At 51.9% G+C, this 72,089-nt stretch overlaps 6 non-coding genes across 6 annotated transcripts; all 6 read right to left on the reverse strand.

The window, feature by feature from the left end:
• Nucleotides 1–23,732: 23,732 nt before the first annotated feature.
• Nucleotides 23,733–23,806, reverse strand: TRNAN-GUU (transfer RNA asparagine (anticodon GUU)). Its single transcript has one exon. It is a non-coding gene; the product is annotated as a tRNA-Asn (tRNA).
• Nucleotides 23,807–30,498: 6,692 nt separating this feature from the next.
• On the reverse strand, nt 30,499–30,572 carry TRNAN-GUU (transfer RNA asparagine (anticodon GUU)). The gene has a single exon. It is a non-coding gene; the product is annotated as a tRNA-Asn (tRNA).
• Nucleotides 30,573–40,431: 9,859 nt separating this feature from the next.
• On the reverse strand, nt 40,432–40,505 carry TRNAN-GUU (transfer RNA asparagine (anticodon GUU)). The gene has a single exon. It is a non-coding gene; the product is annotated as a tRNA-Asn (tRNA).
• Nucleotides 40,506–44,112: 3,607 nt separating this feature from the next.
• On the reverse strand, nt 44,113–44,186 carry TRNAN-GUU (transfer RNA asparagine (anticodon GUU)). Its single transcript has one exon. It is a non-coding gene; the product is annotated as a tRNA-Asn (tRNA).
• A 17,194-nt stretch (nt 44,187–61,380) lies between these two features.
• Nucleotides 61,381–61,454, reverse strand: TRNAN-GUU (transfer RNA asparagine (anticodon GUU)). Its single transcript has one exon. It is a non-coding gene; the product is annotated as a tRNA-Asn (tRNA).
• A 4,042-nt stretch (nt 61,455–65,496) lies between these two features.
• Nucleotides 65,497–65,570, reverse strand: TRNAN-GUU (transfer RNA asparagine (anticodon GUU)). Its single transcript has one exon. It is a non-coding gene; the product is annotated as a tRNA-Asn (tRNA).
• Nucleotides 65,571–72,089: the final 6,519 nt, after the last annotated feature.

Here is a 72,089-nt window from a genome sequence, read left to right on the forward strand (position 1 = left end):
CCTCCGACCTTTTGGTTAGCAGCCGATCGCGCTAGCCAATTGCGCCATGGAGGCAGTCCTGCTCCACTCTAACCACCATCAGAACATATCTTCAAAGCTATCAGCCCAAAGAAAAAAAGCGCCGCACCACCACCGTGTGGGCTCGAACCTCCAACTTTTCGGTTAACAGCCAATCACGCTAGCCAATTGCGCCACGGAGACAGTCCTGCTCCACTCTCACCACCATCAGAACATATCTTCAAAGCTATCAGCGCAAAGAAAAAAGCAACACACCACTCCCGGGAGGGCTCGAAACTCCAACCTTTTGGTTAACAGCCGATCGCGCTTGCCAATTGCGCCACGGAGACAGTCCTGCTCTACTCTCACCACCATCAGAACATATCTTCAAAGCTATCAGCCCAAATAAAAAAAGCGCCGCACCACCGCCGGGTGGGCTCGAAACTCCAACCGCTCGGTTAACAGCCGATCGCGCTAGCCAATTGCGCCACGGAGACAGTCCTGCTCCACTCTCACCACCATCAGAACATATCTTCAAAGCTATCAGCCCAAAGAAAAAAAAAGCGCCACACCAGCACCACCACCGGGTGGGCTCGAACTTCCAACGTTTCAGTTAACAGCCGATCGCGCTAGCCGATTGCGCCACGGAGACAGTCCTGCTCCCCTCTCACCACCATCAGAACATATCTTCAAAGCTATCAGCCCAAAGAAAAAAAAGCGCCGCACCACCACCAGGTGGGCGGAACCTCCGACTTTTCGGTTAACAGCCGATCGCGCTAGCCAATTGCCCCACGGAGACAGTCGTGCTCCACTCTCACCACCGTCAGAACAATCCTTCAGAGCTATCACCCCAAAGAAAAAAAAGCGCCGCACCACCACCGGTTGGGCTCGAACCTCCAACCTTTCGGTTAACAGCCGATCGCGCTAGCCAATTGCGCCACGAAGACAGTCCTGCTCCAATCTCACCACCATCAGAACATATCTTCAAAGCTATTACCGCAAAGAAAAAAGCAACACACAACTCCCGGGAGGGCTCGAAACTCCAACCTTTCGGTTAACAGCTGATCGCACTAGCCCATTGCGCCACGGAGGCAGTCTTGCTCCACTCTCACCATCATCAGAACATATCTTCAAAGCTATCAGCGCAAAGAAAAAAAAGCGCTGCACCACCACCGGGTGGGCTCGAACCTCCAACCTTTCGGTTAACAGCCGATCGCGCTAGCCCATTGCGCCATGGAGACAGTCTTGCTCCACTCTCACCACCATCAGAACATATCTTCAAAGCTATCAGCGCAAAGAAAAAAGCAACACACCACTCCCAGGAGGGCTCGAAACTCCAACCTTTCGGTCAACAGCCGATCGCGCTAGCCAATTGCGCCACGGAGACAGTCCTGCTCTACTCTCACCACCATCAGAACATATCTTCAAAGCTATCAGCCCAAAAAAAAAAAGCGGCATACCACCACTGGGTGGGCTTGAACCTCCGACCTTTTGGTTAACAGCCGATCGCGCTAGCCAATTGCGCCATGGAGACAGTCCTGCTCCACTCTCACCACCATCAGAACATATTTTCAATGCTATCAGCCAAAGAAAAAAAAGCGCCGCACCACCACCGGGTGGGCTCGAACCTCCATCTTTTCGGTTAACAGCCGATCGCGCTAGCCAATTGCGTCACGGAGACAGTCCTGCTCTACTCTCACCACCATCAGAACATATCTTCAAAGCTATCAGCCCCCAGAAAAAAAGCGCCGCACCACCACCGGGTGGGCTCGAACCTCTAACTTTTCGGTTAACAGCCGATCGCGCTAGCCAATTGCGTCACAGAGACAGTCGGGCTCCATTCTCACCACCGTCAGACCATTTCTTCAGAGCTATCGCCCAAAAGAAAAAAAAAGCGCCGCACTACCCCCGGGTGGGCTCGAACCTTCAACCTTTCGGTTAACAGCGGATCGCGCTAGCCAATTGCGCCATGGAGACAATCCTGCTCCACTCTCAGCACCATCAGAACATATCTTCAAAGCTATGAGCACAAAGAAAAAAAGCGCCACACCATCACCGGGTGGGCTCGAACCTCCAACCTTTCGGTTTACAGCCGATCGCGCTAGCCAACTGCGCCACGGAGACAGTCGTGCTCCACTCTCACCACCATCAGAACATATCTTCAAAGCTATCAGCGCAAAGAAAAAAGCAACACACCACTCCCGGGAGGGCTCGAACCTCCAAACTTTCGGTTAACAGCCGATCGCGCTAGCCCATTGCACCACGGAGACAGTCCTGCTCCACTCTCACCACCATCAGAACATATCTTCAAAGCTATCAGCGCAAAGAAAAAAGCAACACACCACTCCCGGGAGGGCTCGAAACTCGAACCTTTCGGTTAACAGCCGATCGCGCTAGCCCTTTGCGCCACGGAGACAGTCTTGCTCCGCTCTCACCACCATCAGAACATATCTTCAAAGCTATCAGCCCAAAGAAAAAAAAGCGCCGCACCACTCCCGGGAGGGCTCGAAACTCCAACCTTTCGGTTAACAGCCGATCGCGCAAGCCAATTGCGCCACGGAGACAGTCCTGCTCCACTCTCAGCATCATCAGAACATATCCTAAAAGCTTTACCACAAAGAAAAAAAGCAACACACCACTCCCGGGAGGGCTCGAAACTCCAACCTTTCGGTTAACAGCCGATCGCGCAAGCCAATTGCGCCACGGAGACAGTCCTGCTCCACTCTCACCACCATCAGAACATATCTTCAAAGCTATCAGTGCAAAGAAAAAAGCAACACACCACTCCCGGGAGGGCTTGAAACTCTAACCTTTCGGTTAACATCCGATCGCGGTAGCCCATTGCGCCACGGGGACAGTCTTGCTCCACTCTCACCACCATCAGAATATATCTTCAAAGCTATCAGTGCAAAGAAAAAAAAGCGCCGCACCACCACCGGGTGGGCTCGAACCTCCAACCTTTCAGTTAACAGCCGATCGCGCAAGCCAATTGCGCCACGGAGACAGTCCTGCTCCACTCTCACCACCGTCAAAACATTTATTCAGAGCTATCACCCCAAAGAAAAAAAAGCGCCGCACCACCACCGGGAGGGCTCGAAACTCCAACCTTTCGGTTAACAGCCGATCGCGCTAGCCCATTGCGCCACGGAGACAGTCTTGCTTCACTCTCACCACCATCAGAACATATCTTCAAAGCTATCAGCACAAAGAAAAAAAAGCACCGCACCACCACCGGGTGGGCTCGAACCTCTAAACGTTCGGTTAACAGCCGATCGCGCTAGCCAATTGCGCCACGGAGACAGTCCTGCTCCACTCTCACCACCATCAGAACATATCTTCAAAGCTATTAGCTCAAAGAAAAAAGCAACACACCACTCCCGGGAGGGCTCGAAACTCGAACCTTTCGGTTAACAGCCGATCGCGTTAGCCCTTTGCGCCACGGAGACAGTCTTGCTCCGCTCTCACCTCCATCAGAACATATATTCAAAGCTATCAGCGCAAAGAAAAAAGCAACACATCACTCCCGGGCGGGCTCGAAACTCCAACCTTTCGGTTAACAGCCGATCGGGCTAGCCCATTGCGCCATGGAGACAAACTTGCTCTCTTCTCACCTCCATCAGAACATATCTTCAAAGCTATCAGCCCAAAGAAAAAAAAGCGCCGCACCACCACCGGGTGGGCTCGAACCTACAACCTTTCGGTTAACAGCCGATCGCACTAGCCAATTGCGCCACGGAGACAGTCGCGCTCCACTCTTACCACCATCGGAACATATCTTCAAAGCTATCAGCACAAAGAAAAAAGCAACACACCACTCCCGGGAGGGCTCGAACCTCCAACTTTTCGGTTAACAGCCGATCGCGCTGGCCAATTGCGCCACGGAGACAGTCCTGCTCCACTGTCACCACCATTAGAACATATCTTTCAAGCTATCATCCAAAGAAAAAAAGCGCAGCACCACCACAAGGTGGGCTCGAACCTCCAACCTTTCGGTTAACGGCCAATCGCGCTAGCCCATTGCGCAACGGAGACAATCGTGCTCCACGCTCACCACCATCAGAAAATATCTTCAAAGCTATCAGCGGAAAGAAAAAAGCAACACACCCCAACCGGGAGGGCTCGAACCTCAAACTTTTTGGTTAACAGCCGATCGCGCTAGCCAATGGCGCCACGGGGACAGTCCTGCTCCACTCTCACCACCGTCAGAACATTTCTTCAGAGCTATCAGCCCAAAGAAAAAAAAGCGCCGCACCACCACCGGGTGGGCTCGAACCTCCAACCTTTCGGTTAACAGCCGATCGCGCTAGCCAATTGCGCCACAGAGACAGTAGTGCTCCACTCTCACCACCGTCAGACCATTTTCATTTTATTTCATTTCATTTTCATTTTATTTTATTCGGACATTTCCGCAGAAATGCCCACGAAGGGGGCAAAAGGAGAGTGTGTCTCCTGACTTGGCCCCTCTTCGTGAGGCACCTCGGGCAGGTAGAGCAGGACAGTACAAAACACCATAACATATTTTGAAATACAATACAAGTTGAAAAACAGTGAATACTATGAATATTACATACATTACATATTTCCTTTACATACACTGTAGACTTGTGTTCTGTTTATTACATTGTAAATTCGCTTCTTAAATTGTGTTATGTTTTTAGCCTCCTTAGCGTATTCAATTATTTCAGGAATCCTGTTGCACAGTAGAATGATTTGGTTATTAATTGACTGTACACCATAGTTAGTCCGGCACATTGGCCCGACCAACGCAACAGTACGCAGATTATACGTAAGATCTCTGCTTAAGTACACATCAGAAAAAATCTGGAAATTATCTTTAATTTTTTTGAAGATTAACATGGCTAGTTGCATCCTATAGCACTCTGGGAACGGGAGTACATTATACATATAAAAAAGAGACATATTAGTGGGGACCGAGGTACTTATCAAACCTAGTGCGCGTTTTTGAAGAAGAATTATACTTTCTGTATTTGTTTTGTTACACGTACCCCAGACTAAAATGCAATAAATGATTTACGAGTAGATAAAAGAAAAGTAAAGCTGCCGTTTAACTCTCCCTGGAAGGAGATGCTGTAAGCGTCGAATTAGACCGATCGATCTTGATATTTTTATTCGCAGGTTGTCCACATGGTGGGACCAACTAAGGTCACTTTGAAAACACACACCCAGAAACTGAATTTTATTTACCTGCGCAATATTTTCTCCATTAAAAATCAGAGAGATAGCATAATCTACAGGCCTATTTTTTTGTTTGAAGAGCATAAATTTAGTTTTTTTTATGTTTAGTTCTAGCTGATTGACTGTAAGCCATGATTTTAGTTTATCCAACCAAGAATTTGCAGTTATTTCAATATCGCGAAGATCTAAACCAGAAAAGAAGTCATTGGTATCGTCGGCGTACATGACTATGTTTGGTGTGAACTGAATGTTAACTATGTCATTGATATAAAGTATAAAAAGTAGAGGACCAAGTATCGATCCTTGGGGAACCCCATACTTAATTACGCCCAAATCAGATTTAAAATTGTGGAGCTGTACATATTGTTTCCTGGCCCAAAGATAGCTTTTCATTAGATCAAGCGCAATCCCGCGTATTCCATACAGTTGAAGTTTCCTAATTAATATATCGTGCTTTATCGAGTCAAAAGCCTTACGGAAATCGAGAAATATTCCCACAGTGTAAAATTTTTTTTCAAAGTTATGAAGTAGGCTGTCCTTAATACGGAGTAAAGCAGACTGAGTTGATCTACCTGGTTGGAATCCACACTGTTCTTCACAAATGACATTTCTGTTTGCTATAAAAGAAAATACCCTCTTATATATCAGGCGTTCCGCGACCTTAGAGAAAAGCGGCAGAATAGAGATTGGGCGATAATTCTGAAGTTCATTTTTATCACCTCCTTTAAAAATTATTGTTACGCGAGCTATTTTCATGGCACATGGAAAAATTCCCGTCAAGAAGAGTCTGTTGCATATGTAAGTGAATGGGGCGACAATCAAATCAGCAACTGCCTTGATAGGTGCTGCGGAAATGCCATCTTCTCCTGGTGAGCTGTTCTTTAGTGAGCATATGACAGTGGCTACTTCCTCCTCGGTAACGGGTAATAAAAACAAAGAATTAGTGGAAGAGCTTTCAATATAGCATTCAGCCGGTTTAAGGTCAGTCGCTTGTGTTATATTACTTGAGGATCCTGCCTCAAGGAAATGAAGGTTAAATTTGTCTGCCAGTGCCTTGCCACTGAAGTGAATATCGTTTATCTGTATATAGCTAGGGACAGTGGCTTGTTTTCTTTCTATCAATTTATTAACCGAGCTCCAAATCATTTTTGAGTTGTTAATCACTGTAGAAAACTTGTAGGCATAGAAATCTATTTTCGCCTTCTTGAGGTCCTTGTTTACTTTGTTTCTAAAATTTTTAAACTCAATGAGGTCAGTTTGTTCTTTTGTTTTCAAAAAGTGCTGGAAAAGTTTGTTTTTTTCATTTATCCGCTTAAGAAGTGCCGGCGTAATCCACTCCTTTCTTGCTCTCTTGTGTTTCTTCACAACAACGTACGGAAAAGCAGTATTGTAGTTACTAACCATTTTTGACATAAACAGGTTGTATGCCTTAGACGGATCAGGTTCTCGGTACAGGTCATCCCAATTGCAGTTAAACATTAGAGAGCGAAAACGGAGAATATTTGGATCGTTTATATCTCTACGCATGTATTTTGAAGAATTCTGCAGTTCTGGCATTGTTAATAGTGCAAAAAAAGGTAAGTGGTCACTTATACCAGAGCTGAATACTCCGGCTAATGCACTGTCAGGGGATAAATTAGTGAAACAGAGATCAATGATCGTTTCTGATGTGCTTGTTATTCTGGTAGGAGTGCTAATGATGTTTTCGCAGCCATGAGACAACATTAACTCCATTAGTTTTAGCTTAATAGGACCATCTTTTGATATATCTATATTAAAATCACCAAATGATATCACGAACCATCGATTAGAATTAGCATGATGTTGAAGCTTCTCTAAAAACTCAAGAAGTGAGTCAGTATTACCATTCGGGGGGCGGTAGATCAGTACTATTACAACCTTGTTGTGTATCACAGTAACTGCTTCGAAATCACTACACACAACACAATAGTCGGGCCACGCCTCATAGGGCAAATTTTGTTTGATATACAAAGATACACCGCCACCGCGTTTTCCAGTTCTGAATACTGATTCCATATTGTAATTTCCCAAACTGACCACGTCTGACTGTGAAGAAAACCATGTCTCCGAGAAGCCCATGATATCAAAGTCATAGTTGAGGTGTACTAATTCGCTTTCAATTTCCTCACCCTTGTTCCTCATACTCTGTGCATTAATATGATAAAGGGAAAGACCACGTTCAGAAAGAAAGTTCGAGTCCTTAATCAAATTCTTGAAAGAGACAGCATTGTAATGCATCGACTTGATCATCAAAACAGAAAAAAGCCATAAAAGGCGATAGGTACAGTAAGTGTTTAAACAATCTTGTTTAGATCATCTTCAGATGCAATTCGGATTGCGCGTGCTTCTGAATTCTTTCTGACAAAAATCTTTCCCTGTGAAGACCAAGTGAATCGATAGTTCATCTCGGTGGCTCTAGTCCTTGCCATCCAAAGGAGCTTCTTATTTGCAGGAGTTAAGTTATCAAATAGCTGAATATTACTGTTTTTTTCTCTTAGTTCGGCACGTTTAGCAAGCCATGCTGCCTTCAAGCTCAGTCGAGCGAATCTTATCAGTATAACTGGGGGTTTCCCTTTACGGGGTGGCAAGCGATGCATGCTTTCAACGTCACAGTCAGATAGTGTCTGCAGGTCAAGCCTCTTCGCAAGGTCGTTAACTCGTGACAGGGTATCCTCTTTTTCAATAAACGGCATGCCATGAATTTCCAGATTCTGGCGGCGACTATATTGCTGAAGGTCATTTAGTTCTAGGTTTAGCTTGCGAATTTCTTTTTCGTCAAAATTTTGTTCCACAGCTTCTACTCTGTTGCGGAGGCTTTCTATGTCTCTATCGTGCCTTGCGCTGATTTCAAGAAGCTTGTCATGCGTATCTGACATGTGCTGAATGGATTGTTCAATGCTGGTGACTGTTTGCTTTAATTCTGTAAGGTCATCGACCTTAGCTGTCAAGTGCGCCAAGCATTTGTTAATTTCCGCAAGTTGCTGGCTCAAGGCTTCCGTTAAAGCTGATTGATCAGCGTTATTATTCATCTGAGTGTTCCTAGATGAAGGCACACGGCAAGTCTGACATTTTAAGGCTTTCTTTGCCTCTTTCCCTTTCTTTTTATAGGTACGTTCACTTATTCCGATACATTCTCCGATGTGATAGCATTGCCGGCATTCTGCACATGTTATGACATCCTCATCTTCAGAAAAGTATTGTTTACAGGATTCACATACGTCACTCATTGCAGCACTTGTCTAGTCACAAAATACAAAACTCGAGGACAGCAGTAGCGGCAGGAGCAGTTTCAAGCGATAAATAACGTACCAAAACTAACCAACCTGCGCATGGGCAAGAAGACAGTTAGGACCGTGCTCCGCTGAACCGTCTGCCGCCACTGCTGCCCGAAATGTGGTTGAGTCCCACGATGCGACCGAGTATATAAAGGGCGGGGGGCGTATCACCAGCTGGTCCGTCAAGTGCCCGCGCAGCGCTGTGGTGGATATGCGGATAGTACCAACTTTCCTTGGTTTCAGTTGGTCATTCCCGGGGCAATGCAGGCTGGTATGGATGCGCGGATGACGTCCACTTTGCGGGGTTTCTGCGCATGGGCAAGAAGACAGTTAGGACCGTGCTCCGATGAACCGTCTGCCGCCACTGCTGCCCGAAATGTGGTTGAGTCCCACGATGCGACCGAGTATATAAAGGGCGGGGGGCGTATCACCAGCTGGTCCGTCAAGTGCCCGCGCAGCGCTGTGGTGGATATGCGGATAGTACCAACTTTCCTTGGTTTCAGTTGGTCATTCCCGGGGCAATGCAGGCTGGTATGGATGCGCGGATGACGTCCACTTTGCGGGGTTTCTGCGCATGGGCAAGAAGACAGTTAGGACCGTGCTCCGCTGAACCGTCTGCCGCCACTGCTGCCCGAAATTTTTTCTTTCTTCAGAGCTATCGCCCCAAAGAAAGAAAAAGCGCCGCACCGCCACCGGGTGGGCTCGAACCTCCAACCTTTCGGTTAACAGCCGATCGCGCTAGCCAATTGCGCCACGGAGACAGTCCTGCTCCACTCTCACCACCGTCAGAACATTTCTTCAGAGCTATCAGCCCAAAGAAAAAAAAAGCGCCGCACCACCACCGGGTGGGCTCGAAACTCCAACCTTTCGGTTAACAGCCGATCGCGCTAGCCAATTGCGCCATGGAGACAGTCCTGCTCCACTCTCACCACCATCAGAACATATCTTGAAAGCTATTACCACAAAGCAAAAAGCAACACACCACTCCCGGGAGGGCTCGAAACTCCAACCTTTCGGTTAACAGCCGATCGCGCTAGCCAATTGCGCCACGCAGACAGCCTTGCTCCCTTCTCACCACCATCAGAACATATCTTCAAAGCTATCAGCCCAAAGAAAAAAAAGCGCCGCACCACCACCGGGTGGGCTCGAACCTCCAACCTTTCGGTTAACAGCCGATCGCGCAAGCCAATTGCGCCACGAAGACAGTCCTGCTCCACTCTCACCACCATCAGAACATATCTTCAAAGCTATCAGTGCAAAGAAAAAAGCAACACACCACTCCCGGGAGGGTTCGAAACTCCAAGCTTTCGGTTAACAGCCAATCGCGGTAGCCAATTGCGCCACGGAGACAGTCCTGCTCCACTCTCACCACCATCAGAACATATCATCAAAGCTATCACCACAAAGAAAAAAAAGTGCCGCACCACCAGCGGGTGGGCTCGAAACTCCAACCTTTGGTTAACAGCCGATCGCGCTAGCCAATTGCGCCATGGAGACAGTCGTGCTCCACTCTCACCACCATCAGAACATATCTTCAAAGCTATTACCACAAAGAAAAAAGCAACACACCACTCCTGGGAGGGCTCGAACCTCCAACCTTTCGGTTAACAGCCGATCGCGCAAGCCAATTGCGCCACGGAGACAGTCCTGCTCCACTCTCACCACCGTCAGAACATATCTTCAAAGCTATCAGTGCAAAGAAGAAAGCAACACACCACTCCTAGGAGGGCTCGAAACTCCAACCTTTCGGTTAACAGCCGATTGCGTTAGCCCATTTCGCCACGGGGACAGTCGTGCTCCACTCTACCACCGTCAGACCATTTCTTCAGAGCTATCAGTGCAAAGAAAAAAGCAACACACCACTCCCGGGAGGGCTCGAACCTCCAACCTTTCGGTTAACAGCCGATCGCGTAAGCCAGTTGCGCCACGAAGACAGTCCTGCTCCACTCTCACCACCATTAGAACATATCTTCAAAGCTATCAGCGCAAAGAAAAAGCAACACACCACTCCCGGGAGGGCTCGAAACTCGAACCTTTCGGTTAACAGCCGATCGCGCTAGCCCTTTGCGCCACGGAGACAGTCTTGCTCCGCTCTCACCACCATCAGAACATATCTTCAAAGCTATCAGCCCAAAGAAAAAAAAGCGCCGCACCACCACCGGGTGGGCTCGAAACTCCAACCTTTCGGTTAACAGCCGATCGCGCTAGCCAATTGCGCCATGGAGACAGTCCTGCTCCACTCTCACCACCATCAGTACATATCTTAAAAGCTATTACCACAAAGAAAAAAAGCAACACACCACTCCCGGGAGGGCTCGAAACTCCAACCTTTCGGTTAACAGCCGATCGCGCAAGCCAATTGCGCCACGGAGACAGTCCTGCTCCACTCTCACCACCATCAGAACATATCTTCAAAGCTATCAGCGCAAAGAAAAAAGCAACACACCACTCCCGGGAGGGCTTGAAACTCCAACCTTTCGGTTAACAGCCGATCGCGGTAGCCCATTGCGCCACGGGGACAGTCTTGCTCCACTCTCACCACCATCAGAACATATCTTCAAAGCTATCAGTGCAAAGAAAAAAAGCGCCGCACCACCACCGGGTGGGCTCGAACCTCCAACCTTTCGGTTAACAGCCGATTGCGCAAGCCAATTGCGCCACGGAGACAGTCCTGCTCCACTCTCACCACCGTCAAAACATTTACTCAGAGCTATCACCCCAAAGAAAAAAAAGCGCCGCACCATCACCGGGAGGGCTCGAAACTCCAACTTTTCGGTTAACAGCCGATCGCGCTAGCCCATTGCGCACGGAGACAGTCTTGCTTCACTCTCACAACCATCAGAACATATCTTCAAAGCTATCAGCGCAAAGAAAAAAGCAACACACCACTCCCGGGAGGGCTTGAAACTCCAACCTTTCGGTTAACAGCCGATCGCGGTAGCCCATTGCGCCACGGGGACAGTCTTGCTCCACTCTCACCACCATCAGAACATATCTTCAAAGCTATCAGAACAAAGAAAAAAAAGCGCCGCACCACCAACGGGTGGGCTCGAACCTCCAAACTTTCGGTTAACAGCCAATCGCGCTAGCCAATTGCGCCACGGAGACAGTCCTGCTCCACTCTCACCACCATCAGAACATATCTTCAAAGCTATCAGCCCAAAGAAAAAAAAGCGCCGCACCACCACCGGGTGGGCTCGAACCTCCAACCTTTCGGTTAACAGCCGATCGCACTAGCCAATTGCGCCACGGAGACAGTCGCGCTCCACTCTTACCACCATCGGAACATATTTTCAAAGCTATCAGCACAAAGAAAAAAGCAACACACCACTCCCGGAAGGGCTCGAACCTCCAACTTTTTGGTTAACAGCCGATCGCGCTGGCCAATTGCGCCACGGAGACAGTCCTGCTCCACTCTCACCACCATTAGAACATATATTTCAAGCTATCAGCCCAAAGAAAAAAAAAGCGCCGCACCACCACCAGGTGGGCTCGAACCTCCAACCTTTCGGTTAACGGCCGATCGCGCTAGCCAATTGCGCAACGGAGACAATCGTGCTCCACGCTCACCACAATCAGAAAATATCTTCAAAGCTATCAGCGCAAAGAAAAAAGCAACACACCCCACCCGGGAGGGCTCGAACCTCCAACTTTTTGGTTAACAGCCGATCGCGCTAGCCAATGGCGCCACGGGGACAGTCCTGCTCCACTCTCACCACCGTCAGAACATTTCTTCAGAGCTATCAGCCCAAAGAAAAAAAATCGCCGCACCACCACCGGGAGGGCTCGAAACTCCAACCATTCGGTTAACAGCCGATCGCGCTAGCCCATTGCGCCACGGAGACAGTCTTGCTTCACTCTCACCACCATCAGAACATATCTTCAAAGCTATCAGAACAAAGAAAAAAAAGCGCCGCACCACCACCGGGTGGGCTCGAACCTCCAAACTTTCGGTTAACAGCCAATCTCGCTAGCCAATTGTGCCACGGAGACAGTCCTGCTCCACTCTCACCCCCATCAGAACATATCTTCAAAGCTATCAGCGCAAAGAAAAAAGCAACACACCACTCCCGGGAGGTCTCGAAACTCGAACCTTTCGGTTAACAGCCGATCGCGCTAGCCCTTTGCGCCACGGAGACAGTCTTGCTTCGCTCTCACCACCATCAGAACATATATTCAAAGCTATCAGCGCAAAGAAAAAAGCAACACACCACTCCCGGGCGGGCTCGAAACTCCAACCTTTCGGTTAACAGCCGATCAGGCTAGCCCATTGCGCCACGGAGACAAACTTGCTCCCTTCTCACCTCCATCAGAACATATCTTCAAAGCTATCAGCCCAAAGAAAAAAAAGCGCCGCACCACCACCGGGTGGGCTCGAACCTCCAACCTTTCGGTTAACAGCCGATCGCACTAGCCAATTGCGCCACGGAGACAGTCGCGCTCCACTCTTACCACCATCGGAACATATCTTCAAACCTATCAGCACAAAGAAAAAAGCAACACACCACTTCCGGGAGGGCTCGAACCTCAAACTTTTCGGTTAACAGCCAATCGCGCTGGCCAATTGCGCCACGGAGACAGTCCTGCTCCACTCTCACCACCATTAGAACATATCTTTCAAGCTATCAGCCCAAAGAAAAAAAAGCGCCGCACCACCACCAGGTGGGCTCGAACCTCCAAACTTTCGGTTAACGGCCGATCGCACTAGCCAATTGCGCAACGGAGACAATCGTGCTCCACGCTCACCACCATCAGAAAATATCTTCAAAGCTATCAGCGCAAAGAAAAAAGCAACACACCCCACCCGGGAGGGCTCGAACCTCCAACTTTTTGGTTAACAGCCGATCGCGCTAGCCAATGGCGCCACGGGGACAGTCCTGCTCCACTCTCACCACCGTCAGAACATTTCTTCAGAGCTATGAGCCCAAAGAAAAAAAGCGCCGCACCACCACCGGGTGGGCTCGAACCTCCAACCTTTCGGTTAACAGCCGATCGCGCTAGCCAATTGCGCCACAGAGACAGTCGTGCTCCACTCTCACCACCGTCAGACCATTTCTTCAGAGCTATCGCCCCAAAGAAAGAAAAAGCGCCGCACCACCATCGGGTGGGCTCGAAACTCCAACCTTTCGGTTAACAGCCGATCGCGCTAGCCAATTGCGCCATGGAGACAGTCGTGCTCCACTCTCACCACCATCAGAACATATCTTGAAAGCTATTACCACAAAGAAAAAAGCAACACACCACTCCCGGGAGGGCTCGAAACTCCAACCTTTCGGTTAACAGCCGATCGCGCTAGCCAATTGCGCCACGGAGACAGTCTTGCTCCCTTCTCACCACCATCATAACATATCTTCAAAGCTATCAGCCCAAAGAAAAAAAAGCGCCGCACCACCACCGGGTGGGCTCGAACCTCCAACCTTTCGGTTAACAGCCGATCACGCAAGCCGATTGCGCCACGGAGACAGTCCTCCTCCACTCTCACCACTATCAGAACATATCTTCAAAGCTATCAGTGCAAAGAAAAAAGAAAAAAAAGCGCCGCACCACCATCGGGTGGGCTCGAAACTCCAACCTTTGGTTAACAGCCGATCGCGCTAGCCAATTGCGCCATGGAGACAGTCGTGCTCCACTCTCACCACCATCAGAACATATCTTCAAAGCTATTACCACAAAGAAAAAAGCAACACACCACTCCTGGGAGGGCACGAACCTCCAACCTTTCGGTTAATAGCCGATCGCGCAAGCCAATTGCGCCACGGAGACAGTCCTGCTCCACTCTCACCACCATCAGAACATATCTTTCAAGCTATCAGCCCAAAGAAAAAAAAGCGCCGCACCACCACCAGGTGGGCTCGAACCTTCAAACTTTCGGTTAACGGCCGATCGCACTAGCCAATTGCGCAACGGAGACAATCGTGCTCCACGCTCACCACCATCAGAAAATATCTTCAAAGCTATCAGCGCAAAGAAAAAAGCAACACACCCCACCCGGGAGGGCTCGAACATCCAACTTTTTGGTTAACAGCCGATCGCGCTAGCCAATGGCGCCACGGGGACAGTCCTGCTCCACTCTCACCACCGTCAGAACATTTCTTCAGAGCTATGAGCCCAAAGAAAAAAAGCAACACACCACTCCCGGGAGGGCTCGAAACTCCAATCTTTCGGTTAACAGCCGATCGCGCAAGCCAATTGCGCCACGGAGACAGTCCTGCTCCACTCTCACCATCATCAGAACATATCCTAAAAGCTATTACCACAAAGAAAAAAAGCAACACACCACTCCCGGGAGTGCTCGAAACTCCAACCTTTCGGTTAACAGCCGATCGCGCAAGCCAATTGCGCCACGGAGACAGTCCTGCTCCACTCTCACCACCATCAGAACATATCTTCAAAGCTATCAGTGCAAAGAAAAAAGCAACACACCACTCCCGGGAGGGCTCGAAACTCCAACCTTTCGGTTAACAGCCGATTGCGTTAGCCCATTTCGCCACGGGGACAGTCGTGCTCCACTCTACCACCGTCAGACCATTTCTTCAGAGCTATCAGTGCAAAGAAAAAAGCAACACACCACTCCCGGGAGGGCTCGAACCTCCAACCTTTCGGTTAACAGCCGATCGCGTAAGCCAATTGCGCCACGAAGACAGTCCTGCTCCACTCTCACCACCGTCAAAACATTTATTCAGAGCTATCACCCCAAAGAAAAAAAGCGCCGCACCACCACCGGGAGGGCTCGAAACTCCAACCTTTCGGTTAACAGCCGATCGCGCTAGCCCATTGCGCCACGGAGACAGTCCTGCTCCACTCTCACCACCATCAGAACATTTATTCAGAGCTATCACCCCAAAGAAAACAAAGCGCCGCACCACCACCGGGAGGGCTCGAAACTCCAACCTTTCGGTTAACAGCCGATCGCGCTAGCCAATTGCGCCATGGAGACAGTCCTGCTCCACTCTCACCACCATCAGAACATGTCTTCAAAGCTATCAGCGCAAAGAAAAAAGCAACACATCACTCCCGGGCGGGCTCGAAACTCCAACCTTTCGGTTAACAGCCGATCGGGCTAGCCAATTGCGCCACGGAGACAGTCCTGCTCCACTCTCACCATCATCAGAACATATCCTAAAAGCTATTACCACAAAGAAAAAAAGCAACACACCACTCCCGGGAGTGCTCGAAACTCCAACCTTTCGGTTAACAGCCGATCGCGCAAGCCAATTGCGCCACGGAGACAGTCCTGCTCCACTCTCACCACCATCAGAACATTTATTCAGAGCTATCACCCCAAAGAAAACAAAGCGCCGCACCACCACCGGGAGGGCTTGAAACTCTAACCTTTCGGTTAACATCCGATCGCGGTAGCCCATTGCGCCACGGGGACAGTCTTGCTCCACTCTCACCACCATCAGAATATATCTTCAAAGCTATCAGTGCAAAGAAAAAAAAGCGCCGCACCACCACCGGGTGGGCTCGAACCTCCAACCTTTCGGTTAACAGCCGATCGCGCAAGCCGATTGCGCCACGGAGACAGTCCTGCTCCACTCTCACCACCGTCAAAACATTTATTCAGAGCTATCACCCCAAAGAAAACAAAGCGCCGCACCACCACCGGGAGGGCTCGAACCTCCAACCTTTCGGTTAACAGCCGATCGCGCTAGCCAATTGCGCCACGGAGACAGTCCTGCTCCACTCTCACCACCATCAGAACATATCTTCAAAGCTATTAGCTCAAAGAAAAAAGCAACACACCGCTCCCGGGAGGGCTCGAAACTCGAACCTTTCGGTTAACAGCCGATCGCGTTAGTCCTTTGCGCCACGGAGACAGTCTTGCTCCGCTCTCACCACCATCAGAACATATATTCAAAGCTATCAGCGCAAAGAAAAAAGCAACACATCACTCCCGGGCGGGCTCGAAACTCCAACCTTTCGGTTAACAGCCGATCGGGCTAGCCCATTGCGCCACGGAGACAAACTTGCTCTCTTCTCACCTCCATCAGAACATATCTTCAAAGCTATCAGCCCAAAGAAAAAAAAGCGCCGCACCACCACCGGGTGCGCTCGAACCTACAACCTTTCGGTTAACAGCCGATCGCACTAGCCAATTGCGCCACGGAGACAGTCGCGCTCCACTCTTACCACCATCGGAACATATCTTCAAAGCTATCAGCACAAAGAAAAAAGCAACACACCACTCCCGGGAGGGCTCGAACCTCCAACTTTTCGGTTAACAGCCGATCGCGCTGGCCAATTGCGCCACGGAGACAGTCCTGCTCCACTGTCACCACCATTAGAACATATCTTTCAAGCTATCATCCAAAGAAAAAAAGCGCAGCACCACCACAAGGTGGGCTCGAACCTCCAACCTTTCGGTTAACGGCCAATCGCGCTAGCCCATTGCGCAACGGAGACAATCGTGCTCCACGCTCACCACCATCAGAAAATATCTTCAAAGCTATCAGCGGAAAGAAAAAAGCAACACACCCCAACCGGGAGGGCTCGAACCTCAAACTTTTTGGTTAACAGCCGATCGCGCTAGCCAATGGCGCCACGGGGACAGTCCTGCTCCACTCTCACCACCGTCAGAACATTTCTTCAGAGCTATCAGCCCAAAGAAAAAAAGCGCCGCACCACCACCGGGTGGGCTCGAACCTCCAACCTTTCGGTTAACAGCCGATCGCGCTAGCCAATTGCGCCACAGAGACAGTCGTGCTCCACTCTCACCACCGTCAGACCATTTCTTCAGAGCTATCGCCCCAAAGAAAGAAAAAGCGCCGCACCGCCACCGTGTGGGCTCGAACCTCCAACCTTTGGTTAACAGCCGATCGCGCTAGCCAATTGCGCCATGGAGACAGTCGTGCTCCACTCTCACCACCATCAGAACATATCTTCAAAGCTATTACCACAAAGAAAAAAGCAACACACCACTCCTGGGAGGGCTGGAACCTCCAACCTTTCGGTTAACAGCCGATCGCGCAAGCCAATTGCGCCACGGAGACAGTCCTGCTCCACTCTCACCACCATCAGAACATATCTTCAAAGCTATCAGTGCAAAGAAAAAAGCAACACACCACTCCCGGGAGGGCTCGAAACTCCAACCTTTCGGTTAACAGCCGATTGCGTTAGCCCATTTCGCCACGGGGACAGTCGTGCTCCACTCTACCACCGTCAGACCATTTCTTCAGAGCTATCAGTGCAAAGAAAAAAGCAACACACCACTCCCGGGAGGGCTCGAACATCCAACCTTTCGGTTAACAGCCGATCGCGTAAGCCAATTGCGCCACGAAGACAGTCCTGCTCCACTCTCACCACCGTCAAAACATTTATTCAGAGCTATCACCCCAAAGAAAAAAAGCGCCGCACCACCACCGGGAGGGCTCGAAACTCCAACCTTTCGGTTAACAGCCGATCGCGCTAGCCCATTGCGCCACGGAGACAGTCCTGCTCCACTCTCACCACCATCAGAACATATCTTCAAAGCTATCAGCGCAAAGAAAAAAGCAACACACCACTCCCGGGAGGGCTCGAAACTCGAACCTTTCGGTTAACAGCCGATCGCGCTAGCCCTTTGCGCCACGGAGACAGTCTTGCTCCGCTCTCACCACCATCAGAACATATCTTCAAAGCTATCAGCCCAAAGAAAAAAAAGCGCCGCACCACCACCGGGTGGGCTCGAAACTCCAACCTTTCGGTTAACAGCCGATCGCGCTAGCCAATTGCGCCATGGAGACAGTCCTGCTCCACTCTCACCACCATCAGTACATATCTTAAAAGCTATTACCACAAAGAAAAAAAGCAACACACCACTCCCGGGAGGGCTCGAAACTCCAACCTTTCGGTTAACAGCCGATCGCGCAAGCCAATTGCGCCACGGAGACAGTCCTGCTCCACTCTCACCACCATCAGAACATATCTTCAAAGCTATCAGCGCAAAGAAAAAAGCAACCCACCACTCCCGGGAGGGCTTGAAACTCCAACCTTTCGGTTAACAGCCGATCGCGGTAGCCCATTGCGCCACGGGGACAGTCTTGCTCCACTCTCACCACCATCAGAACATATCTTCAAAGCTATCAGTGCAAAGAAAAAAAAGCGCCGCACCACCACCGAGTGGGCTCGAACCTCCAACCTTTCGGTTAACAGCCGATTGCGCAAGCCAATTTCTCCACGGAGACAGTCCTGCTCGACTCTCACCACCGTCAAAACATTTATTCAGAGCTATCACCCCAAAGAAAAAAAAGCGCCGCACCACCACCGGGAGGGCTCGAAACTCCAACTTTTCGGTTAACAGCCGATCGCGCTAGCCCATTGCGCACGGAGACAGTCTTGCTTCACTCTCACAACCATCAGAACATATCTTCAAAGCTATCAGCGCAAAGAAAAAAGCAACACACCACTCCCGGGAGGGCTTGAAACTCCAACCTTTCGGTTAACAGCCGATCGCGGTAGCCCATTGCGCCACGGGGACAGTCTTGCTCCACTCTCACCACCATCAGAACATATCTTCAAAGCTATCAGAACAAAGAAAAAAAAGCGCCGCACCACCAACGGGTGGGCTCGAACCTCCAAACTTTCGGTTAACAGCCAATCGCGCTAGCCAATTGCGCCACGGAGACAGTCCTGCTCCACTCTCACCACCATCAGAACATATCTTCAAAGCTATCAGCCCAAAGAAAAAAAAGCGCCGCACCACCAGCGGGTGGGCTCGAACCTCCAACCTTTCGGTTAACAGCCGATCGCACTAGCCAATTGCGCCACGGCGACAGTCACGCTCCACTCTTACCACCATCGGAACATATCTTCAAAGCTATCAGCACAAAGAAAAAAGCAACACACCACTCCCGGAAGGGCTCGAACCTCCAACTTTTTGGTTAACAGCCGATCGCGCTGGCCAATTGCGCCACGGAGACAGTCCTGCTCCACTCTCACCACCATTAGAACATATATTTCAAGCTATCAGCCCAAAGAAAAAAAAAGCGCCGCACCACCACCAGGTGGGCTCGAACCTCCAACCTTTCGGTTAACGGCCGATCGCGCTAGCCAATTGCGCAACGGAGACAATCGTGCTCCACGCTCACCACCATCAGAAAATATCTTCAAAGCTATCAGCGCAAAGAAAAAAGCAACACACCCCACCCGGGAGGGCTCGAACCTCCAACTTTTTGGTTAACAGCCGATCGCGCTAGCCAATGGCGCCACGGGGACAGTCCTGCTCCACTCTCACCACCATCAGAACATATCTTCAAAGCTATCAGCGCAAAGAAAAAAGCAACACACCACTCCCGGGCGGGCTCGAAACTCCAACCTTTCGGTTAACAGCCGATCAGGCTAGCCCATTGCGCCACGGAGACAAACTTGCTCCCTTCTCACCTCCATCAGAACATATCTTCAAAGCTATCAGCCCAAAGAAAAAAAAGCGCCGCACCACCACCGGGTGGGCTCGAACCTCCAACCTCCTTTCGGTTAACAGCCGATCGCACTAGCCAATTGCGCCACGGAGACAGTCGCGCTCCACTCTTACCACCATCGGAACATATCTTCAAACCTATCAGCACAAAGAAAAAAGCAACACACCATTCCCGGGAGGGCTCGAACCTCCAACTTTTCGGTTAACAGCCAATCGCGCTGGCCAATTGCGCAACGGAGACAGTCCTGCTCCACTCTCACCACCATTAGAACATATCTTTCAAGCTATCAGCCCAAAGAAAAAAAAGCGCCGCACCACCACCAGGTGGGCTCGAACCTCCGAACTTTCGGTTAACGGCCGATCGCACTAGCCAATTGCGCAACAGAGACAATCGTGCTCCACGCTCACCACCATCAGAAAATATCTTCAAAGCTATCAGCGCAAAGAAAAAAGCAACACACCCCACCCGGGAGGGCTCGAACCTCCAACTTTTTGGTTAACAGCCGATCGCACTAGCCAATGGCGCCACGGGGACAGTACTGCTCCACTCTCACCACCGTCAGAACATTTCTTCAGAGCTATGAGCCCAAAGAAAAAAAGCGCCGCACCACCACCGGGTGGGCTCGAACCTCCAACCTTTCGGTTAACAGCCGATCGCGCTAGCCAATTGCGCCACAGAGACAGTCGTGCTCCACTCTCACCACCGTCAGACCATTTCTTCAGAGCTATCGCCCCAAAGAAAGAAAAAGCGCCGCACCACCATCGGGTGGGCTCGAAACTCCAACCTTTCGGTTAACAGCCGATCGCGCTAGCCAATTGCGCCATGGAGACAGTCGTGCTCCACTCTCACCACCATCAGAACATATCTTGAAAGCTATTACCACAAAGAAAAAAGCAACACACCACTCCCGGGAGGGCTCCAAACTCCAACCTTTCGGTTAACAGCCGATCGCGCTAGCCAATTGCGCCACGGAGACAGTCTTGCTCCCTTCTCACCACCATCAGAACATATCTTCAAAGCTATCAGCCCAAAGAAAAAAAAGCGCCGCACCACCACCGGTTGGGCTCGAACCTCCAACCTTTCGGTTAACAGCCGATCACGCAAGCCGATTGCGCCACGGAGACAGTCCTCCTCCACTCTCACCACTATCAGAACATATTTTCAAAGCTATCAGTGCAAAGAAAAAAGAAAAAAAAGCGCCGCACCACCATCGGGTGGGCTCGAAACTCCAACCTTTGGTTAACAGCCGATCGCGCTAGCCAATTGCGCCATGGAGACAGTCGTGCTCCACTCTCACCACCATCAGAACATATCTTCAAAGCTATTACCACAAAGAAAAAAGCAACACACCACTCCTGGGAGGGCACGAACCTCCAACCTTTCGGTTAATAGCCGATCGCGCAAGCCAATTGCGCCACGGAAGCAGTCCTGCTCCACTCTCACCACCATCAGAACATATCTTCAAAGCTATCAGTGCAAAGAAAAAAGCAACAAACCACTCCCGGGAGGGCTCAAAACTCTAACCTTTCGGTTAACAGCCGATTGCGTTAGCCCATTTCGCCACGGAGACAGTCGTGCTCCACTCTCACCACCGTCAGACCCTTTCTTCAGAGCTATCAGTGCAAAGAAAAAAGCAACACACCACTCCCGGGAGGGCTCGAACCTCCAACCTTTCGGTTAACAGCCGATCGCGTAAGCCAATTGCGCCACGAAGACAGTCCTGCTCCACTCTCACCACCGTCAAAACATTTATTCAGAGCTATCACCCCAAAGAAAAAAAGCGCCGCACCACCACCGGGAGGGCTCGAAACTCCAACCTTTCGGTTAACAGCCCATCGCGCTAGCCCATTGCGCCACGGAGACAGTCCTGCTCCACTCTCACCACCATCAGAACATATCTTCAAAGCTATCAGCGCAAAGAAAAAAGCAACACACCACTCCCGGGAGGGCTCGAAACTCAAACCTTTCGGTTAACAGCCGATCGCGCTAGCCCTTTGCGCCACGGAGACAGTCTTGCTCCGCTCTCACCACCATCAGAACATATCTTCAAAGCTATCAGCCCAAAGAAAAAAAAGCGCCGCACCACCACCGGGTGGGCTCGAAACTCCAACCTTTCGGTTAACAGCCGATCGCGCTAGCCAATTGCGCCACGGAGACAGTCCTGCTCCACTCTCACCACCATCAGTACATATCTTAAAAGCTATTACCACAAAGAAAAAAAGCAACACACCACTCCCGGGAGGGCTCGAAACTCCAACCTTTCGGTTAACAGCCGATCGCGCAAGCCAATTGCGCCACGGAGACAGTCCTGCTCCACTCTCACCACCATCAGAACATATCTTCAAAGCTATCAGCGCAAAGAAAAAAGCAACACACCACTCCCGGGAGGGCTTGAAACTCCAACCTTTCGGTTAACAGCCGATCGCGGTAACCCATTGCGCCACGGGGACAGTCTTGCTCCACTCTCACCACCATCAGAACATATCTTCAAAGCTATCAGTGCAAAAAAAAGCGCCGCACCACCACCGTGTGGGCTCGAACCTCCAACCTTTCGGTTAACAGCCGATTGCGCAAGCCAATTGCGCCACGGAGACAGTCCTGCTCCACTCTCACCACCGTCAAAACATTTATTCAGAGCTATCACCCCAAAGAAAAAAAAGCGCCGCACCACCACCGGGAGGGCTCGAAACTCCAACTTTTCGGTTAACAGCCGATCGCGCTAGCCCATTGCGCACGGAGACAGTCTTGCTTCACTCTCACCACCATCAGAACATATCTTCAAAGCTATCAGCGCAAAGAAAAAAGCAACACACCACTCCCGGGAGGGCTTGAAACTCCAACCTTTCGGTTAACAGCCGATCGCGGTAGCCCATTGCGCCACGGGGACAGTCTTGCTCCACTCTCACCACCATCAGAACATATCTTCAAAGCTATCAGAACAAAGAAAAAAAAGCGCCGCACCACTAACGGGTGGGCTCGAACCTCCAAACTTTCGGTTAACAGCCAATCGCGCTAGCCAATTGCGCCACGGAGACAGTCCTGCTCCACTCTCACCACCATCAGAACATATCTTCAAAGCTATCAGCGCAAAGAAAAAAGCAACACACCACTCCCGGGAGGTCTCGAAACTCGAACCTTTCGGTTAACAGCCGATCGCGCTAGCCCTTTGCGCCACGGAGACAGTCTTGCTTCGCTCTCACCACCATCAGAACATATATTCAAAGCTATCAGCGCAAAGAAAAAAGCAACACACCACTCCCGGGCGGGCTCGAAACTCCAACCTTTCGGTTAACAGCCGATCGCGCTAGCCCTTTGCGCCACGGAGACAGTCTTGCTCCGCTCTCACCACCATCAGAACATATCTTCAAAGCTATCAGCCCAAAGAAAAAAAAGCGCCGCACCACCACCGGGTGGGCTCGAAACTCCAACCTTTCGGTTAACAGCCGATCGCGCTAGCCAATTGCGCCACGGAGACAGTCCTGCTCCACTCTCACCACCATCAGTACATATCTTAAAAGCTATTAACACAAAGAAAAAAAGCAACACACCACTCCCGGGAGGGCTCGAAACTCCAACCTTTCGGTTAACAGCCGATCGCGCTAGCCAATGGCGCCACGGGGACAGTCCTGCTCCACTCTCACCACCGTCAGAACATTTCTTCAGAGCTATGAGCCCAAAGAAAAAAAGCGCCGCACCACCACCGGGTGGGCTCGAACCTCCAACCTTTCGGTTAACAGCCGATCGCGCTAGCCAATTGCGCCACAGAGACAGTCGTGCTCCACTCTCACCACCGTCAGACCATTTCTTCAGAGCTATCGCCCCAAAGAAAGAAAAAGCGCCGCACCGCCACCGGGAGGGCTCGAACCTCCAACCTTTCGGTTAACAGCCGATCGCGCTAGCCAATTGCGCCACGGAGACAGTCCTGCTCCACTCTCACCACCGTCAGAGCATTTCTTCAGAGCTATCAGCCCAAAGAAAAAAAAGCGCCGCACCACCACCGGGTGGGCTCGAAACTCCAACCTTTCGGTTAACAGCCGATCGCGCTAGCCAATTGCGCCATGGAGACAGTCCTGCTCCACTCTCACCACCATCAGAACATAACTTGAAAGCTATTACCACAAAGAAAAAAGCAACACACCACTCCCGGGAGGGCTCGAAACTCCAACCTTTCGGTTAACAGCCGATCGCGCTAGCCCATTGCGCCACGGAGACAGTCTTGCTCCCTTCTCACCACCATCAGAACATATCTTCAAAGCTATCAGCCCAAAGAAAAAAAAGCGCCGCACCACCACCGGGTGGGCTCGAACCTCCAACCTTTCGGTTAACAGCTGATCACGCAAGCCAATTGCGCCACGGAGACAGTCCTGCTCCACTCTCACCACTATCAGAACATATCTTCAAAGCTATCAGTGCAAAGAAAAAAAAGCGCCGCACTACCACCGGGTGGTGCTCGAACCTCCAACCTTTCGGTTAACAGCCGATCGCGCAAGCCAATTGCGCCACGAAGACAGTCATGCTCCACTCTCACCACCATCAGAACATATCATCAAAGCTATCACCACAAAGAAAAAAAAGCGCCGCACCACCATCGGGTGGGCTCGAAACTCCAACCTTTCGGTTAACAGCCGATCGCGCTAGCCAATTGCGCCATGGAGACAGTCGTGCTCCACTCTCACCACCATCAGAACATATTGCCGCCAGCACGTAGTGGGTTGACAGCAAGAGCGGCTCAAAATCTAGAGGAAAAAAGAAGATCGCGTTCTTGTTTGCTCGAGAGCCAGCCACGACTGACGCATCGTCCTAGTGCTAGCTACCTGGTGGTTTAATAAATCCCCCAGTACTTGTGACTCATCGTGACAACTGGTGGAAGTGCTGGGTAGTCTCACGGATGCTGCAGACCCCCCCAGGAAGCCGCGATACGAGTCCAGTGCCAGTCAATACTCCCGTGCATCGGACCAGCCGCCGAATCAGGGGATTGCCTCCGGAAGCCGACGATACTGCTCCCACCACGTCGACAAACATGACCAGCGCTTCGGTGCAAACCTCGGCGACCGGCACGGGAAGCACGACGTCGAAACGCTACACGTTGGAAAGCCCACGCGCACCGGCGACGTTCCATGGCTCGGAGCACGAAGACGTTGAGGACTGGTTGGCGGATTTCGAGCGCGTAGCCGCCTTGAATCAGTGGGACGACGCGGCGAAACTGGGTCGTGTCTACTTCTATCTCGAAGACGGGGCACGTACGTGGTATCAAAACCGAGAGGAACAGCTGACGACGTGGCCCGAATTCTCTCGTAGACTTCTGCAGACGTATGCCAGTGCTGATCGCCAAGAACGAGCTGAACGAGCTATTCTGGCCCGCGTCCAGCTGCCAAACGAAACTGTGACCACGTTCGTCGAAGACATGACGCGCCTCTTCCGACGGGCCGATTCAAGAATGACGGAGGACAAGAAGTTGCGTCATTTGATGCGCGGTGTCAAGGACCAGCTTTTTGCCGGCCTCGTGCGCAGCCCTCCGAAGACGGTCGCGGAGTTCTTGTCCGAGGCCGTGACAATGGAAAAAATGCTGCAGCAGCGATCCAACCAATACAACAGGCAAGTCAATGGCATGTCTACTGCCGACATTTTCACCGCCACTAGAACCAACAACGACTATCTACGTGAACTCATCCGTGGTATAATACGTGAAGAGTTACAAAAGGCTGGTGTAACACCTCATCCTACAGTAAACTCTATTACAACTGTGATCAAGGATGAGCTGCACCAGGCTCTCCGGGACACCTTGCCTCATGATACAGCTGTGCCAGCTCCTGCTGAATACCGCCGTGAGACAACCTACGCAGAAGCTTTGAAACGCCCTGCTGCATCGCCGCCATTATTCGTCCATCCTGTTCCTGCTGTTTCACTACAGTCAGCGCAGCACATGCCATACTACGAAGGCACGTACACGCCACCGCCCCTGCCCTTTGTCCCTGGTGCTTCTGTCGCCCATCGTTCAGTGCAACCAATTCAGTACATCGACGATCGGCGCACGTCTCCTCGAAAGTCTGATGTTTGGCGCACACCTGATCGCCGGCCTCTGTGCTTTCACTGTGGAGAAGCTGATCACTTGTACCGCCAGTGCCCATATCGCCGTCTTGGGCTTCGTGGCTTCTCTGCGTACTCACCGCCACCCCGTTACGGCCAGAGACCGCGCGACATCGAAAACTACCTCTCCCAGCAGCATGCACCACCATCTGCCGGGCGCCAGTCGCACTCGCCATCACCGAGGCGATTTTCATCAACGCCCCAGCGGTATTCTACCACACGGTCTCCCAGCCCCCGTCGGGAAAACTAGACCAAGCGACCTCTGGGGGCGGGGTCGCTGAACGTCGAAGCGCTGAAGACCTCCCATTGACGCAGAACTGTACAGAAACCGGTCCGACATCACATACTGCTGCAAAGGATGGCCGACTTTCATTGGACATAGCAGTGACAATTGATGGTTGTGCAGTTAATGCCTTAGTGGACACCGGCGCAGACTATTCCATACTGAGCGGGAAACTGACAACGCAGCTGAAGAAAGTCATCACGCCGTGGCATAACTCGCAGATTCGGACAGCTGGTGGCCACGTCGTTACCCCACTGGGTGCCTGCACAACTAGAGTACAGATTCAAGGGTACACATTCGTAGCAAGCTGCCTTGTTCTACGCGAATGTTCCCGTGACGTCATTCTGGGAATTGACTTTCTACAAGAAAATGGAGCTATCATTGATCTGAAAGAGCGCCGCGTCACGTTCTCAGCCCAGCGAGCAATTAACGTGCAAGATGGTGGAAGGCGTGTCGACGTACTCCGTATTTCTGAACAGAGTGTGACGCTTCCTCCACGAACAAGTGTTCTAGTCGACGTAACATGCTGTGGTTTGGGCGATGGCGATGTGGTGGCTGAGACAAATTTAGAACACCTCCTGCAGCAAGGCATTTGTGTAGCTAGAAGTGTAATACACCTTCGTGATGGTCGATCTGAATTGCTCGTAACCAACTTTAGCAACGAGCATCGACATCTTTTCCGTGGCACTTCGATAGCGTTTGCACACGAAGTAGCAAACGTCACCAACTGTTTCACGTCCGAAATAGTGGATACCGCCGACACGTCAATGAGTAATATTGACATCAATCCTGATCTGCCCACCGTTAACCAGACTGCACTACGAGCGCTTTTGTTCGAGTTCAGGTCTTGCTTCGCAACTTGCTCAAAGATCCGCCAGACGTCCATCACTCAACACAGGATCATCACGTACGAAGACGCACGTCCGATACACCAGAACCCCTACCGCGTGTCGGCCAAAGAACGTGAAGCAATACGTACGCAAGTCACCGAGATGCTTGACGATGGCGTTATTGAACCATCGAACAGCCCGTGGTCATCTCCAGTCGTACTTGTCAAAAAGAAGGACGGGTCGCTACGCTTCTGCGTCGACTACCGGAAGCTTAACAACGTGACGAAAAAGGATGTGTATCCGCTGCCACGTATCGACGATTCGCTGGATAGACTTCGTCGTGCCCATTATTTCACTTCTCTCGATCTCAAAAGCGGATATTGGCAAATCGAAGTAGATCAGCGAGACCGTGAGAAAACAGCCTTTGTGACTCCAGACGGCCTATACCAATTTCGAGTGCTCCCTTTTGGCTTGTGTTCAGCACCGGCAACTTTCCAGCGAATGATGGACACTGTCCTCACAGGGCTCAAGTGGCAGACTTGTCTTGTCTACCTTGATGATGTGGTGGTCTTCTCTACCACGTTTGAGCAGCACCTTCACCGCCTGCGCAGCGTGCTGGAGGCTATCCGATCGGCGGACCTCACACTAAAGCCACAGAAGTGCCACTTCGGCTATAAAGAACTAAAATTTCTTGGACATGTAGTTAGCGCCGAAGGAATCCGTCCCGATCCGGACAAGCTTGCCGCTGTTGCCGAATTACCAACTCCTGTCGATAAGAAAGCCGTCCGGCGCTTCCTTGGTTTGTGCGCCTACTATCGCCGATTCATTCATGGCTTTTCACAGATAGCAGAACCTCTGACTCGTCTCACAAGGGACGACACGCCGTTTGTCTGGGAAAACGAGCAACAAGCAGCTTTTGATGAGCTGCGACAGCGCATGCAATCAGCGCCCGTTCTCGCTCATTTCGACGATGATGCTGACACGGAGGTCCATACTGACGCTAGTAACATTGGGCTCGGTGCAGTGCTCGTTCAGCGTCAAGAGGACATCGAAAGAGTGATAGCCTACGCCAGCCGCTCTCTATCCCGTGCCGAGGCGAATTATTCCACTACGGAGAAAGAGTGCCTCGCAGTCGTGTGGGCAATCACAAAGTTCCGCCCGTACCTTTATGGTCGTCCCTTCAAGATAGTGACGGACCATCACGCGCTCTGTTGGTTGGCAAGCCTGCGTGACCCTTCAGGTCGGCTTGCACGGTGGAGTCTGCGGCTGCAGGAATTTGATGTCACCATCGTCCATAAGTCCGGCCGTAAGCATGAGGACGCTGACACACTGTCACGCGCACCCCTTCATGTCGTCAGTCAGGAAGCAGAGGAAGACGAAGGCTTTCTGGGCGCTGTTAGTACATCAGACTTGAGCAAACGACAGCGAGATGATGCAGAGATTCGTCCAATCATTGATCATTTAGAGGGCCAGGGCGCAATTATACCACGTCATTTATCCCGCTCGTTGACGTCGTTCTGCCTACGAGACGATGTGCTGTACAAGAGGAACGCTCGTTCGAACAATCGTGCTTACCTCCTGGTGGTTCCTCGAGACATGCGAGACGACGTCCTCTTCGCTTGCCATAACGAACCCACATCCGGTCATCTGGGCTACTCAAGGACACTTGCCAGAGTGAGCGAGAGGTACTATTGGCCAGGACTTTCAGCAAGCGTAAAGAAGTACGTAAAGAGCTGTCGGGAATGTCAGCGCCGAAAGCAACCATCTGTTAAGCCAGCTGGTTTGCTTCAGCCCATTAAAGCACCCTGCACGCCATTCGACCAAGTCGGCATGGACATTCTCGGGCCATTTCCTATGTCTGCGGACAGCAACAAATGGGTGATCGTCACGACCGACTATTTGACACGCTACGCTGAAACCCAGGCGATCCCACGAGCCACGGCTTCTGAGGTAGCACAATTTTTCGTGCGCCACATCGTGTTACGACACGGTGCTCCTTCCAGTGTAATAACGGACAGAGGGACGGCATTCACGGCACAGCTTACGGACGAAGTTTTCAAACTGAGCAACACCAGACACCGAAAGACAACTGCGTACCACCCGCAAACCAACGGACTTACTGAACGACTGAATAAGACCCTCGCAGACATGATGTCAATGTACATCGACGTACAGCACAAAACATGGGACCGGATCTTGCCTTACGTGACCTTCGCGTATAATACCGCCGTGCAAGAGACCACGCGATTCACGCCATTTCGGCTTCTCTACGGCCGCGAAGTGCAGACCATGCTAGATTCAATGCTACCGTGTCAGGACGAAAACGAGTTGGCAACAGACGCCGAAGAATTCGCAGAGCGTGCCGAGGAAGCCCGGCAGCTCGCGCGACTGCACATCGGCCAGCAACAGCAGGCAGACGCACGACGCTATAATACCCGCCACAGAGAAGTGTTTTACAGCCCCGGAGATCAAGTTTGGGTGTGGACGCCCGTCCGCCGCCGTGGCCTTAGTGAAAAGTTGCTGAGCCGGTACTTTGGCCCATATAAAGTGTTACGCCGCGTCAGTGACGTGAACTACGAAGTGGTTCCGGACTCAACACCCCATGCACGGATCAGGACACGGCTGAGGCCGGACGTCGTTCATGTGTTGCGCATGAAGCCATTTATTGCGCGTTGTTCGTAACTTTTCCTTTACCGTACAGCGTTCTTTGTGTTTTTTGTTCATTTTGTGAACTTACTTTCTCGTTCATTGACGTTTCCTATGTTGACACGCTCTTTAATTTTTACTTTCACTTCATCCGAATTTCCATTTTTTTTTCACGTGCCTATGTAGTAGCATCGTGGTGCTGCTATGCACTTTCCTTTCCTCTTTTTGGTACTTGTTTTTTTTCTTTTCGGAAGGGGGGATAATGCCGCCAGCACGTAGTGGGTTGACAGCAAGAGCGGCTCAAAATCTAGAGGAAAAAAGAAGATCGCGTTCTTCTTTGCTCGAGAGCCAGCCACGACTGACGCATCGTCCTAGTGCTAGCTACCTGGTGGTTTAATAAATCCCCCAGTACTTGTGACTCATCGTGACAATATCTTCAAAGCTATTACCACAAAGAAAAAAGCAACACACCACTCCTGGGAGGGCTCGAACCTCCAACCTTTCGGTTAACAGCCGATTGCGCAAGCCAATTGCGCCACGGAGACAGTCCTGCTCCACTCTCACCACCATCAAAACATATCTTCAAAGCTATCAGTGCAAAGAAAAAAGCAACACACCACTCCCGGGAGGGCTCGAAACTCCAACCTTTCGGTTAACAGCCGATCGCGCTAGCCAATTGCGCCAGAGACAGTCGTGCTCCACTCTCACCACCGTCAGACCATTTCTTCAGAGCTATCGCCCCAAAGAAAGAAAAAGCGCCGCACCGCCACCGGGAGGGCTCGAACCTCCAACCTTTCGGTTAACAGCCGATCGCGCTAGCCAATTGCGCCACGGAGACAGTCCTGCTCCACTCTCACCACCGTCAGAACATTTCTTCAGAGCTATCAGCCCAAAGAAAAAAAAGCGCCGCACCACCACCGGGTGGGCTCGAAACTCCAACCTTTCGGTTAACAGCCGATCGCGCTAGCCAATTGCGCCATGGAGACAGTCCTGCTCCACTCTCACCACCATCAGAACATAACTTGAAAGCTATTACCACAAAGAAAAAAGCAACACACCACTCCCGGGAGGGCTCGAAACTCCAACCTTTCGGTTAACAGCCGATCGCGCTAGCCCATTGCGCCACGGAGACAGTCTTGCTCCCTTCTCACCACCATCAGAACATATCTTCAAAGCTATCAGCCCAAAGAAAAAAAAGCGCCGCACCACCACCGGGTGGGCTCGAAACTCCAACCTTTCGGTTAACAGCTGATCACGCAAGCCAATTGCGCCACGGAGACAGTGCTGCTCCACTCTCACCACTATCAGAACATATCTTCAAAGTTATCAGTGCAAAGAAAAAAAAGCGCCGCACCACCACCGTGTTGTGCTCGAACCTCCAACCTTTCGGTTAACAGCCGATCGCGCAAGCCAATTGCGCCACGAAGACAGTCATGCTCCACTCTCACCACCATCAGAACATATCTTCAAAGCTATCAGTGCAAAGAAAAAAGCAACACACCACTCCCGGGAGGGTTCGAAACTCCAACCTTTCGGTTAACAGCCAATCGCGCTAGCCAATTGCGCCACGGAGACAGTCCTGCTCCACTCTCACCACCATCAGAACATATCATCAAAGCTATCACCACAAAGAAAAAAAAGCGCCGCACTACCATCGGGTGGGCTCGAAACTCCAACCTTTCGGTTAACAGCCTATCGCGCTAGAAAATTGCGCCATGGAGACAGTCGTGCTCCACTCTCACCACCATCAGAACATATCTTCAAAGCTATTACCACAAAGAAAAAAGCAACACACCACTCCTGGGAGGGCTCGAACCTCCAACCTTTCGGTTAACAGCCGATTGCGCAAGCCAATTGCGCCACGGAGACAGTCCTGCTCCACTCTCACCACCATCAGAACATATCTTCAAAGCTATCAGTGCAAAGAAAAAAGCAACACACCACTCCCGGGAGGGCTCGAAACTCCAACCTTTCGGTTAACAGCCGATCGCGCTAGCCCTTTTCGCCACGGGGACAGTCGTGCTCCACTCTCACCACCGTCAGACCATTTCTTCAGAGCTATCGCCCCAAAGAAAGAAAAAGCGCCGCACCACCACCGGGTGGGCTCGAACCTCCAACCTTTCGGTTAACAGCCGATCGCGCTAGCCAATTGCGCCACGGAGACAGTCCTGCTCCACTCTCAACACCATCAGAACATATCTTCAAAGCTATCAGTGCAAAGAAAAAAGCAACACACCACTCCCGGGATGGCTCGAAACTCCAACCTTTCGGTTAACAGCCGATCGCGCTAACCCATTGCGCCACGGGGACAGTCTTGCTCCACTCTCACCACCATCAGAACATATCTTCAAAGCTATCAGCGCAAAGAAAAAAAAGCGCCGCACCACCACCGGGTGGGCTCGTACCTCCAACCTTTCGGTTAACAGCCGATCGCGCTAGCCAATTGCGCCAGGGAGACAGTCCTGCTCCACTCTCACCGCCATCAGAACATATCTTCAAAGCTATCAGCCCAAAGAAAAAAAAGCACCGCACCACCACCGGGTGGGCTCGAACCTCCAACCTTTCGTTTAACAGCCAATCGCGCTAGCCAATTACGCCAAGGAGACAGTCCTGCTCCACTCTCACCACCATCAGAACATATCTTCAAAGCTATCAGCACAAAGAAAAAAAAGCGCCGCACCACCACAGGGTGGGCTCGAATCTCCAACATTTTGGTTAACAGCAGATCGCGCAAGCCAATTGCGCCACGGAGACAGTCCTGCTCCACTCTCACCACCGTCAAAACATTTATTCAGAGCTATCACCCCAAAGAAAAAAAGCGCCGCACCACCACCGGGAGGGCTCGAAACTCCAACCTTTCGGTTAACAGCCGATCGCGCTAGCCCATTGCGCCACGGAGACAGTCCTGCTCCACTCTCACCACCATCAGAACATATCTTCAAAGCTATCAGCGCAAAGAAAAAAGCAACACACCACTCCCGGGAGGGCTCGAAACTCGAACCTTTCGGTTAACAGCCGATCGCGCTAGCCCTTTGCGCCACGGAGACAGTCTTGCTCCGCTCTCACCACCATCAGAACATATCTTCAAAGCTATCAGCCCAAAGAAAAAAAAGCGCCGCACCACCACCGGGTGGGCTCGAAACTCCAAACTTTCGGTTAACAGCCGATCGCGCTAGCCAATTGCGCCATGGAGACAGTCCTGCTCCACTCTCACCACCATCAGTACATATCTTAAAAGCTATTACCACAAAGAAAAAAAGCAACACACCACTCCCGGGAGGGCTCGAAACTCCAACCTTTCGGTTAACAGCCGATCGCGCAAGCCAATTGCGCCACGGAGACAGTCCTGCTCCACTCTCACCACCATCAGAACATATCTTCAAAGCTATCAGCGCAAAGAAAAAAGCAACACACCACTCCCGGGAGGGCTTGAAACTCCAACCTTTCGGTTAACAGCCGATCGCGGTAGCCCATTGCGCCACGGGGACAGTCTTGCTCCACTCTCACCACCATCAGAACATATCTTCAAAGCTATCAGTGCAAAGAAAAAAAAGCGCCGCACCACCACCGGGTGGGCTCGAACCTCCAACCTTTCGGTTAACAGCCGATTGCACAAGCCAATTGCGCCACGGAGACAGTCCTGCTCCACTCTCACCACCGTCAAAACATTTATTCAGAGCTATCACCCCAAAGAAAAAAAAGCGCCGCACCACCACCGGGAGGGCTCGAAACTCCAACTTTTCGGTTAACAGCCGATCGCGCTAGCCCATTGCGCACGGAGACAGTCTTGCTTCACTCTCACCACCGTCAAAACATTTATTCAGAGCTATCACCCCAAAGAAAAAAAAGCGCCGCACCACCACCGGGAGGGCTCGAAACTCCAACCTTTCGGTTAACAGCCGATCGCGCTAGCCCATTGCGCCACGGAGACAGTCTTGCTTCACTCTCACCACCATCAGAACATATCTTCAAAGCTATCAGCACAAAGAAAAAAAAGCACCGCACCACCACCGGGTGGGCTCGAACCTCTAAACGTTCGGTTAACAGCCGATCGCGCTAGCCAATTGCGCCACGGAGACAGTCCTGCTCCACTCTCACCACCATCAGAACATATCTTCAAAGCTATTAGCTCAAAGAAAAAAGCAACACACCACTCCCGGGAGGGCTCGAAACTCGAACCTTTCGGTTAACAGCCGATCGCGTTAGCCCTTTGCGCCACGGAGACAGTCTTGCTCCGCTCTCACCACCATCAGAACATATATTCAAAGCTATCAGCGCAAAGAAAAAAGCAACACATCACTCCCGGGCGGGCTCGAAACTCCAACCTTTCGGTTAACAGCTGATCGGGCTAGCCAATTGCGCCACGGAGACAGTCCTCCTCCACTCTCACCACTATCAGAACATATCTTCAAAGCTATCAGTGCAAAGAAAAAAAGCGCCGCACCACCACCGGGTGGTGCTCGAACCTCCAACCTTTCGGTTAACAGCCGATCGCGCAAGCCAATTGCGCCACGAAGACAGTCCTGCTCCACTCTCACCACCATCAGAACATATCTTCAAAGCTATCAGTGCAAAGAAAAAAGCAACACACCACTCTCGGGAGGGCTCGAAACTCCAACCTTTCGGTTAACAGCCGATCGCGCTAGCCCTTTTCGCCACGGGGACAGTCGTGCTCCACTCTCACCACCGTCAGACCATTTCTTCAGAGCTATCGCCCCAAAGAAAGAAAAAGCGCCGCACCACCACCGGGTGGGCTCGAACCTCCAACCTTTCGGTTAACAGCCGATCGCGCTAGCCAATTGCGCCACGGAGACAGTCCTGCTCCACTCTCAACACCATCAGAACATATTTTCAAAGCTATCAGTGCAAAGAAAAAAGCAACACACCACTCCCGGGATCGCGACAGTCCTGCTCCACTCTCACCACCATCAGAACATATCATCAAAGCTATCAGCGCAAAGAAAAAAGCAACACACCACTCCCGGGAGGGCTTGAAACTCCAACCTTTCGGTTAACAGCCGATCGCGGTAGCCCATTGCGCCACGGGGACAGTCTTGCTCCACTCTCACCACCATCAGAACATATCTTCAAAGCTATCAGTGCAAAGAAAAAAAGCGCCGCACCACCACCGGGTGGGCTCGAACCTCCAACCTTTCGGTTAACAGCCGATTGCGCAAGCCAATTGCGCCACGGAGACAGTCCTGCTCCACTCTCACCACCGTCAAAACATTTATTCAGAGCTATCACCCCAAAGAAAAAAAAGCGCCGCACCACCACCGGGAGGGCTCGAAACTCCAACTTTTCGGTTAACAGCCGATCGCGCTATCCCATTGCGCACGGAGACAGTCTTGCTTCACTCTCACCGCCGTCAAAACATTTATTCAGAGCTATCACCCCAAAGAAAAAAAAGCGCCGCACCACCACCGGGAGGGCTCGAAACTCCAACCTTTCGGTTAACAGCCGATCGCGCTAGCCCATTGCGCCACGGAGACAGTCTTGCTTCACTCTCACCACCATCAGAACATATCTTCAAAGCTATCAGCACAAAGAAAAAAAAGCACCGCACCACCACCGGGTGGGCTCGAACCTCTAAACGTTCGGTTAACAGCCGATCGCGCTAGCCAATTGCGCCACGGAGACAGTCCTGCTCCACTCTCACCACCATCAGAACATATCTTCAAAGCTATTAGCTCAAAGAAAAAAGCAACACACCATTCCCGGGAGGGCTCGAAACTCGAACCTTTCGGTTAACAGCCGATCGCGTTAGCCCTTTGCGCCACGGAGACAGTCTTGCTCCGCTCTCACCACCATCAGAACATATATTCAAAGTTATAGCGCAAAGAAAAAAGCAACACATCACTCCCGGGCGGGCTCGAAACTCCAACCTTTCGGTTAACAGCTGATCGGGCTAGCCCATTGCGCCACGGAGACAAACTTGCTCTCTTCTCACCTCCATCAGAACATATCTTCAAAGCTATCAGCCCAAAGAAAAAAAAGCGCCGCACCACCACCGGGTGGGCTCGAACCTACTGCCTTTCGGTTAACAGCCGATCGCACTAGCCAATTGCGCCACGGAGACAGTCGCGCTCCACTCTTACCACCATCGGAACATATCTTCAAAGCTATCAGCACAAAGAAAAAAGCAACACACCACTCCCGGGAGGGCTCGAACCTCCAACTTTTCGGTTAACAGCCGATCGCGCTGGCCAATTGCGCCACGGAGACCGTCCTGCTCCACTGTCACCACCATTAGAACATATCTTTCAAGCTATCATTTATTTATTTATTTATTTATTTATGAATACTGCAACCCTAACATAGGGTTTTAGCAGGGTGGATACACATTTGCTAAATTAACAAATCGGCAAACAAGTAAATATAAAACAGGTGAGGTATGTACACAAAAAGACAATGGTTTGCAATGAACAGTCATAAGGGCATATAATGAAATCAGCGCTATATTCAAGTTGGTCACGAGTGGGGAATTGCTACAGTGATAGAAATAAAAAGCAGGATCACATATCAGACACTCACATATCATCCAATCACATATCATCCAAAGAAAAAAAGCGCAGCACCACCACAAGGTGGGCTCGAACCTCCAACCTTTCGGTTAACGGCCAATGGCGCTAGCCCATTGCGCAACGGAGACAATCGTGCTCCACGCTCACCACCATCAGAAAATATCTTCAAAGCTATCAGCGGAAAGAAAAAAGCAACACACCCCAACCGGGAGGGCTCGAACCTCAAACTTTTTGGTTAACAGCCGATCGCGCTAGCCAATGGCGCCACGGGGACAGTCCTGCTCCAATCTCACCACCGTCAGAACATTTCTTCAGAGCTATCAGCCCAAAGAAAAAAAAGCGCCGCACCACCACCGGGTGGGCTCGAACCTCCAACCTTTCGGTTAACAGCCGATCGCGCTAGCCAATTGCGCCACAGAGACAGTCGTGCTCCACTCTCACCACCGTCAGACCATTTCTTCAGAGCTATCGCCCCAAAGAAAGAAAAAGCGCCGCACCGCCACCGGGTGGGCTCGAACCTCCAACCTTTCGGTTAACAGCCGATCGCGCTAGCCAATTGCGCCACGGAGACAGTCCTGCTCCACTCTCACCACCGTCAGAACATTTCTTCAGAGCTATCAACCCAAAGAAAAAAAGCGCCGCACCACCACCGGGTGGGCTCGAAACTCCAACCTTTCGGTTAACAGCCGATCGCGCTGGCCAATTGCGCCATGGAGACAGTCCTGCTCCACTCTCACCACCATCAGAACATATCTTGAAAGCTATTACCACAAAGAAAAAAGCAACACACCACTCCCGGGAGGGCTCGAAACTCCAACCTTTCGGTTAACAGCCGATCGCGCTAGCCAATTGCGCCACGAAGACAGTCTTGCTCCCTTCTCACCACCATCAGAACATATCTTCAAAGCTATCAGCCCAAAGAAAAAAAAGTGCCGCACCACCACCGGGTGGGCTCGAACCTCCAACCTTTCGGTTAACAGCCGATCACGCAAGCCAATTGCGCCACGGAGACAGTCCTCCTCCACTCTCACCACTATCAGAACATATCTTCAAAGCTATCAGTGCAAAGAAAAAAGCAACACACCACTCCCGGGAGGGTTCGAAACTCCAACCTTTCGGTTAACAGCCGATCGCGCTAGCCAATTGCGCCACGGAGACAGTCTTGCTCCCTTCTCACCACCATCAGAACATATCTTCAAAGCTATCAGCCCAAAGAAAAAAAAGCGCCGCACCACCACCGGGTGGGCTCGAACCTCCAACTTTTTGGTTAACAGCCGATCGCGCTAGCCAATGGCGCCACGGGGACAGTCCTGCTCCACTCTCACCACCATCAGACCATATCTTCAAAGCTATCAGAACAAAGAAAAAAAAGCGCCGCACCACCACCGGGTGGGCTCGAACCTCCAAACTTTCGGTTAACAGCCAATCGCGCTAGCCAATTGCGCCACGGAGACAGTCCTGCTCCACTCTCACCACCATCAGAACATATCTTCAAAGCTATCAGCGCAAAGAAAAAAGCAACACACCACTCCCGGGAGGTCTCGAAACTCGAACCTTTCGGTTAACAGCCGATCGCGCTAGCCAATGGCGCCACGGGGACAGTCCTGCTCCACTCTCACCACCGTCAGAACATTTCTTCAGAGCTATGAGCCCAAAGAAAAAAAGCGCCGCACCACCACCGGGTGGGCTCGAACCTCCAACCTTTCGGTTAACAGCCGATCGCGCTAGCCAATTGCGCCACAGAGAGAGTCGTGCTCCACTCTCACCACCGTCAGACCATTTCTTCAGAGCTATCGCCCCAAAGAAAGAAAAAGCGCCGCACCACCATCGGGTGGGCTCGAAACTCCAACCTTTCGGTTAACAGCCGATCGCGCTAGCCAATTGCGCCATGGAGACAGTCGTGCTCCACTCTCACCACCATCAGAACATATCTTGAAAGCTATTACCACAAAGAAAAAAGCAACACACCACTCCCGGGAGGGCTCGAAACTCCAACCTTTCGGTTAACAGCCGATCGCGCTAGCCAATTGCGCCACGGAGACAGTCTTGCTCCCTTCTCACCACCATCAGAACATATCTTCAAAGCTATCAGCCCAAAGAAAAAAAAGCGCCGCACCACCACCGGGTGGGCTCGAACCTCCAACCTTTCGGTTAACAGCCGATCACGCAAGCCAATTGCGCCACGGAGACAGTCCTCCTCCACTCTCACCACTATCAGAACATATCTTCAAAGCTATCAGTGCAAAGAAAAAAAAGCGCCGCACCACCACCGGGTGGTGCTCGAACCTCCAACCTTTCGGTTAACAGCCGATCGCGCAAGCCAATTGCGCCATGAAGACAGTCCTGCTCCACTCTCACCACCATCAGAACATATCTTCAAAGCTATTACCACAAAGAAAAAAGCAACACACCACTCCTGGGAGGGCACGAACCTCCAACCTTTCGGTTAATAGCCGATCGCGGTAGCCAATTGCGCCACGGAGACAGTCCTGCTCCACTCTCACCACCATCAGAACATATCTTCAAAGCTATCAGTGCAAAGAAAGAAGCAACACACCACTCCCGGGAGGGCTCGAAACTCCAACCTTTGGTTAACAGCCGATTGCGTTAGCCCATTTCGCCACGGGGACAGTCGTGCTCCACTCTCACCACCGTCAGACCATTTCTTCAGAGCTATCAGTGCAAAGAAAAAAGCAACACACCACTCCCGGGAGGGCTCGAACCTCCAACCTTTCGGTTAACAGCCGATCGCGCTAGCCAATTGCGCCACAGAGAGAGTCGTGCTCCACTCTCACCACCGTCAGACCATTTCTTCAGAGCTATCGCCCCAAAGAAAGAAAAAGCGCCGCACCGCCACCGGGAGGGCTCGAACCTCCAACCTTTCGGTTAACAGCCAATCGCGCTAGCCAATTGCGCCACGGAGACAGTCCTGCTCCACTCTCACCACCGTCAGAACATTTCTTCAGAGCTATCAGCCCAAAGAAAAAAAAACGCCGCACCACCACCGGGTGGGCTCGAAACTCCAACCTTTCGGTTAACAGCCGATCGCGCTAGCCAATTGCGCCATGGAGACAGTCCTGCTCCACTCTCACCACCATCAGAACATAACTTGAAAGCTATTACCACAAAGAAAAAAGCAACACACCACTCCCGGGAGGGCTCGAAACTCCAACCTTTCGGTTAACAGCCGATCGCGCTAGCCCATTGCGCCACGGAGACAGTCTTGCTCCCTTCTCACCACCATCAGAACATATCTTCAAAGCTATCAGCCCAAAGAAAAAAAAGCGCCGCACCACCACCGGGTGGGCTCGAACCTCCAACCTTTCGGTTAACAGCTGATCACGCAAGCCAATTGCGCCACGGAGACAGTCCTGCTCCACTCTCACCACTATCAGAACATATCTTCAAAGCTATCAGTGCAAAGAAAAAAAGGCGCCGCACCACCACCGGGTGGTGCTCGAACCTCCAACCTTTCGGTTAACAGCCGATCGCGCAAGCCAATTGCGCCACGAAGACAGTCATGCTCCACTCTCACCACCATCAGAACATATCTTCAAAGCTATCAGTGCAAAGAAAAAAGCAACACACCACTCCCGGGAGGGTTCGAAACTCCAACCTTTCGGTTAACAGCCAATCGCGCTAGCCAATTGCGCCACGGAGACAGTCCTGCTCCACTCTCACCACCATCAGAATATATCATCAAAGCTATCACCACAAAGAAAAAAAAAGCGCCGCACCACCATCGGGTGGGCTCGAAACTCCAACCTTTCGGTTAACAGCCGATCGCGCTAGCCAATTGCGCCATGGAGACAGTCGTGCTCCACTCTCACCACCATCAGAACATATCTTCAAAGCTATTACCACAAAAAAAGCAACACACCACTCCTGGGAGGGCTCGAACCTCCAACCTTTCGGTTAACAGCCGATTGCGCAAGCCAATTGCGCCACGGAGACAGTCCTGCTCCACTCTCACCACCATCAGAACATATCTTCAAAGCTATCAGTGCAAAGAAAAAAGCAACACACCACTCCCGGGAGGGCTCGAAACTCCAACCTTTCGGTTAACAGCCGATCGCGCTAGCCAATTGCGCCAGAGACAGTCGTGCTCCACTCTCACCACCGTCAGACCATTTCTTCAGAGCTATCGCCCCAAAGAAAAAAAAAGCGCCGCACCGCCACCGGGAGGGCTCGAACCTCCAACCTTTCGGTTAACAGCCGATCGCGCTAGCCAATTGCGCCACGGAGACAGTCCTGCTCCACTCTCACCACCGTCAGAACATTCTTCAGAGCTATCAGCCCAAAGAAAAAAAAGCGCCGCACCACCACCGGGTGGGCTCGAAACTCCAACCTTTCGGTTAACAGCCGATCGCGCTAGCCAATTGCGCCATGGAGACAGTCCTGCTCCACTCTCACCACCATCAGAACATAACTTGAAAGCTATTACCACAAAGAAAAAAGCAACACACCACTCCCGGGAGGGCTCGAAACTCCAACCTTTCGGTTAACAGCCGATCGCGCTAGCCCATTGCGCCACGGAGACAGTCTTGCTCCCTTCTCACCACCATCAGAACATATCTTCAAAGCTATCAGCCCAAAGAAAAAAAAAGCGCCGCACCACCACCGGGTGGGCTCGAACCTCCAACCTTTCGGTTAACAGCTGATCACGCAAGCCAATTGCGCCACGGTGACAGTGCTGCTCCACTCTCACCACTATCAGAACATATCTTCAAAGCTATCAGTGCAAAGAAAAAAAAGCGCCGCACCACCACCGGGTTGTGCTCGAACCTCCAACCTTTCGGTTAACAGCCGATCTCGCAAGCCAATTGCGCCACGAAGACAGTCATGCTCCACTCTCACCACCATCAGAACATATCTTCAAAGCTATTACCGCAAAGAAAAAAGCAACACACCACTCCCGGGAGGGCTCGAAACTCCAAGCTTTCGGTTAACAGCCGATGGCGCTAGCCCATTGCGCCACGGAGGCAGTCTTGCTCCACTCTCAGCATCATCAGAACATATCTTCAAAGCTATCAGCGCAAAGAAAAAAAAGCGCCGCACCACCACCGGGTGGGCTCGAACCTCCAACCTTTCGGTAGACAGCCGATCGCGCTAGCCAATTGCGCCACAGAGAGAGTCGTGCTCCACTCTCACCACCGTCAGACCATTTCTTCAGAGCTATCGCCCCAAAGAAAGAAAAAGCGCCGCACCACCATCGGGTGGGCTCGAAACTCCAACCTTTCGGTTAACAGCCGATCGCGCTAGCCAATTGCGCCATGGAGACAGTCGTGCTCCACTCTCACCACCATCAGAACATATCTTGAAAGCTATTACCACAAAGAAAAAAGCAACACACCACTCCCGGGAGGGCTCGAAACTCCAACCTTTCGGTTAACAGCCGATCGCGCTAGCCAATTGCGCCACGGAGACAGTCTTGCTCCCTTCTCACCACCATCAGAACATATCTTCAAAGCTATCAGCCCAAAGAAAAAAAAGCGCCGCACCACCACCGGGTGGGCTCGAACCTCCAACCTTTCGGTTAACAGCCGATCACGCAAGCCAATTGCGCCACGGAGACAGTCCTCCTCCACTCTCACCACTATCAGAACATATCTTCAAAGCTATCAGTGCAAAGAAAAAAAAGCGCCGCACCACCACCGGGTGGTGCTCGAACCTCCAACCTTTCGGTTAACAGCCGATCGCGCAAGCCAATTGCGCCACGAAGACAGTCCTGCTCCACTCTCACCACCATCAGAACATATCTTCAAAGCTATCAGTGCAAAGAAAAAAGCAACACACCACTCCCGGGAGGGTTCGAAACTCCAAGCTTTCGGTTAACAGCCAATCGCGGTAGCCAATTGCGCCACGGAGACAGTCCTGCTCCACTCTCACCACCATCAGAACATATCATCAAAGCTATCACCACAAAGAAAAAAAAGCGCCGCACCACCATCGGGTGGGCTCGAAACTCCAACCTTTGGTTAACAGCCGATCGCGCTAGCCAATTGCGCCATGGAGACAGTCGTGCTCCACTCTCACCACCATCAGAACATATCTTCAAAGCTATTACCACAAAGAAAAAAGCAACACACCACTCCTGGGAGGGCACGAACCTCCAACCTTTCGGTTAATAGCCGATCGCGCAAGCCAATTGCGCCACGGAGACAGTCCTGCTCCACTCTCACCACCATCAGAACATATCTTCAAAGCTATCAGTGCAAAGAAAGAAGCAACACACCACTCCCGGGAGGGCTCAAAACTCCAACCTTTCGGTTAACAGCCGATTGCGTTAGCCCATTTCGCCACGGGGACAGTCGTGCTCCACTCTCACCACCGTCAGACCATTTCTTCAGAGCTATCAGTGCAAAGAAAAAAGCAACACACCACTCCCGGGAGGGCTCGAACCTCCAACCTTTCGGTTAACAGCCGATCGCGCTAGCCAATTGCGCCACAGAGAGAGTCGTGCTCCACTCTCACCACCGTCAGACCATTTCTTCAGAGCTATCGCCCCAAAGAAAGAAAAAGCGCCGCACCGCCACCGGGAGGGCTCGAACCTCCAACCTTTCGGTTAACAGCCAATCGCGCTAGCCAATTGCGCCACGGAGACAGTCCTGCTCCACTCTCACCACCGTCAGAACATTTCTTCAGAGCTATCAGCCCAAAGAAAAAAAAACGCCGCACCACCACCGGGTGGGCTCGAAACTCCAACCTTTCGGTTAACAGCCGATCGCGCTAGCCAATTGCGCCATGGAGACAGTCCTGCTCCACTCTCACCACCATCAGAACATAACTTGAAAGCTATTACCACAAAGAAAAAAGCAACACACCACTCCCGGGAGGGCTCGAAACTCCAACCTTTCGGTTAACAGCCGATCGCGCTAGCCCGTTGCGCCACGGAGACAGTCTTGCTCCCTTCTCACCACCATCAGAACATATCTTCAAAGCTATCAGCCCAAAGAAAAAAAAGCGCCGCACCACCACCGGGTGGGCTCGAACCTCCAACATTTCGGTTAACAGCTGATCACGCAAGCCAATTGCGCCACGGAGACAGTCCTGCTCCACTCTCACCACTATCAGAACATATCTTCAAAGCTATCAGTGCAAAGAAAAAAAGGCGCCGCACCACCACCGGGTGGTGCTCGAACCTCCAACCTTTCGGTTAACAGCCGATCGCGCAAGCCAATTGCGCCACGAAGACAGTCATGCTCCACTCTCACCACCATCAGAACATATCTTCAAAGCTATCAGTGCAAAGAAAAAAGCAACACACCATTCCCGGGAGGGTTCGAAACTCCAACCTTTCGGTTAACAGCCAATCGCGCTAGCCAATTGCGCCACGGAGACAATCCTGCTCCACTCTCACCACCATCAGAATATATCATCAAAGCTATCACCACAAAGAAAAAAAAGCGCCGCACCACCATCGGGTGGGCTCGAAACTCCAACCTTTCGGTTAACAGCCGATCGCGCTAGCCAATTGCGCCATGGAGACAGTCGTGCTCCACTCTCACCACCATCAGAACATATCTTCAAAGCTATTACCACAAAGAAAAAAGCAACACACCACTCCTGGGAGGGCTCGAACCTCCAACCTTTCGGTTAACAGCCGATTGCGCAAGCCAATTGCGCCACGGAGACAGTCCTGCTCCACTCTCACCACCATCAGAACATATCTTCAAAGCTATCAGTGCAAAGAAAAAAGCAACACACCACTCCCGGGAGGGCTCGAAACTCCAACCTTTCGGTTAACAGCCGATCGCGCTAGCCAATTGCGCCAGAGACAGTCGTGCTCCACTCTCACCACCGTCAGACCATTTCTTCAGAGCTATCGCCCCAAAGAAAAAAAAAGCGCCGCACCGCCACCGGGAGGGCTCGAACCTCCAACCTTTCGGTTAACAGCCGATCGCGCTAGCCAATTGCGCCACGGAGACAGTCCTGCTCCACTCTCACCACCGTCAGAACATTCTTCAGAGCTATCAGCCCAAAGAAAAAAAAGCGCCGCACCACCACCGGGTGGGCTCGAAACTCCAACCTTTCGGTTAACAGCCGATCGCGCTAGCCAATTGCGCCATGGAGACAGTCCTGCTCCACTCTCACCACCATCAGAACATAACTTGAAAGCTATTACCACAAAGAAAAAAGCAACACACCACTCCCGGGAGGGCTCGAAACTCCAACCTTTCGGTTAACAGCCGATCGCGCTAGCCCATTGCGCCACGGAGACAGTCTTGCTCCCTTCTCACCACCATCAGAACATATCTTCAAAGCTATCAGCCCAAAGAAAAAAAAAGCGCCGCACCACCACCGGGTGGGCTCGAACCTCCAACCTTTCGGTTAACAGCTGATCACGCAAGCCAATTGCGCCACGGAGACAGTGCTGCTCCACTCTCACCACTATCAGAACATATCTTCAAAGCTATCAGTGCAAAGAAAAAAAAGCGCCGCACCACCACCGGGTTGTGCTCGAACCTCCAACCTTTCGGTTAACAGCCGATCTCGCAAGCCAATTGCGCCACGAAGACAGTCATGCTCCACTCTCACCACCATCAGAACATATCTTCAAAGCTATTACCGCAAAGAAAAAAGCAACACACCACTCCCGGGAGGGCTCGAAACTCCAAGCTTTCGGTTAACAGCCGATGGCGCTAGCCCATTGCGCCACGGAGGCAGTCTTGCTCCACTCTCAGCATCATCAGAACATATCTTCAAAGCTTAATAAAACTTGTTGTTGGGCTAGTTGGTTATACATCATATACTTAGAAATTTTGGCGCAACCTCGACTCACGCAAACACTCACACAAGCACACACACTTACACCAGAGCGCTGCGTGTCGTGTGTGTTGCTCTGGTGTAAGTGTGTGTGCTTGTGTGAGTGTTTGCGTGAGTCGAGGTTGCGCCAAAATTTCTAAGTATATGATATCTTCAAAGCTATCAGCGCAAAGAAAAAAAGCGCCGCACCACCACCGGGTGGGCTCGAACCTCCAACCTTTCGGTAGACAGCCGATCGCGCTAGCCAATTGCGCCACGGAGACAGTCCTGCTCCACTCTCACCACCATCAGAACATATCTTCAAAGCTATCAGCGTAAAGAAAAAAGCAACACATCACTCCCGGGAGGGCTCGAAACTCCAACCTTTCAGTTAACAGCCAATCGCGCCAGCCAATTGCGCCACGGAGACAGTCCTGCCCCACTCTCACCACCATCAGAACATATCTTCAAAGCTATCAGCACAAAGAAAAAAAAGCGCCCCACCATCACCGGGTGGGCTCGAACTTCCTACCTTTCGGTTAACAGCCGATTGCGCTAGCTAACTGCGCCACGGAAACAGTCGTGCTCCACTCTCACCACCATCAGAACATATCTTCAAAGCTATCAGCGCAAAGAAAAAAGCAAGACACCTCTCCAGGGAGGGCTCGAAACTCCAACCTTTCAGTTAACAGCCAATCGCGCCAGCCAATTGCGCCACGGAGACAGTCCTGCCCCACTCTCACCACCATCAGAACATATCTTCAAAGCTATCAGCACAAAGAAAAAAAAGCGCCCCACCATCACCGGGTGGGCTCGAACTTCCTAGCTTTCGGTTAACAGCCGATTGCGCTAGCTAACTGCGCCACGGAAACAGTCGTGCTCCACTCTCACCACCATCAGAACATATCTTCAAAGCTATCAGCCCAAAGAAAAAAGCAAGACACCACTCCAGGGAGGGCTCGAAACTCCAACCTTTCTGTTAACAGCCGATCGCGCTAGCCCATTGCGCCACGGAGACAGTCCTGCTCTACTCTCACAACCATCAGAACATATCTTCAAAGCTATCAGCCCAAAGAAAAAAAAGCGCCATACCACCACCGGGTGGGATCTAACCTCCGACCTTTTGGTTAACAGCCGATCGCGCTAGCCGATTGCGCCATGAAGACAGTCCTGCTCCACTCTCACAACCATCAGAACATATCTTCAAAGCTATCAGCCCAAAGAAAAAAAAGCGCCGCACCACCGGGTGGGCTCAAACTACCAACTTTTCGGTTAACAGCCGATCACGCTAGCCAATTGCGCCACGGAGACAGTCCTGCTCCACTCTCACCACCATCAGAACATATCTTCAAAGCTATCAGCCCAAAGAAAAAAAGCGCCGCACCACCACCGGGTGGGCTTGAACTACCAACTTTTCGGTTAACAGCCGATCACGCTAGCCAATTGCGCCACGGAGACAGTCCTGCTCCACTCTCACCACCATCAGAACATATCTTCAAAGCTATCAGCCCAAAGAAAAAAAAGCGCCGCACAACCACCGGGTGGGCTCGAACCTCCAACTTTTCGGTTAACAGCCGATCACGCTAGCCAATTGCGCCACGGAGACAGTCCTGCTTCACTCACACCACCATCATAACATATCTTCAAAGCTATCAGCCCAAAGAAAAAAAAGCGCCGCACCACCACCGGGTGGGCTCGAAACTCCAACCTTTCGGTTAACAGCCGATCGCGCTAGCCAATTGCGCCACGGAGACAGTCCTGCTCCACTCTCACCACCATCAGAACATATCTTCAAAGCTATTAGTGCAAAGAAAAAAGCAGCACACCACTCCCGGGAGGGCTCGAAACTCCAACCTTTCGGTTAACAGCCGATCGCTCTAGCCAATTGCGCCACGGAGACAGTCTTGCTCCCTTCTCACCACCATCAGAACATATCTTCAAAGCTATCAGCCCAAAGAAAAAAAAGCGCCGCACCACCACCGGGTGGGCTCGAACCTCCAACCTTTCGGTTAACAGCCGATCACGCAAGCCAATTGCGCCACGGAGACAGTCCTCCTCCACTCTCACCACTATCAGAACATATCTTCAAAGCTATCAGTGCAAAGAAAAAAAGCGCCGCACCACCACCGGGTGGTGCTCGAACCTCCAACCTTTCGGTTAACAGCCGATCGCGCAAGCCAATTGCGCCACGAAGACAGTCCTGCTCCACTCTCACCACCATCAGAACATATCTTCAAAGCTATCAGTGCAAAGAAAAAAGCAACACAACACTCCCGGGAGGGCTCAAAACTCCAACCTTTCGGTTAACAGCCGATTGCGTTAGCCCATTTCGCCACGGGGACAGTCGTGCTCCACTCTCACCACCGTCAGACCATTTCTTCAGAGCTATCAGTGCAAAGAAAAAAGCAACACACCACTCCCGGGAGGGCTCGAACCTCCAACCTTTCGGTTAACAGCCGATCGCGTAAGCCAATTGCGCCACGAAGACAGTCCTGCTCCACTCTCACCACCGTCAAAACATTTATTCAGAGCTATCACCCCAAAGAAAAAAAGCGCCGCACCACCACCGGGAGGGCTCGAAACTCCAACCTTTCGGTTAACAGCCGATCGCGCTAGCCCATTGCGCCACGGAGACAGTCCTGCTCCACTCTCACCACCATCCGAACATATCTTCAAAGCTATCAGCGCAAAGAAAAAAGCAACACACCACTCCCGGGAGGGCTCGAAACTCGAACCTTTCGGTTAACAGCCGATCGCGCTAGCCCTTTGCGCCACGGAGACAGTCTTGCTCCGCTCTCACCACCATCAGAACATATCTTCAAAGCTATCAGCCCAAAGAAAAACAAGCGCCGCACCACCACCGGGTGGGCTCGAAACTCCAACCTTTCGGTTAACAGCCGATCGCGCTAGCCAATTGCGCCATGGAGACAGTCCTGCTCCACTCTCACCACCATCAGTACATATCTTAAAAGCTATTACCACAAAGGAAAAAAGCAACACACCACTCCCGGGAGGGCTCGAAACTCCAACCTTTCGGTTAACAGCCGATCGCGCAAGCCAATTGCGCCACGGAGACAGTCCTGCTCCACTCTCACCACCATCAGAACATATCTTCAAAGCTATCAGCGCAAAGAAAAAAGCAACACACCACTCCCGGGAGGGCTTGAAACTCCAACCTTTCGGTTAACAGCCGATCACGGTAACCCATTGCGCCACGGGGACAGTCTTGCTCCACTCTCACCACCATCAGAACATATCTTCAAAGCTATCAGTGCAAAAAAAAAGCGCCGCACCACCACCGTGTGGGCTCGAACCTCCAACCTTTCGGTTAACAGCCGATTGCGCAAGCCAATTGCGCCACGGAGACAGTCCTGCTCCACTCTCACCACCGTCAAAACATTTATTCAGAGCTATCACCCCAAAGAAAAAAAAGCGCCGCACCACCACTGTGGGGGGCTCGAAACTCCAACTTTTCGGTTAACAGCCGATCGCGCTAGCCCATTGCGCACGGAGACAGTCTTGCTTCACTCTCACCACCATCAGAACATATCTTCAAAGCTATCAGCGCAAAGAAAAAAGCAACACACCACTCCCGGGAGGGCTTGAAACTCCAACCTTTCGGTTAACAGCCGATCGCGGTAGCCCATTGCGCCACGGGGACAGTCTTGCTCCACTCTCACCACCATCAGAACATATCTTCAAAGCTATCAGAACAAAGAAAAAAAAGCGCCGCACCACCAACGGGTGGGCTCGAACCTCCAAACTTTCGGTTAACAGCCAATCGCGCTAGCCAATTGCGCCACGGAGACAGTCCTGCTCCATTCTCACCACCATCAGAGCATATCTTCAAAGCTATCAGCGCAAAGAAAAAAGCAACACACCACTCCCGGGAGGGCTCGAAACTCGAACCTCTCGGTTAACAGCCGATCGCGCTAGCCCTTTGCGCCACGGAGACAGTCTTGCTCCGCTCTCACCACCATCAGAACATATATTCAAAGCTATCAGCGCAAAGAAAAAAGCAACACACCACTCCCGGGCGGGCTCGAAACTCCAACCTTTCGGTTAATAGCCGATCGGGCTAGCCCATTGCGCCACGGAGACAAACTTGCTCCCTTCTCACCTCCATCAGAACATATCTTCAAAGCTATCAGCCCAAAGAAAAAAAAGCGCCGCACCACCACCGGGTGGGCTCGAACCTCCAACCTTTCGGTTAACAGCCGACCGCACTAGCCGATTGCGCCACGGAGACAGTCGCGCTCCACTCTTACCACCATCGGAACATATCTTCAAAGCTATCAGCACAAAGAAAAAAGCAACACACCACTCACGGGAGGGCTCGAACCTCCAACTTTTCGGTTAACAGCCAATCGCGCTTTCCAATTGCGCCACGGAGACAGTCCTGCTTCACTCTCACCACCATTAGAACATATCTTTCAAGCTATCAGCCCAAAGAAAAAAAAGCGCCGCACCACCACCAGGTGGGCTCGAACCTCCAAACTTTCGGTTAACGGCCGATCGCACTCGCCAATTGCGCAACGGAGACAATCGTGCTCCACGCTCACCACCATCAGAAAATATCTTCAAAGCTATCAGCGCAAAGAAAAAAGCAACACACCCCACCCGGGAGGGCTCGAACATCCATCTTTTTGGTTAACAGCCGATCGCGCTAGCCAATGGCGCCACGGGGACAGTCCTGCTCCACTCTCACCACCGTCAGAACATTTCTTCAGAGCTATGAGCCCAAAGAAAAAAGCGCCGCACCACCACCGGGTGGGCTCGAACCTCCAACCTTTCGGTTAACAGCCGATCGCGCTAGCCAATTGCGCCAAAGAGACAGTCGTGCTCCACTCTCACCAGTGTCAGACCATTTCTTCAGAGCTATCGCCCCAAAGAAAGAAAAAGCGCCGCACCGCCACCGGGAGGGCTCGAACCTCCAACCTTTCGGTTAACAGCCGATCGCGCTAGCCAATTGCGCCACGGACACAGTCCTGCTCCACTCTCACCACCGTCAGAACATTTCTTCAGAGCTATCAGCCCAAAGAAAAAAAGCGCCGCACCACCACCGGGTGGGCTCGAAACTCCAACCTTTCGGTTAACAGCCGATCGCGCTAGCCAATTGCGCCATGGAGACAGTCCTGCTCCACTCTCACCACCATCAGAACATAACTTGAAAGCTATTACCACAAAGAAAAAAGCAACACACCACTCCCGGGAGGGCTCGAAACTCCAACCTTTCGGTTAACAGCCGATCGCGCTAGCCCATTGCGCCACGGAGACAGTCTTGCTCCCTTCTCACCACCATCAGAACATATCTTCAAAGCTATCAGCCCAAAGAAAAAAAAGCGCCGCACCACCACCGGGTGGGCTCGAACCTCCAACCTTTCGGTTAACAGCTGATCACGCAAGCCAATTGCGCCACGGAGACAGTCCTGCTCCACTCTCACCACTATCAGAACATATCTTCAAAGCTATCAGTGCAAAGAAAAAAAAGCGCCGCACCACCACCGGGTGGTGCTCGAACCTCCAACCTTTCGGTTAACAGCCGATCGCGCAAGCCAATTGCGCCACGAAGACAGTCATGCTCCACTCTCACCACCATCAGAACATATCTTCAAAGCTATCAGTGCAAAGAAAAAAGCAACACACCACTCCCGGGAGGGTTCGAAACTCCAACCTTTCGGTTAACAGCCAATCGCGCTAGCCAATTGCGCCACGGAGACAGTCCTGCTCCACTCTCACCACCATCAGAATATATCATCAAAGCTATCACCACAAAGAAAAAAAAGCGCCGCACCACCATCGGGTGGGCTCGAAACTCCAACCTTTCGGTTAACAGCCGATCGCGCTAGCCAATTGCGCCATGGAGACAGTCGTGCTCCACTCTCACCACCATCAGAACATATCTTCAAAGCTATTACCACAAAGAAAAAAGCAACACACCACTCCTGGGAGGGCTCGAACCTCCAACCTTTCGGTTAACAGCCGATTGCGCAAGCCAATTGCGCCACGGAGACAGTCCTGCTCCACTCTCACCACCATCAGAACATATCTTCAAAGCTATCAGTGCAAAGAAAAAAGCAACACACCACTCCCGGGAGGGCTCGAAACTCCAACCTTTCGGTTAACAGCCGATCGCGCTAGCCAATTGCGCCACGGAGACAGTCCTGCTCCACTCTCACCACCGTCAGAACATTCTTCAGAGCTATCAGCCCAAAGAAAAAAAAGCGCCGCACCACCACCGGGTGGGCTCGAAACTCCAAGCTTTCGGTTAACAGCCGATCGCGCTAGCCAATTGCGCCATGGAGACAGTCCTGCTCCACTCTCACCACCATCAGAACATAACTTGAAAGCTATTACCACAAAGAAAAAAGCAACACACCACTCCCGGGAGGGCTCGAAACTCCATCGTTTCGGTTAACAGCCGATCGCGCTAGCCCATTGCGCCACGGAGACAGTCTTGCTCCCTTCTCACCACCATCAGAACATATCTTCAAAGCTATCAGCCCAAAGAAAAAAAAAGCGCCGCACCACCACCGGGTGGGCTCGAACCTCCAACCTTTCGGTTAACAGCTGATCACGCAAGCCAATTGCGCCACGGAGACAGTGCTGCTCCACTCTCACCACTATCAGAACATATCTTCAAAGCTATCAGTGCAAAGAAAAAAAAGCGCCGCACCACCACCGGGTTGAGCTCGAACCTCCAACCTTTCGGTTAACAGCCGATCTCGCAAGCCAATTGCGCCACGAAGACAGTCATGCTCCACTCTCACCACCATCAGAACATATCTTCAAAGCTATCAGTGCAAAGAAAAAAGCAACACACCACTCCCGGGAGGGTTCGAAACTCCAACCTTTCGGTTAACAGCCAATCGCGCTAGCCAATTGCGCCACGGAGACAGTCCTGCTCCACTCTCACCACCATCAGAACATATCATCAAAGCTATCACCACAAAGAAAAAAAAGCGTCGCACTACCATCGGGTGGGCTCGAAACTCCAACCTTTCGGTTAACAGCCTATCGCGCTAGCCAATTGCGCCATGGAGACAGTCGTGCTCCATCTCACCACCATCAGAACATATCTTCAAAGCTATTACCACAAAGAAAAAAGCAACACACCACTCCTGGGAGGGCTCGAACCTCTAACCTTTCGGTTAACAGCCGATTGCGCAAGCCAATTGCGCCACGGAGACAGTCCTGCTCCACTCTAACCACCATCAGAACATATCTTCAAAGCTATCAGTGCAAAGAAAAAAGCAACACACCACTCCCGGGAGGGCTCGAAACTCCAACCTTTCGGTTAACAGCCGATCGCGCTAGCCCTTTCCGCCACGGGGACAGTCGTGCTCCACTCTCACCACCGTCAGACCATTTCTTCAGAGCTATCGCCCCAAAGAAAGAAAAAGCGCCGCACCACCACCGGGTGGGCTCGAACCTCCAACCTTTCGGTTAACAGCCGATCGCGCTAGCCAATTGCGCCACGGAGACAGTCCTGCTTCACTCTCACCACTATCAGAACATATCTTCAAAGCTATCAGTGCAAAGAAAAAAAGCGCCGCACCACCGCCGGGTGGGCTCGAACCTCCAACTTTTCGGTTAACAGCCGATCACGCTAGCCAATTGCGCCACGGAGACAGTCCTGCTTCACTCACACCACCATCATAACATATCTTCAAAGCTATCAGCCCAAAGAAAAAAAAGCGCCGCACCACCACCGGGTGGGCTCGAAACTCCAACCTTTCGGTTAACAGCCGATCGCGCTAGCCAATTGCGCCACGGAGACAGTCCTGCTCCACTCTCACCACCATCAGAACATATCTTCAAAGCTATTAGTGCAAAGAAAAAAGCAGCACACCACTCCCGGGAGGGCTCGAAACTCCAACCTTTCGGTTAACAGCCGATCGCTCTAGCCAATTGCGCCACGGAGACAGTCTTGCTCCCTTCTCACCACCATCAGAACATATCTTCAAAGCTATCAGCCCAAAGAAAAAAAAGCGCCGCACCACCACCGGGTGGGCTCGAACCTCCAACCTTTCGGTTAACAGCCGATCACGCAAGCCAATTGCGCCACGGAGACAGTCCTCCTCCACTCTCACCACTATCAGAACATATCTTCAAAGCTATCAGTGCAAAGAAAAAAAAGCGCCGCACCACCACCGGGTGGTGCTCGAACCTCCAACCTTTCGGTTAACAGCCGATCGCGCAAGCCAATTGCGCCACGAAGACAGTCCTGCTCCACTCTCACCACCATCAGAACATATCTTCAAAGCTATCAGTGCAAAGAAAAAAGCAACACACCACTCCCGGGAGGGTTCGAAACTCCAAGCTTTCGGTTAACAGCCAATCGCGGTAGCCAATTGCGCCACGGAGACAGTACTGCTCCACTCTCACCACCATCAGAACATATCATCAAAGCTATCACCACAAAGAAAAAAAAGCGCCGCACCACCATCGGGTGGGCTCGAAACTCCAACCTTTGGTTAACAGCCGATCGCGCTAGCCAATTGCGCCATGGAGACAGTCGTGCTCCACTCTCACCACCATCAGAACATATCTTCAAAGCTATTACCACAAAGAAAAAAGCAACACACCACTCCTGGGAGGGCACGAACCTCCAACCTTTCGGTTAATAGCCGATCGCGCAAGCCAATTGCGCCACGGAGACAGTCCTGCTCCACTCTCACCACCATCAGAACATATCTTCAAAGCTATCAGTGCAAAGAAAAAAGCAACACACCACTCCCGGGAAGGCTCAAAACTCCAACCTTTCGGTTAACAGCCGATTGCGTTAGCCCATTTCGCCACGGGGACAGTCGTGCTCCACTCTCACCACCGTCAGACCATTTCTTCAGAGCTATCAGTGCAAAGAAAAAAGCAACACACCACTCCCGGGAGGGCTCGAACCTCCAACCTTTCGGTTAACAGCCGATCGCGTAAGCCAATTGCGCCACGAAGACAGTCCTGCTCCACTCTCACCACCGTCAAAACATTTATTCAGAGCTATCACCCCAAAGAAAAAAAGCGCCGCACCACCACCGGGAGGGCTCGAAACTCCAACCTTTCGGTTAACAGCCGATCGCGCAAGCCCATTGCGCCACGGAGACAGTCCTGCTCCACTCTCACCACCATCCGAACATATCTTCAAAGCTATCAGCGCAAAGAAAAAAGCAACACACCACTCCCGGGAGGGCTCGAAACTCGAACCTTTCGGTTAACAGCCGATCGCGCTAGCCCTTTGCGCCACGGAGACAGTCTTGCTCCGCTCTCACCACCATCAGAACATATCTTCAAAGCTATCAGCCCAAAGAAAAAAAAGCGCCGCACCACCACCGGGTTGGCTCGAAACTCCAACCTTTCGGTTAACAGCCGATCGCGCTAGCCAATTGCGCCATGGAGACAGTCCTGCTCCACTCTCACCACCATCAGTACATATCTTAAAAGCTATTACCACAAAGGAAAAAAGCAACACACCACTCCCGGGAGGGCTCGAAACTCCAACCTTTCGGTTAACAGCCGATCGCGCAAGCCAATTGCGCCACGGAGACAGTCCTGCTCCACTCTCACCACCATCAGAACATATCTTCAAAGCTATCAGCGCAAAGAAAAAAGCAACACACCACTCCCGGGAGGGCTTGAAACTCCAACCTTTCGGTTAACAGCCGATCGCGGTAACCCATTGCGCCACGGGGACAGTCTTGCTCCACTCTCACCACCATCAGAACATATCTTCAAAGCTATCAGTGCAAAAAAAAAGCGCCGCACCACCACCGTGTGGGCTCGAACCTCCAACCTTTCGGTTAACAGCCGATTGCGCAAGCCAATTGCGCCACGGAGACAGTCCTGCTCCACTCTCACCACCGTCAAAACATTTATTCAGAGCTATCACCCCAAAGAAAAAAAAGCGCCGCACCACCACCGGGGGGGGCTCGAAACTCCAACTTTTCGGTTAACAGCCGATCGCGCTAGCCCATTGCGCACGGAGACAGTATTGCTTCACTCTCACCACCATCAGAACATATCTTCAAAGCTATCAGCGCAAAGAAAAAAGCAACACACCACTCCCGGGAGGGCTTGAAACTCCAACCTTTCGGTTAACAGCCGATCGCGGTAGCCCATTGCGCCACGGGGACAGTCTTGCTCCACTCTCACCACCATCAGAACATATCTTCAAAGCTATCAGAACAAAGAAAAAAAAGCGCCGCACCACCAACGGGTGGGCTCGAACCTCCAAACTTTCGGTTAACAGCCAATCGCGCTAGCCAATTGCGCCACGGAGACAGTCCTGCTCCACTCTCACCACCATCAGAACATATCTTCAAAGCTATCAGCGCAAAGAAAAAAGCAACACACCACTCCCGGGAGGTCTCGAAACTTGAACCTTTCAGTTAACAGCCGATCGCGCTAGCCCTTTGCGCCACGGAGACAGTCTTGCTTCGCTCTCACCACCATCAGAACATATATTCAAAGCTATCAGCGCAAAAAAAAAAGCAACACACCACTCCGGGGCGGGCTCGAAACTCCAACCTTTCGGTTAATAGCCGATCGGGCTAGCCCATTGCGCCACGGAGACAAACTTGCTCCCTTCTCACCTCCATCAGAACATATCTTCAAAGCTATCAGCCCAAAGAAAAAAAAGCGCCGCACCACCATCGGGTGGGCTCGAACCTCCAACCTTTCGGTTAACAGCCGACCGCACTAGCCGATTGCGCCACGGAGACAGTCGCGCTCCACTCTTACCACCATCGGAACATATCTTCAAAGCTATCAGCACAAAGAAAAAAGCAACACACCACTCACGGGAGGGCTCGAACCTCCAACTTTTCGGTTAACAGCCAATCGCGCTGGCCAATTGCGCCACGGAGACAGTCCTGCTCCACTCTCACCACCATTAGAACATATCTTTCAAGCTATCAGCCCAAAGAAAAAAAAAGCGCCGCACCACCACCAGGTGGGCTCGAACCTCCAAACTTTCGGTTAACGGCCGATCGCACTAGCCAATTGCGCAACGGAGACAATCGTGCTCCACGCTCACCACCATCAGAAAATATCTTCAAAGCTATCAGCGCAAAGAAAAAAGCAACACACCCCACCCGGGAGGGCTCGAACATCCATCTTTTTGGTTAACAGCCGATCGCGCTAGCCAATGGCGCCACGGGGACAGTCCTGCTCCACTCTCACCACCGTCAGAACATTTCTTCAGAGCTATGAGCCCAAAGAAAAAAGCGCCGCACCACCACCGGGTGGGCTCGAACCTCCAACCTTTCGGTTAACAGCCGATCGCGCTAGCCAATTGCGCCAAAGAGACAGTCGTGCTCCACTCTCACCAGTGTCAGACCATTTCTTCAGAGCTATCGCCCCAAAGAAAGAAAAAGCGCCGCACCGCCACCGGGAGGGCTCGAACCTCCAACCTTTCGGTTAACAGCCGATCGCGCTAGCCAATTGCGCCACGGACACAGTCCTGCTCCACTCTCACCACCGTCAGAACATTTCTTCAGAGCTATCAGCCCAAAGAAAAAAAAGCGCCGCACCACCACCGGGTGGGCTCGAAACTCCAACCTTTCGGTTAACAGCCGATCGCGCTAGCCAATTGCGCCATGGAGACAGTCCTGCTCCACTCTCACCACCATCAGAACATAACTTGAAAGCTATTACCACAAAGAAAAAAGCAACACACCACTCCCGGGAGGGCTCGAAACTCCAACCTTTCGGTTAACAGCCGATCGCGCTAGCCCATTGCGCCACGGAGACAGTCTTGCTCCCTTCTCACCACCATCAGAACATATCTTCAAAGCTATCAGCCCAAAGAAAAAAAAGCGCCGCACCACCACCGGGTGGGCTCGAACCTCCAACCTTTCGGTTAACAGCTGATCACGCAAGCCAATTGCGCCACGGAGACAGTCCTGCTCCACTCTCACCACTATCAGAACATATCTTCAAAGCTATCAGTGCAAAGAAAAAAAAGCGCCGCACCACCACCGGGTGGTGCTCGAACCTCCAACATTTCGGTTAACAGCCGATCGCGCAAGCCAATTGCGCCACGAAGACAGTCATGCTCCACTCTCACCACCATCAGAACATATCTTCAAAGCTATCAGTGCAAAGAAAAAAGCAACACACCACTCCCGGGAGGGTTCGAAACTCCAACCTTTCGGTTAACAGCCAATCGCGCTAGCCAATTGCGCCACGGAGACAGTCCTGCTCCACTCTCACCACCATCAGAACATATCATCAAAGCTATCACCACAAAGAAAAAAAAGCGCCGCACTACCATCGGGTGGGCTCGAAACTCCAACCTTTCGGTTAACAGCCTATCGCGCTAGCCAATTGCGCCATGGAGACAGTCGTGCTCCATCTCACCACCATCAGAACATATCTTCAAAGCTATTACCACAAAGAAAAAAGCAACACACCACTCCTGGGAGGGCTCGAACCTCTAACCTTTCGGTTAACAGCCGATTGCGCAAGCCAATTGCGCCACGGAGACAGTCCTGCTCCACTCTCACCACCATCAGAACATATCTTCAAAGCTATCAGTGCAAAGAAAAAAGCAACACACCACTCCCGGGAGGGCTCGAAACTCCAACCTTTCGGTTAACAGCCGATCGCGCTAGCCCTTTCCGCCACGGGGACAGTCGTGCTCCACTCTCACCACCGTCAGACCATTTCTTCAGAGCTATCGCCCCAAAGAAAGAAAAAGCGCCGCACCACCACCGGGTGGGCTCGAACCTCCAACCTTTCGGTTAACAGCCGATCGCGCTAGCCAATTGCGCCACGGAGACAGTCCTGCTCCACTCTCAACACCATCAGAACATATCTTCAAAGCTATCAGTGCAAAGAAAAAAGCAACACACCACTCCCGGGATGGCTCGAAACTCCAACCTTTCGGTTAACAGCCGATCGCGCTAACCCATTGCGCCACGGGGACAGTCTTGCTCCACTCTCACCACCATCAGAACATATCTTCAAAGCTATCAGCGCAAAGAAAAAAAAGCGCCGCACCACCACCGGGTGGGCTCGTACCTCCAACCTTTCGGTTAACAGCCGATCGCGCTAGCCAATTGCGCCAGGGAGACAGTCCCGCTCCACTCTCACCGCCATCAGAACATATCTTCAAAGCTATCAGCCCAAAGAAAAAAAAGCACCGCACCACCACCGGGTGGGCTCGAACCTTCAACCTTTCGTTTAACAGCCAATCGCGCTAGCCAATTGCGCCAAGGAGACAGTCCTGCTCCACTCTCACCACCATCAGAACATATCTTCAAAGCTATCAGCACAAAGAAAAAAAAGCGCCGCACCACCACAGGGTGGGCTCGAAACTCCAACCTTTTGGTTAACAGCCGATCGCGCAAGCCAATTGCACCACGGAGACAGTCCTGCTCCACTCTCACCACCGTCAAAACATTTATTCAGAGCTATCACCCCAAAGAAAAAAAGCGCCGCACCACCACCGGGAGGGCTAGAAACTCCAACCTTTCGGTTAACAGCCGATCGCGCTAGCCCATTGCGCCACGGAGACAGTCCTGCTCCACTCTCACCACCATCAGAACATATCTTCAAAGCTATCAGCGCAAAGAAAAAAGCAACACACCACTCCCGGGAGGGCTCGAAACTCGAACCTTTCGGTTAACAGCCGATCGCGCTAGCCCTTTGCGCCACGGAGACAGTCTTGCTCCGCTCTCACCACCATCAGAACATATCTTCAAAGCTATCAGCCCAAAGAAAAAAAAGCGCCGCACCACCACCGGGTGGGCTCGAACCTCCAACCTTTCGGTTAACAGCCGATCGCACTAGCCAATTGCGCCACGGAGACAGTCGCGCTCCACTCTTACCACCATCGGAACATATCTTCAAAGCTATCAGCACAAAGAAAAAAGCAACACACCACTCCCGGGAGGGCTCGAACCTCCAACTTTTCGGTTAACAGCCAATCGCGCTGGCCAATTGCGCCACGGAGACAGTGCTGCTCCACTCTCACCACCATTAGAACATATCTTTCAAGCTATCAGCCCAAAGAAAAAAAGCGCCGCACCACCACCAGGTGGGCTCGAACCTCCAAACTTTCGGTTAACGGCCGATCGCACTAGCCAATTGCGCAACGGAGACAATCGTGCTCCACTCTCACCACCATCAGAACATATCTTCAAAGCTATCAGTGCAAAGAAAAAAGCAACACACCACTCCCGGGAGGGTTCGAAACTCCAACCTTTCGGTTAACAGCCAATCGCGCTAGCCAATTGCGCCACGGAGACAGTCCTGCTCCACTCTCACCACCATCAGAACATATCATCAAACCTATCACCACAAAGAAAAAAAAGCGCCGCACTACCATCGGGTGGGCTCGAAACTCCAACCTTTCGGTTAACAGCCTATCGCGCTAGCCAATTGCGCCATGGAGACAGTCGTGCTCCATCTCACCACCATCAGAACATATCTTCAAAGCTATTACCACAAAGAAAAAAGCAACACACCACTCCTGGGAGGGCTCGAACCTCTAACCTTTCGGTTAACAGCCGATTGCGCAAGCCAATTGCGCCACGGAGACAGTCCTGCTCCACTCTCACCACCATCAGAACATATCTTCAAAGCTATCAGTGCAAAGAAAAAAGCAACACACCACTCCCGGGAGGGCTCGAAACTCCAACATTTCGGTTAACAGCCGATCGCGCTAGCCCTTTCCGCCACGGGGACAGTCGTGCTCCACTCTCACCACCGTCAGACCATTTCTTCAGAGCTATCGCCCCAAAGAAAGAAAAAGCGCCGCACCACCACCGGGTGGGCTCGAACCTCCAACCTTTCGGTTAACAGCCGATCGCGCTAGCCAATTGCGCCACGGAGACAGTCCTGCTCCACTCTCAACACCATCAGAACATATCTTCAAAGCTATCAGTGCAAAGAAAAAAGCAACACACCACTCCCGGGATGGCTCGAAACTCCAACCTTTCGGTTAACAGCCGATCGCGCTAACCCATTGCGCCACGGGGACAGTCTTGCTCCACTCTCACCACCATCAGAACATATCTTCAAAGCTATCAGCGCAAAGAAAAAAAAGCGCCGCACCACCACCGGGTGGGCTCGTACCTCCAACCTTTCGGTTAACAGCCGATCGCGCTAGCCAATTGCGCCAGGGAGACAGTCCTGCTCCACTCTCACCGCCATCAGAACATATCTTCAAAGCTATCAGCCCAAAGAAAAAAAAGCACCGCACCACCACCGGGTGGGCTCGAACCTCCAACCTTTCGTTTAACAGCCAATCGCGCTAGCCAATTGCGCCAAGGAGACAGTCCTGCTCCACTCTCACCACCATCAGAACATATCTTCAAAGCTATCAGCACAAAGAAAAAAAAGCGCCGCACCACCACAGGGTCGGCTCGAAACTCCAACCTTTTGGTTAACAGCCGATCGCGCAAGCCAATTGCGCCACGGAGACAGTCCTGCTCCACTCTCACCACCGTCAAAACATTTATTCAGAGCTATCACCCCAAAGAAAAAAAGCGCCGCACCACCACCGGGTGGGCTCGAAACTCCAACCTTTCGGTTAACAGCCGATCGCGCTAGCCAATTGCGCCATGGAGACAGTCCTGCTCCACTCTCACCACCATCAGTACATATCTTAAAAGCTATTACCACAAAGAAAAAAAGCAACACACCACTCCCGGGAGGGCTCGAAACTCCAACCTTTCGGTTAACAGCCGATCGCGCAAGCCAATTGCGCCACGGAGACAGTCCTGCTCCACTCTCACCACCATCAGAACATATCTTCAAAGCTATCAGCGCAAAGAAAAAAGCAACACACCACTCCCGGGAGGGCTTGAAACTCCAACCTTTCGGTTAACAGCCGATCGCGGTAGCCCATTGCGCCACGGAGACAAACTTGCTCCCTTCTCACCTCCATCAGAACATATCTTCAAAGCTATCAGCCCAAAGAAAAATGCGCCGCACCACCACCGGGTGGGCTCGAACCTCCAACCTTTCGGTTAACAGCCGATCGCACTAGCCAATTGCGCCACGGAGACAGTCGCGCTCCACTCTTACCACCATCGGAACATATCTTCAAAGCTATCAGCACAAAGAAAAAAGCAACACACCACTCCCGGGAGGGCTCGAACCTCCAACTTTTCGGTTAACAGCCAATCGCGCTGGCCAATTGCGCCACGGAGACAGTCCTGCTCCACTCTCACCACCGTCAGAACATTTCTTCAGAGCTATGAGCCCAAAGAAAAAAGCGCCGCAACACCACCGGGTGGGCTCGAACCTCCAACCTTTCAGTTAACAGCCGATCGCGCTAGCCAATTGCGCCACAGAGACAGTCGTGCTCCACTCTCACCACCGTCAGACCATTTCTTCAGAGCTATCGCCCCAAAGAAAGAAAAAGTGCCGCACCGCCACCGGGAGGGCTCGAACCTCCAACCTTTCGGTTAACAGCCGATCGCGCTAGCCAATTGCGCCACGGAGACAGTCCTGCTCCACTCTCACCACCGTCAGAACATTTCTTCAGAGCTCCCAGCCCAAAGAAAAAAAAGCGCCGCACCACCACCGGGTGGGCTCGAAACTCCAACCTTTCGGTTAACAGCCGATCGCGCTAGCCAATTGCGCCATGGAGACAGTCCTGCTCCACTCTCACCACCATCAGAACATAACTTGAAAGCTATTACCACAAAGAAAAAAGCAACACACCACTCCCGGGAGGGCTCGAAACTCCAACCTTTCGGTTAACAGCCGATCGCGCTAGCCCATTGCGCCACGGAGACAGTCTTGCTCCCTTCTCACCACCATCAGAACATATCTTCAAAGCTATCAGCCCAAAGAAAAAAAAGCGCCGCACCACCACCGGGTGGGCTCGAACCTCCAACCTTTCGGTTAACAGCTGATCACGCAAGCCAATTGCGCCACGGAGACAGTCCTGCTCCACTCTCACCACTATCAGAACAAATCTTCAAAGCTATCAGTGCAAAGAAAAAAAGCGCCGCACCACCACCGGGTGGTGTTCGAACCTCCAACCTTTCGGTTAACAGCCGATCGCGCAAGCCAATTGCGCCACGAAGACAGTCATGCTCCACTCTCACCACCATCAGAACATATCTTCAAAGCTATCAGTGCAAAGAAAAAAGCAACACACCACTCCCGGGAGGGTTCGAAACTCCAACCTTTCGGTTAACAGCCAATCGCGCTAGCCAATTGCGCCACGGAGGCAGTCCTGCTCCACTCTCACCACCATCAGAACATATCATCAAAGCTATCACCACAAAGAAAAAAAAGCGCCGCACTACCATCGGGTGGGCTCGAAACTCCAACCTTTCGGTTAACAGCCGATCGCGCTAGCCAATTGCGCCACGGAGACAGTCCTGCTCCACTCTCAACACCATCAGAACATATCTTCAGAGCTATCAGTGCAAAGAAAAAAGCAACACACCACTCCCGGGATGGCTCGAAACTCCAACCTTTCGGTTAACAGCCGATCGCGCTAACCCATTGCGCCACGGGGACAGTCTTGCTCCACTCTCACCACCATCAGAACATATCTTCAAAGCTATCAGCGCAAAGAAAAAAAAGCGCCGCACCACCACCGGGTGGGCTCGTACCTCCAACCTTTCGGTTAACAGCCGATCGCGCTAGCCAATTGCGCCAGGGAGACAGTCGTGCTCCACTGTCACCGCCATCAGAACATATCTTCAAAGCTATCAGCCCAAAGAAAAAAAAGCACCGCACCACCACCGGGTGGGCTCGAACCTCCAACCTTTCGTTTAACAGCCAATCGCGCTAGCCAATTGCGCCAAGGAGACAGTCCTGCTCCACTCTCACCACCATCAGAACATATCTTCAAAGCTATCAGCACAAAGAAAAAAAAGCGCCGCACCACCACAGGGTGGGCTCGAAACTCCAACATTTTGGTTAACAGCCGATCGCGCAAGCCAATTGCGCCACGGAGACAGTCCTGCTCCACTCTCACCACCGTCAAAACATTTATTCAGATCTATCACCCCAAAGAAAAAAAGCGCCGCACCACCACCGGGAGGGCTCGAAACTCCAACCTTTCGGTTAACAGCCGATCGCGCTAGCCCATTGCGCCACGGAGACAGTCCTGCTCCACTCTCACCACCATCAGAACATATCTTCAAAGCTATCAGCGCAAAGAAAAAAGCAACACACCACTCCCGGGAGGGCTCGAAACTCGAACCTTTCGGTTAACAGCCGATCGCGCTAGCCCTTTGCGCCACGGAGACAGTCTTGCTCCGCTCTCACCACCATCAGAACATATCTTCAAAGCTATCAGCCCAAAGAAAAAAAAGCGCCGCACCACCACCGGGTGGGCTCGAAACTCCAACCTTTCGGTTAACAGCCGATCGCGCTAGCCAATTGCGCCATGGAGACAGTCCTGCTCCACTCTCACCACCATCAGTACATATCTTGAAAGCTATTACCACAAAGAAAAAAAGCAACACACCACTCCCGGGAGGGCTCGAAACTCCAACCTTTCGGTTAACAGCCGATCGCGCAAGCCAATTGCGCCACAGAGACAGTCCTGCTCCACTCTCACCACCATCAGAACATATCTTCAAAGCTATCAGCGCAAAGAAAAAAGCAACACACCACTCCCGGGAGGGCTTGAAACTCCAACCTTTCGGTTAACAGCCGATCGCGGTAGCCCATTGCGCCACGGGGACAGTCTTGCTCCACTCTCACCACCATCAGAACATATCTTCAAAGCTATCAGTGCAAAGAAAAAAAAGCGCCGCACCACCACCGGGTGGGCTCGAACCTCCAACCTTTCGGTTAACAGCCGATTGCGCAAGCCAATTGCGCCATGGAGACAGTCCTGCTCCACTCTCACCACCGTCAAAACATTTATTCAGAGCTATCACCCCAAAGAAAAAAAAGCGCCGCACCACCACCGGGAGGGCTCGAAACTCCAACTTTTCGGTTAACAGCCGATCGCGCTAGCCCATTGCGCACGGAGACAGTCTTGCTTCACTCTCACCACCATCAGAACATATCTTCAAAGCTATCAGCGCAAAGAAAAAAGCAACACACCACTCCCGGGGGGGCTTGAAACTCCAACATTTCGGTTAACAGGCGATCGCGGTAGCCCATTGCGCCACGGGGACAGTCTTGCTCCACTCTCACCACCATCAGAACATATCTTCAAAGCTATCAGAACAAAGAAAAAAAAGCGCCGCACCACCAACGGGTGGGCTCGAACCTCCAAACTTTCGGTTAACAGCCAATCGCGCTAGCCAATTGCGCCACGGAGACAGTCCTGCTCCACTCTCACCACCATCAGAACATATCTTCAAAGCTATCAGCGCAAAGAAAAAAGCAACACACCACTCCCGGGAGGTCTCGAAACTCGAACCTTTCGGTTAACAGCCGATCGCGCTAGCCCTTTGCGCCACGGAGACAGTCTTGCTTCGCTCTCACCACCATCAGAACATATATTCAAAGCTATCAGCGCAAAGAAAAAAGCAACACACCACTCCCGGGCGGGCTCGAAACTCCAACCTTTCGGTTAACAGCCGATCGGGCTAGCCCATTGCGCCACGGAGACAAACTTGCTCCCTTCTCACCTCCATCAGAACATACCTTCAAAGCTATCAGCCCAAAGAAAAAAAAGCGCCGCACCACCACCTGGTGGGCTCGAACCTCCAACCTTTCGGTTAACAGCCGATCGCACTAGCCAATTGCGCCACGGAGACAGTCGCGCTCCACTCTTACCACCATCGGAACATATCTTCAAAGCTATCAGCACAAAGAAAAAAGCAACACACCACTCCCAGGAGGGCTCGAACCTCCAAACTTTCGGTTAACGGCCGATCGCGCAAGCCAATTGCGCCACGGAGACAGTCCTGCTCCACTCTCACCACCATCAGAACATATCTTCAAAGCTATCAGCGCAAAGAAAAAAGCAACACACCACTCCCGGGAGGGCTTGAAACTCCAACCTTTCGGTTAACAGCCGATCGCGGTAGCCCATTGCGCCACGGAGACAAACTTGCTCCCTTCTCACCTCCATCAGAACATATCTTCAAAGCTATCAGCCCAAAGAAAAATGCGCCGCACCACCACCGGGTGGGCTCGAACCTCCAACCTTTCGGTTAACAGCCGATCGCACTAGCCAATTGCGCCACGGAGACAGTCGCGCTCCACTCTTACCACCATCGGAACATATCTTCAAAGCTATCAGCACAAAGAAAAAAGCAACACACCACTCCCGGGAGGGCTCGAACCTCCAACTTTTCGGTTAACAGCCAATCGCGCTGGCCAATTGCGCCACGGAGACAGTCCTGCTCCACTCTCACCACCGTCAGAACATTTCTTCAGAGCTATGAGCCCAAAGAAAAAAGCGCCGCAACACCACCGGGTGGGCTCGAACCTCCAACCTTTCAGTTAACAGCCGATCGCGCTAGCCAATTGCGCCACAGAGACAGTCGTGCTCCACTCTCACCACCGTCAGACCATTTCTTCAGAGCTATCGCCCCAAAGAAAGAAAAAGCGCCGCACCGCCACCGGGAGGGCTCGAACCTCCAACCTTTCGGTTAACAGCCGATCGCGCTAGCCAATTGCGCCACGGAGACAGTCCTGCTCCACTCTCACCACCGTCAGAACATTTCTTCAGAGCTATCAGCCCAAAGAAAAAAAAGCGCCGCACCACCACCGGGTGGGCTCGAAACTCCAACCTTTCGGTTAACAGCCGATCGCGCTAGCCAATTGCGCCATGGAGACAGTCCTGCTCGACTCTCACCACCATCAGAACATAACTTGAAAGCTATTACCACAAAGAAAAAAGCAACACACCACTCCCGGGAGGGCTCGAAACTCCAACCTTTCGGTTAACAGCCGATCGCGCTAGCCCATTGCGCCACGGAGACAGTCTTGCTCCCTTCTCACCACCATCAGAACATATCTTCAAAGCTATCAGCCCAAAGAAAAAAAAGCGCCGCACCACCACCGGGTGGGCTCGAACCTCCAACCTTTCGGTTAACAGCTGATCACGCAAGCCAATTGCGCCACGGAGACAGTCCTGCTCCACTCTCACCACTATCAGAACATATCTTCAAAGCTATCAGTGCAAAGAAAAAAAGCGCCGCACCACCACCGGGTGGTGCTCGAACCTCCAACCTTTCGGTTAACAGCCGATCTCGCAAGCCAATTGCGCCACGAAGACAGTCATGCTCCACTCTCACCACCATCAGAACATATCTTCAAAGCTATCAGTGCAAAGAAAAAAGCAACACACCACTCCCGGGAGGGTTCGAAACTCCAACCTTTCGGTTAACAGCCAATCGCGCTAGCCAATTGCGTCACGGAGGCAGTCCTGCTCCACTCTCACCACCATCAGAACATATCATCAAAGCTATCACCACAAAGAAAAAAAAGCGCCGCACTACCATCGGGTGGGCTCGAAACTCCAACCTTTCGGTTAACAGCCGATCGCGCTAGCCAATTGCGCCACGGAGACAGTCCTGCTCCACTCTCAACACCATCAGAACATATCTTCAGAGCTATCAGTGCAAAGAAAAAAGCAACACACCACTCCCGGGATGGCTCGAAACTCCAACCTTTCGGTTAACAGCCGATCGCGCTAACCCATTGCGCCACGGGGACAGTCTTGCTCCACTCTCACCACCATCACAACATATCTTCAAAGCTATCAGCGCAAAGAAAAAAAAGCGCCGCACCACCACCGGGTGGGCTCGTACCTCCAACCTTTCGGTTAACAGCCGATCGCGCTAGCCAATTGCGCCAGGGAGACAGTCCTGCTCCACTGTCACCGCCATCAGAACATATCTTCAAAGCTATCAGCCCAAAGAAAAAAAAGCACCGCACCACCACCGGGTGGGCTCGAACCTCCAACCTTTCGTTTAACAGCCAATCGCGCTAGCCAATTGCGCCAAGGAGACAGTCCTGCTCCACTCTCACCACCATCAGAACATATCTTCAAAGCTATCAGCACAAAGAAAAAAAAGCGCCGCACCACCACAGGGTGGGCTCGAAACTCCAACATTTTGGTTAACAGCCGATCGCGCAAGCCAATTGCGCCACGGAGACAGTCCTGCTCCACTCTCACCACCGTCAAAACATTTATTCAGATCTATCACCCCAAAGAAAAAAAGCGCCGCACCACCACCGGGAGGGCTCGAAACTCCAACCTTTCGGTTAACAGCCGATCGCGCTAGCCCATTGCGCCACGGAGACAGTCCTGCTCCACTCTCACCACCATCAGAACATATCTTCAAAGCTATCAGCGCAAAGAAAAAAGCAACACACCACTCCCGGGAGGGCTCGAAACTCGAACCTTTCGGTTAACAGCCGATCGCGCTAGGCCTTTGCGCCACGGAGACAGTCTTGCTCCGCTCTCACCACCATCAGAACATATCTTCAAAGCTATCAGCCCAAAGAAAAAAAAGCGCCGCACCACCACCGGGTGGGCTCGAAACTCCAACCTTTCGGTTAACAGCCGATCGCGCTAGCCAATTGCGCCATGGAGACAGTCCTGCTCCACTCTCACCACCATCAGTACATATCTTAAAAGCTATTACCACAAAGAAAAAAAGCAACACACCACTCCCGGGAGGGCTCGAAACTCCAACCTTTCGGTTAACAGCCGATCGCGCAAGCCAATTGCGCCACAGAGACAGTCCTGCTCCACTCTCACCACCATCAGAACATATCTTCAAAGCTATCAGCGCAAAGAAAAAAGCAACACATCACTCCCGGGAGGGCTTGAAACTCCAACCTTTCGGTTAACAGCCGATCGCGGTAGCCCATTGCGCCACGGGGACAGTCTTGCTCCACTCTCACCACCATCAGAACATATCTTCAAAGCTATCAGTGCAAAGAAAAAAAAGCGCCGCACCACCACCGGGTGGGCTCGAACCTCCAACCTTTCGGTTAACAGCCGATTGCGCAAGCCAATTGCGCCATGGAGACAGTCCTGCTCCACTCTCACCACCGTCAAAACATTTATTCAGAGCTATCACCCCAAAGAAAAAAAAGCGCCGCACCACCACCGGGAGGGCTCGAAACTCCAACTTTTCGGTTAACAGCCGATCGCGCTAGCCCATTGCGCACGGAGACAGTCTTGCTTCACTCTCACCACCATCAGAACATATCTTCAAAGCTATCAGCGCAAAGAAAAAAGCAACACACCACTCCCGGGGGGGCTTGAAACTCCAACATTTCGGTTAACAGGCGATCGCGGTAGCCCATTGCGCCACGGGGACAGTCTTGCTCCACTCTCACCACCATCAGAACATATCTTCAAAGCTATCAGAACAAAGAAAAAAAAGCGCCGCACCACCAACGGGTGGGCTCGAACCTCCAAACTTTCGGTTAACAGCCAATCGCGCTAGCCAATTGCGCCACGGAGACAGTCCTGCTCCACTCTCACCACCATCAGAACATATCTTCAAAGCTATCAGCGCAAAGAAAAAAGCAACACACCACTCCCGGGAGGTCTCGAAACTCGAACCTTTCGGTTAACAGCCGATCGCGCTAGCCCTTTGCGCCACGGAGACAGTCTTGCTTCGCTCTCACCACCATCAGAACATATATTCAAAGCTATCAGCGCAAAGAAAAAAGCAACACACCACTCCCGGGCGGGCTCGAAACTCCAACCTTTCGGTTAACAGCCGATCGGGCTAGCCCATTGCGCCACGGAGACAAACTTGCTCCCTTCTCACCTCCATCAGAACATACCTTCAAAGCTATCAGCCCAAAGAAAAAAAAGCGCCGCACCACCACCGGGTGGGCTCGAACCTCCAACCTTTCGGTTAACAGCCGATCGCACTAGCCAATTGCGCCACGGAGACAGTCGCGCTCCACTCTTACCACCATCGGAACATATCTTCAAAGCTATCAGCACAAAGAAAAAAGCAACACACCACTCCCAGGAGGGCTCGAACCTCCAACTTTTCGGTTAACAGCCAATCGCGCTGGCCAATTGCGCCACGGAGACAGTCCTGCTCCACACTCACCACCATTAGAACATATCTTTCAAGCTATCAGCCCAAAGAAAAAAAAGCGCCGCACCACCACCAGGTGGGCTCGAACCTCCAAACTTTCGGTTAACGGCCGATCGCACTAGCCAATTGCGCAACGGAGACAATCGTGCTCCACGCTCACCACCATCAGAAAATATCTTCAAAGCTATCAGCGCAAAGAAAAAAGCAACACACCCCACCCGTGAGGGCTCGAACCTCCAACTTTTTGGTTAACAGCCGATCGCGCTAGCCAATGGCGCCACGGGGACAGTCCTGCTCCACTCTCACCACCGTCAGAACATTTCTTCAGAGCTATGAGCCCAAAGAAAAAAAGCGCCGCACCACCACCGGGTGGGCTCGAACCTCCATCCTTTCGGTTAACAGCCGATCGCGCTAGCCAATTGCGCCACAGAGACAGTCGTGCTCCACTGTCACCACAATCAGACCATTTCTTCAGAGCTATCGCCCCAAAGAAAAAAAGCGCCGCACCACCACCGGGTGGGCTCGAAACTCCAACCTTTCGGTTAACAGCCGATCGCGCTAGCCAATTGCGCCACGGAGACAGTCTTGCTCCCTTCTCACCACCATCAGAACATATCTTCAAAGCTATCAGCCCAAAGAAAAAAAAGCGCCGCACCACAACCGCGTGGGCTCGAACCTCCAACCTTTCGGTTAACAGCTGATCACGCAAGCCAATTGCGCCACGGAGACAGTCCTGCTCCACTCTCACCACTATCAGAACATATCTTCAAAGCTATCAGTGCAAAGAAAAAAAAGCGCCGCACCACCACCGGGTGGTGCTCGAACCTCCAACCTTTCGGTTAACAGCCGATCGCGCAAGCCAATTGCACCACGAAGACAGTCATGCTTCACTCTCACCACCATCAGAACATATCTTCAAAGCTATCAGTGCAAAGAAAAAAGCAACACACCACTCCCGGGAGGGTTCGAAACTCCAACCTTTCGGTTAACAGCCAATCGCGCTAGCCAATTGCGCCACGAAGACAGTCCTGCTCCACTCTCACCACCATCAGAACATATCATCAAAGCTATCACCACAAAGAAAAAAAAGCGCCGCACCACCATCGGGTGGGCTCGAAACTCCAACCTTTCGGTTAACAGCCGATCGCGCTAGCCAATTGCGCCATGGAGACAGTCGTGCTCCACTCTCACCACCATCAGAACATATCTTCAAAGCTATTACCACAAAGAAAAAAGCAACACACCACTCCTGGGAGGGCTCGAACCTCCAACCTTTCGGTTAACAGCCGATTGCGCAAGCCAATTGCGCCACGGAGACAGTCCTGCTCCACTCTCACCACCATCAGAACATATCTTCAAAGCTATCAGTGCAAAGAAAAAAGCAACACACCACTCCCGGGAGGGCTCGAAACTCCAACCTTTCGGTTAACAGCCGATCGCGCTAGCCAATTGCGCCACAGAGACAGTCGTGCTCCACTCTCAACAACGTCAGACCATTTCTTCAGAGCTATCGCCCCAAAGAAAGAAAAAGCGCCGCACCGCCACCGGGATGGCTCAAACCTCCAACCTTTCGGTTAACAGCCGATCGCGCTAGCCAATTGCGCCACGGAGACAGTCCTGCTCCACTCTCACCACCGTCAGAACATTTCTTCAGAGCTATCAGCCCAAAGAAAAAAAAGCGCCGCACCACCACAGGGTGGGCTCGAAACTCCAACCTTTCGGTTAACAGCCGACCGCGCTAGCCAATTGCGCCATGGAGACAGTCCTGCTCCACTCTCACCACCATCAGAACATAACTTGAAAGCTATTACCACAAAGAAAAAAGCAACACACCACTCCCGGGAGGGCTCGAAACTCCAACCTTTCGGTTAACAGCCGATCGCGCTAGCCCATTGCGCCACGGAGACAGTCTTGCTCCCTTCTCACCACCATCAGAACATATCTTCAAAGCTATCAGCCCAAAGAAAAAAAAGCGCCCCACCACCACCGGGTGGGCTCGAACCTCCAACCTTTCGGTTAACAGCTGATCACGCAAGCCAATTGCGCCACGGAGACAGTGCTGCTCCACTCTCACCACTATCAGAACATATCTTCAAAGCTATCAGTGCAAAGAAAAAAAAGCGCCGCACCACCACCGGGTTGTGCTCGAGCCTCCAACCTTTCGGTTAACAGCCGATCGCGCAAGCCAATTGCGCCACGAAGACAGTCATGCTCCACTCTCACCACCATCAGAACATATCTTCAAAGCTATCAGTGCAAAGAAAAAAGCAACACACCACTCCCGGGAGGGTTCGAAACTCCAACCTTTCGGTTAACAGCCAATCGCGCTAGCCAATTGCGCCACGGAGACAGTCCTGCTCCACTCTCACCACCATCAGAACATATCATCAAAGCTATCACCACAAAGAAAAAAAAGCGCCGCACTACCATCGGGTGGGCTCGAAACTCCAACCTTTCGGTTAACAGCCTATCGCGCTAGCCACTTGCGCCATGGAGACAGTCGTGCTCCACTCTCACCACCATCAGAACATATCTTCAAAGCTATCAGCGCAAAGAAAAAAGCAACACACCCCACCCGTGAGGGCTCGAACCTCCAACCTTTCGGTTAACAGCCGATTGCGCAAGCCAATTGCGCCACGGAGACAGTCCTGCTCCACTCTCACCACCATCAGAACATATCTTCAAAGCTATCAGCGCAAAGAAGAAAAAGCGCCGCACCACCACCGGGTGGGCTCGTACCTCCAACCTTTCGGTTAACAGCCGATCGCGCTAGCCAATTGCGCCATGGAGACAGTCCTGCTCCACTCTCACCACCATCAGAATATATCTTCAAAGCTATCAGCGCAAAGAAAAAAAAGCGCCGCACCACCACCGGGTGGGCTCGTACCTCCAACCTTTCGGTTAACAGCCGATCGCGCTAGCCAATTGCGCCAGGGAGACAGTCCTGCTCCACTCTCACCACCATCAGAACATATCTTCAAAGCTATCAGCCCAAAGAAAAAAAAGCACCGCACCACCACCGGGTGGGCTCGAACCTCCAACCTTTCGTTTAACAGCCAATCGCGCTAGCCAATTGCGCCAAGGAGACAGTCCTGCTCCACTCTCACCACCATCAGAACATATCTTCAA

The sequence above is a fragment of the Rhipicephalus microplus genome, unplaced genomic scaffold (assembly GCF_043290135.1).
Source record: "Rhipicephalus microplus isolate Deutch F79 unplaced genomic scaffold, USDA_Rmic scaffold_29, whole genome shotgun sequence".
NCBI classification, from domain to species: Eukaryota; Metazoa; Arthropoda; class Arachnida; order Ixodida; family Ixodidae; genus Rhipicephalus; species Rhipicephalus microplus.